This window comes from Sorex fumeus, unplaced genomic scaffold (assembly GCF_029834395.1).
Source record: "Sorex fumeus unplaced genomic scaffold, SorFum_2.1 ptg000122l, whole genome shotgun sequence".
Classification (NCBI taxonomy): Eukaryota; Metazoa; Chordata; class Mammalia; order Eulipotyphla; family Soricidae; genus Sorex; species Sorex fumeus.
This window is the reverse complement of record NW_026606179.1, coordinates 39,812,780-39,883,150: the sequence shown is the minus strand read 5'-3', so window position 1 is coordinate 39,883,150 and position 70,371 is coordinate 39,812,780. Positions and strand designations below refer to the sequence as shown.

The following is a 70,371-nucleotide window of genomic DNA, read 5'->3' as shown; positions in this document are numbered from 1 at the left end:
AGCTGGACCCTGGTTCCCAGGCAGGTCCTGGCGGGTCCTGGAGGGTCCCGGCAGGTCCCTGCATGCCGCCGCAGGGCATCGGGTCATGGGACTCCCTCCCTGGGGCTCAGGGCTCTGTTGGCCCCTCGCCCACGCCTCCCGTTCTCCGTCTGCCACCTCCCACCCCTCTCAGCACCTGCTAATCCTCTGCACACGGCTCGGTCTCAGCTTGGCTGTGGTCATTAATCCTGAGTGTTTGCGGTGCTGAGTGGCCGGGACAAGGCTGTTCTTGGCTGGTGGGGCGCTCAGAGCAGGTAACGGGGCTGGGAGGGAGGGGGGAGCAGTTGATGGGACCCACCCCCTTGCCTCAGCTAGTGAGGACTGAGCACTGTGCCAGGTTGGGGGACACCCTCACCCCAACCTACATTGTGGCGCTCACACCTCAGCATGTCTCAACATCCTCAGGGCAGCTGGTGAAATATGTCCTCGGAGGGTGTGGAGACCGGAACCTGTGTCTTTAACAACCTTCCAGAAGATTCTGGAAGGGCGTGGTGCAAGCAGCATCCGTTATCCTGGACAGCCCTTCCTGGGGGACTGTCTCAGCAGATTGTCCTGCAGCCACACGGGGTCAACAGGGACATGCCTAAAAGGCATAGGAGGAAATGGCAGTGCTGGGGGAGAGGAGAAACACTGGGAGTGAGAATGGCTTCCTTAGACCCTTCCAGAAGGTTCCAGAAGGTTCTGAAACACAAGCTAGAAGTGCTGCCCTGTAGGAAATGTTTTGCAGAACCAGCCTATGAAAGCTACTTCCCTTCCGACCACCTCTTAGCCCCTGCCTGGAAAAGGTCAATTTGGCCAGCAGGAGGTAAGGGGCGATTCGACCCCCGGTAGTATTTGCACCCTAGGTGCAATACTGGGGATTTGAACTGGGGTCAGCGTGGAGCAAGGCCAGCACCTTCACCACACTACTATCTCTCTGACATGAAGGACTTTTGAGGCAGGCCCGGTTTGAGTGCCACATGCTGCCTGTGTGGCTCTGGGCAGGATGCCTGACCTCTCTGTGCCTCCCAGGCCCTTCGGGGAGAGTGGGATGAAGCATGGTCTGAGGGGTGCGTGCATCGCAGTTCGTCCACTACTTGCGAGGCAGTGGAAACCGGAGGGGTGAGAGCCGGGGGTTTGACTCTGCTCAGAGTCAGGAGGGACCCGCAGGGCAGGCAGCGGGGTCGGGGTCTGGGTTCTGAACCCCAATTCTGCTCCAGCCCTTTCCTGAGGCACAGCTGGGTGGGCGTGTGCAGTGCTGGGCCCCGGGTCTCATGTGGCTGGCACTGGCCTGTGTGGTGTCAGCCGGTCAGCCTGCAGGGGTTGGGCCTGAGGTCAGAGCCTCCCCCTGTCCAGAAATGCTTCTAGAAACTCTGCCTGTCTAAAGCAGGACGATGAGGGCTCAGTGAAGCCCACAAAGAGGGTTTAAGAGCCCTTCTTCTTCATTTCTTTTCTTTTTTTTTTTTAAGTAATTCTTTTTTTTTCTTTTTTCTTTTTGGGTCACACCCAGAGATGCTCAGGGGTTACTCCTGACTCTGCACTCAGGAATTACTCCTGGTGGTGCTCGGGGGACCATATAGGATGCCAGGGATCGAACCCGGGTCGGCCGCATGCAAGGCAAAAGCCCTACCCGCTGTACTATCACTCCATTCTGAGTCTTTGGGACATGTCTGTGGTGCTCAAGGCTTACTCATTTTTTTTAAAGATTTTATTATTGAATCACTGTGAGATAGATCTTTACAAAGCTGTACATAATTAGGTTTCAGTCTTACAGTGTGCCAACACCCATCCCTCCACCAGTGTACGTTTCCCAGCACCGGTGTCCCCAGGTTCCCTCCCGCCAGCCCACCCTCCACCCTCTGTCTGTCTCTATAGCAGGTGCTTCTCTCTCTCTCTCTCTCTCTCTCTCTCTCTCTCTCTCTCTCTCTCTCTCTCTCTCTCTCTCTATCTCCTTTTAGGCATTGTGGTTTGCAGTACAGTTACTAAAAGGTTACCACGTATACCCCTTTACCTACTTTTAACCCTCAGTTCTTGTCCAGCGTGATCATTCCCAGCTATTATCGTCATCTTGGTCTCTTCTCTATCTTACCGACCTCTGCCCGCCCCGCCCCCCCCACATACACTTGTGGTTGATTCCAACCATTGACCTTTCTTAGATCCTGTTTTCGCTCAGGGGTTACTCCTGGCTCTGCACTCAGGGATCCTTGCTGACAGGGCTTAGGGGACCATATGTGGTGCTTTTTTGTTTGGAGGCCACACCCAGCAATGCTCAGAGGTGGCTCCTGGCTCTGCGCCTAGGAATCTCTCCTAGTGGTGCTCAGGATTGAGCCTGTATTGGCCACATACGAGGCAAGTGCCCTATCTGCTGTTGTATCTCTCTAGTCCCAACAGCCATTGTTTCCTTTTAAAACATAAAAAAAACTGTTAATTTTTTACATGAAATCAAATATATTTTTATTCATATGCTACTAATCACACCTTTCTAAAAATGTTAAATGGTGTCACTGCTGAACATTTCACAATTAATATTTTTGTCTATATATAATCACCTAAACAACATTTAGTAAGCACTCAGTGTGTGCCAGTCACTATTTCTCTTAGCTTAGTTTATTTGCTTGTACACCTTGACCAGGTAGGTACAATAACCACCTCCATTCTACAGACAAGAAACTGAGACATAGGGTTTTATTAACTCATGACCAAATTCTAGAGCATGTACATCTTTCCATGTTAGTTAAAATAGATGGATTCCTTACTTTTTAATGAGTCTATAATATTTCATCATGAGAGGCATTTTCTGTTTTTATTAGGGGACATCACACCTGGCCTATGCCCAGAATGTTCTCCTGTCCAGAAAACCCTTCTGGTAGTGCTCAGTGGACCAGGTTGACCTCATGCAAAGGCAAATGCCCTACCTGCAGTACTATCTCTCTGACTCTGTACTTTATTTATTTTGGTGTTGGGGCCACACCTGGCTGTGCTCAGTACTTACTCTTGGCTCTGCATTCAGGGTTCAGTCAAGGCAGGGCTCAAGGGACCGTATCCGGTCCACAGATAGAACCCAGGTTGGACATATGCAAGGCAAGCACCCTACCCACTGTACTATCTCTCTGGCTCCTCTCTCATTAATTTTTCTGTCCCTCTTACAGTGGAATATATAGATACTTTCCAATAACCTCTCTCCTAGGAAAGGGTATTTTTTTTATCTTTTCCTAAAACACTGTCATGACAACCTTTTTATATATAACGTGCAGACTTGAGTATTTCTAGAAAGCAAACTCTTTAAGGTATAATTGCAAAAATGAACAAAGATAATATTAGGAAAGGGGAAATGTGTAACGGAGCAAAGCAGCTTCCAAAACGTGGGAGCAACTCTGGTCCCGAGGCCATGGCTCCTTTACAGGTGCCAGGATGTTGGGCTGGATCCAGAGGGTGCTGCCCCAGCCCCCAGTGGCCTCTCAGGACACCAAGATGGAGGAGGAGGAGAAGGAGGTGGAAGCAGATCCAGGGCCAGAACCCGAGCCCACAGGAGAGGAGACTGAAAACCTGGTAAGTAGGAGGAGGAGGATGTGGCTTGCTGATCAGAGGACTCCAGAGAAAGGTGTAGACACGGGGGGGTCTCTCGAATTAGCATTCTAATATTATATAGCTCAGACCAGGAGAGGAGACAGGGTTTGCCTAAAACTATGTATTTTTGTCTGTGACAGACCAGATAGTATATGTTTTAGTCCTTGTTGGGCACTCAACTCAAATTACTCAACTCTGCCAACTATATTTTTATTTTTTGTTTGTTTGTTTGTTTGTTTGGTTTTGGTCCACACCCAGCAATGCCCAGGGATCACTCCTGGCTCTGCACTTAGAAATCACTCCTGGTGGTACTCAGGGACCCATATGGGATACCAGAGATCAAATCTGGGTAAGCTACATGCAAGGCAAGCAAAGCACCCTGCCTGCTGTACTATCGCTCTGGTCTCAACACAACTCTACCAATTGTAATACGGAAACAGTCACAGCCAATACAAAAACAAATTAGCATAGCTGCGTGCTAATAAAATTGTATTTGTGAAAATAAACAACAGCCTGGATTTGGCCCATTTGGCTCAGGGGCCATTGTCTGCCGATCTGTGGAGTCCAGACTTGAGCTTCTGGAAGGAGCCAGGGTTGATGATGATGAGGTAGGAACTTGCAGACCCTAAACCGACAGTACCACTAAGCTTACTACTTTGGTTTGTCTTGTAGTAAGAAGCCTTTTATTTATTTTTCTTTTCCTTCTTTTTGATTTTGGGCCACACTCAGCCGTGTTCAGGGTTTAGTCCTAGCTCTGTGCTCAGGGGTCTCTCCTGGGGGTGCTCCAGGGACAGTATGCCAGGGTCATATGAACCAGGGCCAGCCATGCGCAGGTTGGCACCTTACCTGCTGCTGTCCTATCTCCCCAGCCGCTGTAGTAAGAAGTTCTTGTGAAGAAAGTCGTGTATTGATATACATTGTGATGCAAACTGCTTATTCCCATGGACCAGTCATAGTTTGTATCCTGACACTGATTTGTTGAGCAGCATTAGTAGAAACTTCCTTTGAGAGCATCAAAACTTGCCAGGTTTGCACCCCATCAACTGGGGAGCCTGATGACAGAGGCTCAGCTGAACAGATTTGAGTTAGCTTTGAATAGGTGCCAGAACTAAGACTCAGTTCCGAATCTAATGCCGAGCTAGCCATTGGGATCAGCACTCAAGCACGCGGGCAGGCCATCTTACCACGAACCAGAGGGACGGGTACTGTGCTGAGCTTCCGCTGAGAGGGCCACATAAGAGTGTCAGACCAAGGACTCAGGTCACTCAGGAGGGAGAGAACCATCTTCCCTTTGGAAACTAGGAACTGTGCATAAGTACTCTCTGGTCTGAGTGGGAACTTGAGCGGGGGGGGGGGGGGGGGCGGTAATCCTGACAGAAGTGAGGCCGGTACTGGGTAGTTCTGGGCATTTTCAGGAAATAGCGTGCAATCCCCCGTGGGGATTGTGTGCACATGTGTTTGTACACACATGGATATACATATAGGTGAGTGGCTTGTGCCCTTAGTAATGTCGGTGCCTATCTGTGTTTTTGTTCATTGTGTGTATGCAACCACATTTGTATGGGTGGGTGTATGTGTGTATTCATATTTATGTAAAACACATGCATTTGCGTACATGTTTATGCAGCATGCTAGCGAGCCTAAAGATGTAGAGAGACATGGTTCTGAGTGTGTTCATGTATGTGCTTGTATGCACTTGTGCCTTTGCAGGTGGGTGTGTAAAATGTATTTGCATGTACATGTATACATGCTTCATTTAAGCACTCCTGTATGTGCTTAGATGCCGAGGTTTGTGTTCACACATGTATACCAACAGGCGTGGTTGTGTGCCTTGCAGAACACTCACCGCTCTTTGTGTGCTGATGCACATAGAAGCTGGTGCATGCCTGAGCTCATGTCTGTGTACCATGCAAGTGTCCTTGTGTGTGCACCTGCGGCTATAATGTGCATTTACACACCAACGTGGGCATGTTCATCCATACCTGTACACTTGCAGGTATATACATATGTGCTTGCATGCATACATGTATCTATGACCTGGCATATGCCACTGTGCCCAATCATGCTTGCACACACATGTGCATACATGTGTTTTACATGTCTATGTGCAGCAATGAAGATGTGTCTGTGCGTGCACATGTGTTTGTGTCACTGAATACATGCCTATGTCTTTGTGCTTGTGCACACACATGAATGGGTGTGTGTGTGTGTGTGTGTGTGTGTACGTGCACAGCATAGGGAGGTGCTTCTGGGAGGCAGATGACGAGGACTGAAGCTGGGGGCTTCTTTGGGGATAGAGGCTGGGCCGCGGCCTAACTCTTGCCCCTCAGCGGGCTCCAGGCTCCTAACCCTCTTGACTGTTCCCCCTCTGGATAGGAGTGTGGGTGTGGGTGTGGAGAGTGCAGCCTGGTGAGAGGCCCCTGGGCTTCGAAGAGGTGTCCTTGGTGAATTTTGCACATGGTGATGAGTGGAGTTGTTGGATCGTGAGGGCTGTGTGTGTGTGTGTGTGTGTGTGTGTGTGTATGTGTGGTGGTGGTGGTGGTGGGGGGACCCAGGCTGGCTGGGGCTGGGGCTGCCCTGGCTGGAGTCAGGCTGAGCTTACCGAGTCTCTGTGCTCTTGTTTGCAGCCCCCTGAGGACCAACCCGAGGGGGCAGAGGTGGCAGCGACTGAGCCGAGCCCTGAAGGTGAGTGGCGGGTGCCCGCACCTGCAGGTTCCTTCGAGGACCAAGGTGCTGACCTGGGGTTGACACGCCAGCTCTGCAGATGAGAATGGAAACTCAGCCGTGAGGAAGCTGACCTTTGGGAGGGGCTTCTCATCTGAGAGGATTGGACCTTCTGACGCCCTTGGGGAGGGTCCCCTCTCCCCTACTCCGACTCGCCCTCCCCAGAAACAGCCCTCGCCGAGGCTTCGGATCTAGTCTAGGGGGTTCTTTTCCAGAAACGCAGGCACCCTGCACTCTGCCGGCCACATCCCTGCAGGCCCCAGTCGCAGAGGGCTCAGACGTGAACAGGTACAGCACCTCAGTACCCTGGGTCCTCCTTGAGGCCAGACCCCAACACAACTGGGGCTCCTCCCAGGCGGGAGTGGGGCTGACACTGTGCTGGGACTTAGTTACCCCTTGACAAAGGCCCAGGACCTGCGGAACAAGAGAGAGGAGGTGGGGGCTGGTGAGAAGCAGGATGTTGGGGCTCGGGTTCCCCAGGGAAGCCATGAATCCTGGCGGGACACGGAATCTCCCCGGTGCCAGACAGCCCAGTGAGATTGCCACAGTTCACAGACTGTCCAGGCCTCCGCCATGCAAACCTCAGCCCTTCTGGAGCACAGACGTGCACCCTCTGCGAGATGGGCCCTGCGTCAGGCCAGGGGGCGCGGGGGAGTGAGGGGCTCGAGGCTCCCTGCCAGCCCTGGGGGTAGAGGAGGCGGGGGTGGCCCACGGAGCCTGGCCAGGCCAAGAGTCCATTTTCCAGGGAGGGACATGGCTCAGGAGGGGGTTTGATGAGGGCTCACAGGAGGTCCAAGCTCTTCAGGGTGTTGACCAAGGGCCCGCAGGGATGGTCAGCCAGTGTCTGTCTGTCCCTTGACAGCCCCAGTGGCCGGATACTGAGCTGGCTCGGGAAAAGCATGGAGAAGGTGGTCCCGCAGCCCCTGCGCGTGGAGGGGCCCGCCGGGAGCCCTGGGGCTGGCGCCGAGGACCTAGATCAGGTACGGCTGTGCTCTGCGTCCAGGTGGCTATCCCTGGAAGAGCATTTGTGTGTCTGTCCATGTCTGTGTGTCTGTCCATGTCTGTGTCTGTCCATGTCTCTGTGTCTGTCAACGTCTGTGTCTGTCCAGTGTGTCTGTCCACATCTGTGTGTCTGTCCATGCCTGTGTGTCTGTCCACATCTGTGTCTCTATCTATGTCTGTGTCTGTCCACATCTGTGTCTGTTCATGTCTCTGTGTCTGTCCATGTCTGTCTCTGTTCATCTCTGTGTCTGTCCATGTCTGTGTCTGTCTGCGTCTGTGTCTCTGTCCATGTCTGTGTCTGTTTATATCTGTGTTTGTCCACGTCTGTATGTCTGTCCACATCTGTGCGTCTGTCCACGTCTGTGTGTCTGTCCGTGTCTGTGTCTCTGTCCATGTTTCTGTCCATATCTGTGTCTGTCCACATTTGTGTCTCTGTCCACGTCTGTGTGTCTGTCCCTGCAGGCAGGAGCACAGGTCCCAGGACACTGCAGCTCTGCGTGCTCAGGTGAGGCTCCCGGGGGACAGTGTGGGGAAGGAGCGGCTGTGGGCTGGGGCCATCCAGGGGGAGCCCCCTTGCCCAGAGCTTCTCATTCAAGGTCCTGCTTTGATCCTGGGCTTGAGTTGGGCCCCCGGGGGTTCTGGGCAGGTCCCGCGGCTGACACCTCTCTCTTTGCCCTGACCCTGCAGAACAGGCTGATGGGCCCAGCAACACCCTAAGGGCCCAGGACACTGGGTAAGCTTCTGTCCCTGAGGACTGGCTCTTGGGAACTGTAGTGTGTGTGTGTGTGTGTGTGGGGCAGTGTGAGCAGCGTTCAGGGTTCTGGGCTCAGGGCTTTGGTCTGGGCTGTCAGAGGAGGCTCAGCACAGAGGGGCACCTGGGGCAGCGAGGGCATCACACAGTCTGCATTCACTTGACACCACCACTCAACCCTGTTGTATTTGCCCTGGGAGGCTGCCTGGGTCAGGGTCCCCAGGGCCCCTCAGTTGACTCGTGGAAGCAAAACGATGTAGGATGACAAGCCCACAGGACATTCAGCTTTCTTCTGGCCATATGTTGGGAGGGGAGCCCCGAGCACAAGGGGATAGGGTGGATGGAGAGTGGATGGATCTGCACCCCAACATTTTCCCCAGAGCCAGTTACATGATTCATGAGGTCCCATGCAAAATGAAAGGCAGCACTCATGAAAAACAATGAAGACCTTGAGGCCGTTGAGACAAGCCTTAAAGTGAAGACTCTGTTCTATGTGTGGGACCCTGAGTGACACTCTGGGGACAGGTCCATCTCTCCCTCCACGGAAGACCCTGGTGTGCAGAGACCCTCAGCCCCACACCCTGCCCAGGTGCCAAGGTCGGACCTATTGTTCTAGAGCCTGGTGCAGGCTGCTTGATCAGAATCTGAGCTTGACCGAAACCCCACTACCACCGGGGCCCTTTGAGGGGACCCCCTGAGAGAGGAAGCCTAGGATGTAAGGGGCTGGTGGGGCCTGAGACCCCTGCATGCCCTGAGGCCTCTCCACTGACTCCTCGTGGCTGTGCAGGTCCTGGCTGCTTCGCTGGTTTGAGCAGAGTCTGGAGAAGGTGCTGCCTCAGCCCCCACCCACCTGTGAGGTGAGCAGAGGGGAAGGGGAGCTGGTAACCCAGGCAGGCTTTGGGGAGCCCCAAGAAGAGTCTGCCTTCCCGTAGACTGATCCCCAGGCTCTGGACGGGGTGTGATGGGGAGGAGTGACAGCAGGGAAGGGAACTCCGGGCAGGCTTTGCTTGTGACCCTACTCTCTGCTCCTCAGAGCTACAGCGAGAAGCCCTCAGGTGCTGACCCCAACGACAACGATGATGCAGGTACAGGAACGCGCCATGGGCGGGGCTACAGAGGGACTAGGCGGGGCCACATCTGTTTGGGGCGGGGCTACAAGGGTGTGGGCGGGGCTACGGCAGACTGGGGCATCCTAGCGAGAACCATCACCCTGCACTTCCTAGGTTTGCAGGGAGAGGCAGGTGTGGGGGAACGGAAACCCCCCTCAAGGGAGAAACAGTGGCCCAGGACATGTCTGGCTGGTCTTCGTCACCTGCTTTCCCTCCCTGGGCCTCCGTTTCTGGGTTAGGGTGGTCTCAAGGTGTCCCTACTTCGTAGTGTGGCACCTTGAATCTGGTCCCCTGTGCTCTCAGGGGTCACAGAGTCTTGCTTGCTCTCCGCACTTCCTAGATCTCCCAGGACCCCCTTTGGAAATGGACTCAACTCCGCAGGTTCCAGAGAGTCCCTCTTTGCCCAGTCCCAGCCCCCCAGAACCAGAGGAGGAGCCTGTCCCAGAGGTGCTGCTGGGACCCCAGACCAACTCCCTGCCACCCCCTGAGGACAGGGTCAGGTGAGTCCTCTATGTGTACCTCCCGAGGGAGCAGGGCCAGTGCTCTGCCCTAGGAGGGATGGGGACCGTATGCCTGGGGTCACATAAGGTCCATGACATCCTGGGGTCTGGTCTTGGTGAAGGATGGAACAGATCCCTGTGTACCTCACTGTGGCTGGCTGCCTGCATTATACAGCTCATGCATGATGTTACAAATATCCAAATGGTCTTGGCAGAAGAAGGGTCCGTTCCTGCACCTATCCCACACTCAGGGTCAGGCCTTGAAGAACAAAAGTAACATGTGTTTGGGGAGATAACACAGAGGCGGTTTCCGGAGGCTGCACAGGTGCAGCTGCTGGGAGACATTTCTCCTCTCCTGCACTGCTCCACATCCCCCTTCTGCGCCCAGAACGGCCACCTCTGAAGTGCTTCTGTCCACTGCTGTCTGCTTCCTCCTGTCTCACAGCCATACCAGCTTGTGCCTTACAGACGAGCATTTAGGGTTGTTCCACTTCTTGTGTTTTGTTTTGTTTTGTTTTGTTTGGGGTCTGCACCCTGTGGTGTTCAGGGGCCAGATCCTGGCTTGATGCTGGGGTGATACCAGCAGTGCTCAGGCGTTCATGTGGGGCCAGGGACCAAACCTGGGCTCCCACCCATGATCCAGCCCTTTAGCCACCTCCCAGGTCTGTTTGCAGTGCCATGGTTTGAGTCCCAGGTCTCATGCATATAAGGCAAGTGCTTTGCTGTTACCTCCTTCCCCAGCCCATCACTCCTCTGCCCAGGCATCTTGAGCTCACGAGCAAGAGAATCTGCAGGAGAGGCCAAAGGAGTTGGGGCCAAAGGATGCATGTCTGTAAAAATGGGGTGAGGGGCTGTCACGCTCCATTCTGCAGTGCTGTGTGCATGCATGTGCATGGTGTGTATGTATGTGTGCAGTATGTATACATGCATGTTTGTGGGTGGCATGTGCAAGGGGTGTAGGTATAGGTGTATTATGTAGGCATGTATGTGGGTGTCATTGCGTGGGGTGTATGTATATGTGTAATATGTGTTAGGCATGTATGTGGGTGGCATGTGCATGGGTTATGTGTATATGTGTGGTGTGTATGCATGCATGTATGTGGGTGGCATGTGCACAGGGTGTATGTATATGTGTAGTGTGTAGGCATGTATGTGGGTGGCATGTGCATGGTGTGTGTAGTATGTTGGCATGTATGTGGATGGCATGTATATGTGTGTATATATGTATAATGTGTATACATGCATGTGTGGGTGGTATATGCATGTGGTTTTCATGTACATGTGGCATACATGCATGTCTGGGGTATATACATGAATGTGAAATATGTCTGTATATGCACACACATGTGTACGTGTGCACACATGTGCATGTATGTGTGCATGCATGTATGTATATGTGTATAAATAAATGCACTAAAATGCATCTCCAGGGCCAGGGGTCTAAGCCACAATCAGTGAGCTTGCTGAGGGAGATTCGGAGGGACTAGTGGTCTTCAGGGCTGACCTCAGGGCTCTGGTCTGTCTGCTGGGCAGACTTGATGAAAACCTGACAGGAGAGTTGCCTGGCCTCAGTTTCCCCACAAGCTTTCTCTCCTCCCTGCAGGCTGGTGGCGTGGTTCCTGCACAGGCTGGAGAAGGTTCTGCCACAGCCAGTGTCCCATGGGAAGGCTGAGGAGCAGGTCAGCGCCAGGGTCCAGGAGCCGGGTCAGGGTGGGGTAGAAGGGGCCCGGAAGCCAGAAAAGGGGGCTAGAAGCAGGGATGCCTGGAAATAAGAAGGGAAGCTGCAATGGTGGGGGGGACAGAGTGTCCGAGATGGGGCTCAGTCTGAGCGAAGGGCTGAGGGGGAGCTGAGAAGGGAGGAGGGGCCAGGGCGAGACTGGAGGCTGGAGGCTGTATGCCACCTTTCCACTCCCTCCCCCACAGGAGCCCGAGGCCACGGTGACCTGTGAGGTGCAGAGCAGTAAGTGACGCGTCAGTGGGGTCTTGTATGTGCCTGGGGAGGGGTGCTGGGGATGTCCCTGATCACCTGGGGTCACTGCCCCAAGCTGAGAGCCTAGGACCTGACCCGCGGACCCCTGACCTGGTCAGTCCCCTAGAGCCTAGCATTGAGTTTGGAGGCCTCTCCTGGGTGTGTGTGGGAGGGGGCTTCCCTGCCCCCAACACAGAGAGAGCAGATCCTGGAAGGCCCCCTTCTTGCAGGAGCCACTCCGGGGAGCTGCCCACAGTTCCTAGCAACTGCCCCACAGGGGCTTGGCTGGGTGGGGCTGAGGAGGGGCTCTGGGCCGGAGACTCCAGTTCCCTGAGTGGGGCGGACGCCGCTGCCCAAGCTGGGGTGAGCTGCCTCCTTTCAGTCTGTGCCAGAACGGAGTCAGGCTGGCCGGGGAGGGGTCTGGGCACCAGAACCTGCTTCCCCTGAATTTCACAGCCTCTGGAGATGGGCAGGCAGGGCGTTCATTCATTCCTTCATCTGCTCTCATTCTCTCACTCGCTCAATCATACGCTCCTGCACTCATTCCTTCACACATTCATTCATTCCATTTGTGAATGAATACTTGTGTTTATTCATTCATTTGCTCATTCACCCATTTGTTCATTCATTCATTCATTCATTCATTCATTCATGTGTTCACTTGCTTTCTCACTCATCCATTCCCTCCCTCCCTCCCTCCTGTTCCCCAGTTCATCGTGAGTGAGAGGGCGGCTGTGAGGTGCCAGGTCTTCTGCCCCCAAGAGCGAGGCAGAGAGGGAGCAGGCTGGGACGGTGGTTTCACACACTCCAATACGGGTCCTTGCACCATCAACTTGGGGGGCCCGTGGCGACAGCAGCTGCAACTACTCCAGTCTTCCAAGGCTGCCGAGGGGCTTCCCGAGGGCCCTGAGCCTGGGGGCAGCCACCTTGGCTGAGGATGTGAGAGGGTGGGGACCTCAGGAGGGGCCTCCCAGCAGGCCTCGCTCAGTCCAGCGGAGCTCATGGCCAGCCTGGAGCAGGCAGGGCAGGAGCGCCGGGGCTGCTGTACCCAATGGGGCAGGCAAGGGCCACATGCCCAGGGTCAGCTTTGGTAATGGCGGGGAGGGTGGCTCGGCAGGTCTCTAAAGGGGTGTCCTGCTGGGAGGCTGAGAGCTCTGAGGCCCAGCACCCTGTCCTGCTATCCTGCCTCAGGGAGGGAGTGTCTCCCCGGCTGCCTGAGACAGAGGTGCTCCGTGGGCCCAGAGCACAAGTCATGGGGGGCACCGGCAAGGGGCCTGGCACTGGAGGGCATCATTTCCATGGGCTGCCTTGATGGCCCCACGGACAGTAGGAGCCGCCTTGCTCACAGCCCCGAGGCCACAGTTCAAGGGGTCAGGGTGTTCCTGCTGGCCACGGGCAAGTCCCAGTCTCAGAGCTGTGGGCGACCTCCAATATCCTGGGTCCCCTCCATCCCGGCATTGCCCATCATCAAAACTGGGACCCTTCAATCCAGGATGATCTTTTTTGGAGATCCGGCTTGGACCCACATTCTGGGGAGGTCACGTCCACAGACCATCCGGGTCGGACTTGACCGGATGTTGTCCAGTGTCTCTGCCCCTGCCCTTCCCACTTGTCCCCAGCTGCCACCAGGCCACTCTGCTCATTCTCTCCGCCGTCTACCCAACCACCCCCCACTCCTGTCTTCCCCTCTGTTTCAGGAGTGGTGGCAGCAGGGGGCCTTTGAAACAAGGGAGAAAGGAGCCTGGGAGAGCACAGGCGGACAGACGGACCGACGGACCGACGGACAGACGGAAGGGTGTCCTGACAGACGCCAGGAAGGGTGCCCTGGAGAGAAGAGCCGTAGGGGGAGAGGCAGCAATCAGCCTCCTCGCCTCCTCGGTGAACAGCATCCCTGCCCTCCCTGGTCAGCTGAGGGCAGGCGCCCCAGGAATCACCCCCCCCCCCCCGGGCTGGGAGAGCCATGCAGGAGCTCTGAGTGGGCACCCATGACCTCAGCATCTCACCCACAGTTTTCCCCGGAAGAAATTCTCCAGCGTCTTGACCACATCCCGCCCTTTGATGGAGGGGGAAGGACTCAGGCATGGCCACACGCACTTTCTCAGACATTAAACTGCTTCCTGAGCCCCTCCAGCGTGTGGCTGATGCTGTTCTCACTTCCCGGCAGGCGGCACTGAATGGGAAAGCATGGAAGGAGACTGGGGTGGGAGGGGGTGAATGCAGAGTGGCCTAGAGTACTGGGGGAGCAGGAGGGAGGACTTAGTCGGGGTCGTGAGCAGGAAGCCCTGAGTCCCAGTCACCCCAGGAATGCCTGTGTTTGGGGTGAGGAGTGATGTTAAAAAAAATAGAACTGGGGGGTCAGAGTGATCATACAGTGGATAGGGTGTATACCTTGAATGTGGCTGACCTGGGTTCGATCCCTGGCATCCTATATGGTCCCCCGAGCACTGCCAGGAGTAATTCCTGAGTGCAGAGCCAGGAGGAGGCCCTGAGCATCGCCAGGTATGGCCCCAAACCAAACCAAACCAAACCAAAAATAGAACTGGGGTTGGAGCGGAGGGATAGCACAGTGGGTAGGGTGCTCACCTAATACATAGCTGATCCAGGTTGGATTCCCAGCACCGCATTTGGTCCCCCCAGCCTAGACAGGAGTGATTCCTGATTGCAGGGCCAGGTTGGCCCCAACACACACACACACACACACACACACGCACACACACACACAGACCAGGGAGAGGACTCAAAGGGCCGCATACAGGCTCTGCATTTGGAGGCCCAGATTCCATCCCTGGCACCACATCCAGGGGTGTCCTGGATACAGACCTGACAGTAGCCAGCACTGCTGGATGTGTCCCGGAAGAGTCAGGGTTAAGGATGTGGTTCAGTGGTGGAGCACTTGCCTGACATGTATGAGGCTCTGGGTTCAATTTATGATACTGCACACACACCTACACACACACATACACACACACACACACACACGTACACATACACACACATGCGTACACATACACACACACAATTAGTTGCAAACATTAAACACCAGGCAGCTTCATGTAGAAAATATCTGGCTCCTCTTGGGACCCCCCGCATTGAGCTGTCACACACGCTATGTTACACCGGCCTGGACCATGTACACTAGCTCCCGGCTGGGGGATGCACCCCGAGGTCAGTTCAAATGCTTGGGGAAGGAGGGTACCCATGGGGGAGGAGGGGAGCAGAGCCTGGAGGTAAGAGAATTGGGGTGTCATGGGGTCAGGGTGGGCAGCCCTCCTGAGTTCTGGATGCACCAGGTAGATCTAGAGAAGCCGGGGCCTGATTTTCAGGGACTAGGCCGCAGGCACCAGGAGTCCTTGAAGGAGGCTGTGACTTCTCTAAAAGTTAAGCCTCTGCTGAAGGCAGGCAGGTGATGGAAGCAGAATTCTGTTGGGGGCCACACCTGGCAGTGTTCAGGGCTTACTCCTAGCTCTGTGCTCAGTGATCACTCCTGGCAGTGTTCAGGGGACTCGATGTGGTACCAGGGATTGAACCAGGGATGGTGCTGTGTGCAAGGCAAGTGCCTGACCTGCTGTACTATCTCCAGCCCCTGGAATCAGGACTTCTGAGCACATCTGAAACCCCGGAGCTCTGGGCCTGCCAAAGAAGGTGGAGGTTGGGGTCAGGGCTGTGTCTGGCCTGTAGTCGAGGCACAGCCTCAAGCCCAGGGCCTCTGGTTTCTCGTCTGCTGGCCCAGGAAGCTGGATCTCCTTCCCCAGGTGGTCACTGACCTGCCAAAGCCAGGCTGAGAAAGAGGATGTGGCCCAGGGGTGCAGTGTCGCATGCACTGAGAGCCCCAGCCCTTCAGTAGCCATGACGCCAAGGCTGAGCTGGGCCTGCAGTCAGGGGGGTGGACACAGTCCTGATCTGCAGCTAGGGGCTGGGATCATGGCTCCTGGTATCCTTCCCTGGACTCCATCCTCTTCTCAGAGTTTTGAAATGAGAACGGGGTGGGAGCAACGGTACAGCAGGAAGGGCGCTTGCCTTGCACATGACTGCACTGGGTTCGATTCCCGGCATCCCATATGGTCTCCTGAGTACTGCCAGGAGTAATTCCTGAGTGCAGAGCCAGGAGGAATCCCTGAGCATCCCTGGATGTGGCCCAAAAACTGAATAATAATTAAAAAAAGAAGGCAAAGGAAGTGTGGGGCTGGAGTTACAGTATATCGGGTCCGGTGTTTGATCCCCAGCATCCCATATGGTCCCCAAAGCATCACCGGGAGTAGTTCCTGAGCATTGCTGGGTATGACCCCCAAAACAAAAACAAAAATAAAATAAATAAAATGCTAACAGGGCCCTGAACATGGCCCACACCTGGCCCAGAGAGGAAAGGAGGGAACGTCGGTGGAGCTTCCAGACACAGCACCCAGGAAGGACAGTGGCACAGGGAGACTGAGAACAGAAGCACAGACAGTGTCCATGGCTCTGGACGCTGAGCACTGGGCCCCCAGTTTATTCTCCTGGCATGGGGGACACTCCTACAGGCACCTTCACTGTCTAGTTCAGGAGTCAGGAGGCCTGGCCAGGCCCGCAGCACCCTGCAAGGACCTGGACAAGTCCCTCAGCCTCTCGGAGCCCCTCTGTTCTGTAACATGGCCTGGGGAGAGGCTGAGTCTCACCCTGTGTTGCTGGGAATGTCTCTGCACTCATGGGCCTGGGGTCGTCCTGTCCCCTGCAGGTCCCCCATAATGGCAGGCCCTGGCCCGTGTAGATGTGGCCATAGCCAGACAGTGGCCCAGGTTGGCACACGAGGTCTGTCCCACCTCTGGGCTAGGGGCTACAGTGTGGGAGCCTCCCTGGCCACCCCAGCGGTGCTTGGCTTGCCGGGCTCAGGGTGGGGTGAGGAGTGTGGAGGGCTGCACTGGGAGGCATCTGGAGGGTCAGTCAGCACCCCTGCCATCAAGAGTTGGGGTCGCCTGTCCTGGCACCCCCCGGCAGCAGGAGGAGGAGAGAGACACCTTGGAATGCAGAGTGCGTGTGCTGGGCAGGAAAGAAGGTGCAGGTCTGTGTCTCAGTTTGCTCCCCTGTAGAACGGGAGTGAAATGGAAGAGGGAAGATAAAATGGGAGTGAGCACTGTTCCCGCATGCTCGGGATGGAGTGAGGACTCGTGCATTTAGCCTGTAAGTCACTGAGCAAGCGCGGGGCAGAGAGGCCGGGAGCAGGTACTGGCACCATCGACATCCCCAGAGGCACAGATGGGGCTCAAGGCTGTGTCACTATTTGTGGTTTGTTCTTGGCCCGAAGGCCACCAAGGCTCCCAGAGCTTTGGGGGAGCAATCAGTACGGAGACAGTCTCCTCTTATCTGTTTGCGTTGACCTTAGCTGCATGGCGAGCCTCTCTGTCCCCACTCTGACAACCTGGCTCCCCTCCATGGTGTTTTCATTGTCAGGGACAAGCGGCCACGGAGAAACAGTGAAAAAGACTAAGTCCTGTCTGATGGTGAGGCCATGACTGTCTGGTGGTGGGGGCACTCCTGTCTGGTGGTGGTGGGATTCCTGTCTGATGGTGGGGGGATTCCTGTCTGATGGTGGGGACACTCCTATCTGATGGTGGGGCCATGATTGTCTGATGGTGGGGCCATGACTGTCTGATGGTGGTGGCACTCCTGTCTGATGGTGGGACCTTGACTGTCTGACGGTGGTAGCACTCCTGTCTGATGGTAGGGGTGTTCCTGTCTGATGGTGGAGGCACTCCTGTCTGATGGTGGGGCTTTCCTGTTTGGTGGTGGAGCCATGACCGTCCATTCCTGTCTGATGGTGGGTGCACTCTTATCAGATGTCTGTCTGATGGTGGGGCTTTCCTCTCTGCTGTTGGGACACTTCCATTAGCACACGACTTTCCTCTGGGGATGGAAATTTTGGATCCTGAGGAAGAGAAACTTCTAGAATACAGGCCTGAGGGATACTGTCAACAGGGCTTGGCGAGCTTTGCATCCCTGAACCCCCGGCAGCCAGCCTGCACCTGGGAGTGTCCAGGAGGGCTGAGTTTGGGTCTTTGCTGTCATATCCTGAAGGTGGCCCAAAGGTTTGGGCCAGAAACCAGTCCCACTGTCACGGAGAAAGGGGTGCGGCTTGGGGGCTTCAGGACTCGGTAACACTAGCTGCTCCCCCCTGCCCCGTGTCCCCACAGTCAGCATCCCCCCTGGAGGGCCTGGCCAGGCTGAGCCTCCCGGGGATGGGCCGGGGCACCAGGATGACGGTGGTGGCCTGCACAGCTCAGCGGAGGCACCGGCTTCTGAAGAAGAGGATGAGGATGTGGAGGAGACGCCCAGGTAGGAGCCAAGAAGGCCTTGGGAAGAGAGCAGACGCATGGAGCTGTACCCCCAAAGTACCACAGGGCATAGTGGGGACCCAGCCTGCACCACGCTCCCCCAGACACCCACTCCTCCCTTGGGGGGAGAGGACACAGTGCTGTTCCATATCTCCCAGGCGTGGACAAGCATGGATTCCCCCCTTCCTTTATTTCTTTTTGGGCCATGCCTGGTGGTACTCACCCCTGACTCAGTGCTCAGAGGACCGTGTGGTGTCAGAGATCAAAGCTGGGGCTCCGGTGTGCAAAGCCACCTTCCTAGACCTCCAAACTGCTTTTATTTTTCACACAGAAGAGAGCGTACACTTGACTATCTACACCTTCCTATTGTTCCTATATACAAATATTTTTTATTTTATTTATTTATTTTGCTTTTTGGGTCATAGCCAGCAACGCACAGGGGTTACTGCTGGCTCATGCACTCAGGAGTTACTCCTGGCAGTAACTGAACCCGAGTGCTCAGAGGGTCATATGGGATGCTGGGAACTGAACCCGGGTCGGCCGCATGCAAGGCAAGCACCCTACCCTCTGAGCTATCACTCCAGCCTCCTATATAAATATTTTTTAAAGTATTTTTTTAAAAAAAAAAACACCTTCACCTAAGATTTCCAGGGGAAACAACTCATCCCAGTGGTGCTGAGAGCTGACTCCTGGCTCTGTGCTCCAGGGACCATGTGGGGTACTGGGATCAAACTTAAGTCAGCCGCATGCAAGGCAAACGCCTGACCCACTGCACTATCTCTGAGGCCCAGGCTGGAGTTCTCTTGATCCATTCTTGGTTGAGGGGTTCAGATCTGGTCACGGGGGTCAGGGTCTACTGAAAATAGGGCCAGGGGAAGAACTTGGGGTTCACCTCCTGCCTTTGACTTTAACTCAGGGAACTATCCTGGATTGAAGAGGAGAAAGAAGAGGAGAAGGACGATGGAGAGGAGGAAGAGGAGGAGGAGGAGCAGGAGGAAGAGGAGGAGCTTGAGTAAGGCGCTTAGTCCTCTGACTAAGGAGGGGTGTCGGGAGGCATCCGGGCTCATGGAATAGGAGTGCTTTTCTCCCCAGGTAGCCGTGTGCTGGGCCCCAATCAAAGAAGCAAGGGAAGCTGGGGTCCCTCTCTGTGCTCATCAAGACCTGGGGCACATAGTACCCACCACTCACTGCTCCCCACATTCAAACAACAGAAACACCTCCCCGAGGACACACGAGGTTTTCTACTGGGCAAACACCTGTTAACTTCCATACCCAGAGCCAGGAATTGGAGGCACCAAAGGAGAGCTGGTTATGGGCTGGAGAGAAAAAGAGCGCGAATAAGAGACAGCGAGTGAGAGAGAAAAGCGAGGGGCTGGAGTGATAGCACAGCGGGGAGGGCGTTTGCCTTGCATGCGGCTGACTCGGATTCGATTCCCAGCATCCCATATGGTCCCCTGAGCACCGCCAGGAGTAATTCCTGAATGCAGAGTCAGGAGTAACCTCTGTGCATTGCTGGGTGTGACCCAAAAAGAAAGAGAGAGAGAGAGAGAGAGAGAGAGAGAGAGAGAGAGAGAGAGAGAGAGAGAGAAAATGAGCACAGTGAGAATTGATTATGGGCTTGAGAGAGAGAGAGCAGTGGGAGCTGCTTGGGAGCTGCTTATGAGAGAGAACGAGATACAGAGAGACAGAAACAGAGAGAGAAAAAGTAAAAGAGGGTACAATGAAAGTTGGTTATGGTCTGGAGAGAGAGACAGCGAGTGAGAGAGACAGAGGAGCACAATGAGAACTGATTATGGGCTTAGGAAGGGGGGAAGGAGGGAGGGAGGGACCTGAGTTCAATCCCTGGCACCTCATGACCCCCCACCCCCACCTCAGTCCCTCTGGGTGTGGCCCTAGTTGGCAGATAGCTCAGGGCAGGGGCAGCCGCCCCCACTGCTGGGTGCTGGGTGTCCAGCTGTTCAGCTGATCGCCTGCAGATGGCCAGGAGTGAGTCCAGGTCTTCAGTGTTGTCCAGGAGGCTCCTCCTCCCATCAAACAGGAGACCAGGAACTACTGACAGGGCAGTTTGCTCTGGGTGGCTGCAGGGAACGAAGATGGGCAGGGGCTCGAGTGGGAGGACAAGTAGGCAGGTACGTGGCTGTGTTGGGCTCACAGAGGGGTGCACGCGCATCTGGCTCAGAGAGGGGTGCACGGGGGATCTGGGTCTGGACTCTGGGCTCAGAGATGGAAGTCAGAGGCTTGAGGCTGGAGGAGGTTCCCAGGAGATGTGGGGGATCCAGGATAGACCCCCAAGGCCAGACAAGACTGTCGAGCCCTGAGGCCAAGCTGGAAATGACAAAAATGTCAACGCAGCAAAAGAGCAACTGGGGGAGAGCCAGAGGCGGATGGCCCCATGCTGAGGCCTCACACCTGGTTTCCCGGGAGCGAGCAATGAAGGTCTGTGAGCGGTGCCCGGGCGTCACCCTGTGGCCCCTGCATTGGGCCAGGCTGAGGCACGCGAGCGGAGGAGGCTGTGATCACAGGTCAGGTCCCCACCAATTCCACCTGTCCCCGGGCTTCGTTTGTCTAGTGGATGCTCAGCTCCGGTCACTCTGCCCTCCGAGGTAGCCAGGCCTCATCACAGGCCCCTGGCGCACTCCACCGAGGCCTCACCAGGAGGTTGTTGAGCTGGGCCAGGCGTGCAGGTCTGGAAGCCTCCTCCAAGGTTCCTGCACTTAGGCCTCCCTAGCCCAGCGCACACAGAATCTTTCCACCCCTGGCACATACACATATACACACATATGCATGCACACATACACATATGCACACATACATGTACACATGCATACATACACATATACATGCATACCCATACACATATACGCATACATAACACCTACACATGTACATATACACATACTCATGCACACACATACACTATGCACATAAACACATACATACACATATGCACAAATACATATACACATACATACACACATGCACACAATACACACTTATACATATATAACACATACACCCATACATACACACAGACATACATACATATACACATACACACCTATGCACACATACACACATACATACACTCATATACACATATATACACATACACACCTATACATATACACACATACATGCATTCATACACACATATACAGATATACACACATACACTCATGCATACACACATATACACATGTACACACATACACACCTAAACACATACACACATTTACATACATACTCACATGCATACACACATATACATATGTATACACCTAAACGCATACACACCTAAACTCATACACACATATACACACATAGATACATGTATACACACATATACACACATACACACCTATACACATCCACATATATACACACATACACACATACAAACACTTATACACACATACACACATGCATACACACATATACATACATACACATACATACACACATACACAGACACAGATGTTCACTTGCAGTTTCAAACTGGGGGACCTTCTGGGGCTGGGCTTCAGGTAGCAGTGAGGTCAGTGTCAGTGCAGTGAGCCATGGAGAGCCCGGGGGACAGGGGGTGTCTGGTGTGGGGCAGGCCAGGCTGTCACTTCAGAAGGCTGCTCTGGGCCAGCCGCCGGCCAGCAGAGACTCAGGGGTGACTGATGACGCGCGGGCCCTGGCAACGGGCATCTGGTCGCCTAGCGACCTGGTCTCCGTGCAGCCGCCCAGCTCTTCCTAGCAACGGGCCTCTGTCCCCACCTGGGCTGTCCCTGGGGGCATCTCTGCAGAGCTCCCTGCCCATCCTCTCATCTGATTAAAGCAGGAAGGCGCTGGTGCTGGCTCCGGGCTGCTCGCTTAGGCTGGGCTGGACCCAGGGCTCCCCACTTCCCCCTTGCACGTGCTGCCCCGGCCTGGGGTGAGTGTCCCCGTCCCCCACTGGACCCCGACGCCATGAGTGCCTGTATCCAACAAGACAACGAGACCCAAGTAGGTGGCCGCTTGTCTTTCACCCCCTTCCTGCCTTTGGGACCGGGTGAAGACTGTCTCAAAGTGACAGTGCAGGTCTTCACTTGGGGGGCACAGCCCACGGAGGGTATGGGGGAGCAGAGGGCTGGTGACCACCCCCTGCTTCATCTTTAACTTTAAGGACTGGGAGTGGGGGTGTGCTCAGGTGCCTACCCACTTTGGCCAGTCTGTTCGTTCCTCTGCTTAGAGTTCTCCAGCATCTTGGAACTTTCTAGAAGTTGACCTGCTGCCCTGGGTCACGTGAGAGGGGAGGGTTGGCAGGCCTTCAGCATGCTGGTGGCCAAGGACTTGTGACTTTGGGGGCATAGGTCCTTGAAATAAGCCTTGCTGTTTAGGGAAGGGACACCTCAGGTCTTGGGGGCGTGGAAAGCCTGAGGTGTTTGTTGGAACGGTTGCACGGGAGTCCCGTCCCGCCGCCTCCTCAGGGACTGAAGATGGTGATGAGAGAACAATACTCATCACTGCCTTTAATCTAATAAAAATGGCTTTTTATGTTATGGGATTGACATACTCAGCACCCTAATTTCCATTTCTTTTTTTTTTCTGGGGAGGGGGCACACCCAGTGGTTCTCGGGGCTTATTCCTGACTCTGCATGCAGGCTTGGGGAACACTCTGAGGTGCTGGGAATTTTCCTACCCACTGTACCGGCACCCTGACCCCCAACCTTTGGGCTGGCACTTGTTCGCCATGCTGAGTACTGCACTCAGTCCCTCCTCATTTCATGGGAGAGAGACTGAGGCTAAGACAGCACTGACTGACAGCAAATGCAGGACTGGCATTCTGTCTGGATCGGGCTGCTTCCGAAGCTAACTAAGCCCCAAGGTGGAGAGAGCGGCTGGGCTGTTAGCACATGGAAACGATCTTGATGTTTTTATATATTTTGGTGTTTGGGCAGTGCTCAGGACTTGTTCCTGGCTCAGTGCTCAGGGATCACTCCTGGTGGGTTCGGGGGGCCACATGGGGTGCCGAGGATGGAAGCCTGTCAGCTGCGTGCAAGGCAAGCGCCCTACCTGCTGTCCTCCCTCCAGCCCCGATCTTTGATTTTTCTATGAGATTCTCCCAGGCTGTCTGTCATTGCTCAGATAAATCAGGTTGTACAGGCTGGACAAGCTCTACCCATCTGACAGGTGGGCAAACTGAGGCAGCCTGGAGCCACTCAGCCATTTCCTGGCCTGATTCTGGAAACGCCCAGACCAGGACAGCCTCCGACTGGAACTACAGGACATTCGTGTCCTGAGTCTCGAGCTCTGAGCTCTGGGGCAGCCCTGTGGACCCCCACTCTTCTGCGTCAGGGTCTCACATCTCCCTAACAGACTCTTCCCTGTAATACTTTCAGGGGTCCACAGACCGTTATAATTTCTGTTGAAATCAACTCACCCACTCAAATGAAAATGGTTTCAGATATGACATGTATACCTGCATCTTCAGTGCATAGAACTGAAGGTCACAAAGTCTAACTGTTCATGCATTAATTGGCAGGGAAGGAGGTACTGGGCCACACCTGGCAGTGCTCAGGGCTTACTCCTGCCTCTGTGCTCAGGGATCACTCCTGGTGGGGCTCGGCGTACTGGTGATGTGTGGTACCATCCACACATCAAACTCAGGTCAAACCCAGGTCAACTGCATGCAAGGCAAGTGCCTTACCCACTGTTCTATCTCTATGGTTACATGTGTGTGTGTGTGTATAGATACAAACACACACACACATATATGTACATGTACATGCACTGCACCCAGCAATGATGGGGAACCAGTGATCCAGGGGTAGAACTGGGATTTTTTTTTAAATAATGTAGGAGTACTGCTATTTGTTCAGCCATTGATTAAGCTAATTGAATTGGGCATGAACTCCATATTACTTTTTTATTTTATTATATCACCATGAGATAGAGTTACAAAACTTTCATGTTTGAGATTCAGCCATACAATGATGGAACACCCATCCCTCTATCAGTGCACATTTTCCACCACCAATATCCCCAGTATCCCCCCCACCCCAACACACACACACACACACACACACACACACACATCCCAGTCCTCACCCTGCCTTTATGGCAGACAATTTCCCCAATACTCTCTCTCTCATTTTGGGATTATGTTTTGCTCGAATTTTCCCACCACTGTTCAAGCCTACCTGCCGGGGCAGACGCTAGATAATATATTTTCCATAGCTCATTTTGAATATCACGAGAGCTCGTGTGGCCGTGATTATAAATGTAAATTTCTAGATTATAAATGGTTGGGTTCCAGAGACATCTCTGTATGGCACTAATTCACTTTGGGATTCAATTGGGAGTCTCTGGGCCAGGACTGTTGGTGCGCTAAGATGGCACCCGGAGGCAAATTATGGGTGTGACAGCCAGTCTGCCCGGCAGGTGGGGACCCGGGAACTGGGATACTTTGGGGTTTGATTTTGGGCCATGCTCACCTGTGCTCAGTGACCATATGGGGTGCCAGGACTTGAACCCGGGTTGACTGCATGCAAGGCAAACACCTTCCCTCTGTACTCTAGCTCTGGCTTGAGGATGGGCATACCGCACACACCCTAACCTGCACGACCTCCCCGCAACCTTGCTCACGTACCTGAGTGCAGGAAGGGCCTTCCTCGGCCCTGAAACCCTTTCAGAAGGGTTCTACCTGGCTCTAGGTAGAGAGTGCAGCCCTGGCCACCGAGGGCCCCGTGCTGGAAGTGCAGGTTCACTGAGGAGAAAGCAAAGGAATTGGCACTTGGGTCCTGAGACCCTCAGCACTCCCAGCTCCACAGCCTCCCTCTCCCACGTGGTACGGGCTGTGTAGGCACCCAGAGCTGCAGTGATCCGTGCTGGGTTTGGGGTCAGAGATGGCCCACTGCTCTGGACTCACTGCATGGGCCACCACCCAGCCTCTCTGAGCACTGACGTCCAAGCAGGGACAGGACCTGGCCCTGTGCTCTTGAGGCTATTGCAGGGAGGGTGGGGAGACGCCAGGCGGGTTCCCCCAGCCTGGGTCAAAGCCCAACACCCGCTAACATCGATGCCCGCTAAGCCCTGGCCCCAGGCTGCTGGCTGAGGCTCTCTGTGGCTGCAGTTCTGCCCACACCCCTTGGCCCTCGTGGAGGTCTTGACACCAGGCCCCCCAGGACACAGACAAGCGCTGTGAGGAAGCCCTTGGTGCTGGGCTCTGCGGGTCAGGAGGGCCTTGGGGAGCAGGGTCTGATATTGTCCCCTCACACACGGTCCCTGGTGCCAAACCCTTTTTATTTTTTGTTATTTTGGGCCACGTTCAGTGGTGCTCAGGGCTCATTCTCGGCTCTGTGCTCACTGTGATCACTCCTGGCGGGACTCAGGGAGCCATATGAGGTGCCGGGGATTAAGCCTGGGCTGACTGAGGGCATGGCAAGTTCCCGTCCCGCCGTACCATCTCTCTGGCCCAGTGGTACCTACATTTGGTTTGGTTTGGCTTTGGAACCACCCTCGGTGGTACTCAGAGGCATGGTCAGGAGACCGTGCAGTGTCAGGGCTCAGACCCAAATGCTCCGCCTGCCGTGCTCTCCCCGGGATGACGTCCCCATGAGACTCTCGGTATGTTTATCCCATCAGTTGCAGCATCTGCATTTTACCAGCTCCCCGCTGCACAGCCCCTGCCTGGGCGCCCGTTCCTAGCACAGCAGGTCACCCTCATCTGCATGATCCCCTGGGTCACCCTCATCTGTGTGACCCTCACTCCCTGTAGCACCCCCTGTCTGTCCAGGGTTCCCCGAAACCCTCTTCCGTGGCAGAGGAGCTCTGATTTCATGACCCAGGCAGGCCCCGGGGCCAGCTGCCTGGGCGTTGGGAGCTGAGGTGGGTGAGGACCTGTTCCTGGCCAACTTGGGCGTCTCTGGACTCCTGGCACGGAGCTGAGCCCTGGCTCGAGCTTGTAATGCAGGGGGAAGGCTGCAGGGAACCCTGGGTGGGTGCCTCCCCTCTCCTCCTCCCCGCTGACCCAACTCCCAGGGTGGTCTTTAAGTGCTGGGGGAAAGCTGGCGTCTGCTTAAGGCTCTGTTCTATGTTCCAGTGCTGGATAGACCCAGAGCCCCATGTCCTCATTCCTCACCATCCACTCATTATCTGGCTCTCAGGCTGCCTCCTCCAGGGAGCCCTCCTCTTCAGGCTGAGTTGTGTCTGTGCCTTCCTCGCCCTTTGTTTTGCCACTGGCTCGGGTAGGGCCTGGGGCCAGCTGCCCGGGCGCTGGGAGCTTAGATGGGTGAGCACCTGGGGGTCTTCGTGCTTGATCCTGACACAGGGCTGGGCCCCAGGGGGCTCCAAACAGCCCCACCCTCTCACCGCAGCCCTTCTCTCTTGCCCCTTGGGGTCACAGTGTCCTGCTGGATAGTTACCTGGTGGCGCAGGCCTGCGAGGACCCCAGTGGAGTAGACGGGCCCCAGCCCGGAAGGACCTCACGCCAGGTAGGGGGAGCGGGGTAGGGGTGGGGGGACGAGCCAGCATCAGCGGAGGTGCTGGCCTGGCCCCCTGGCTGGAGGGTGGGACGTGCACGGCGCAAAGGGGATGGACACTGCAAAGTCCTGCTCAGGCCAGGGGCCAGGGGTCACCAAAGCCTTAAAGGCCGTGGTCAGGTAGGGGCCAGAGGACTTGGACCCCAGTACCCAGGGATGTGTGATCCTGGCACATCACCACAACCACCACCCCGCCCCCGTCACTTCTGTAAACTGGGGTGGAACCCCTCCCCTGGCTGTCATGCCCAGTTGTCCCCTGAGGTACCAAACCTGGGGATGTTCCCACCAATATGCCTGAGCAGCTGGGGGTGAACCCAGGCTCCGCTGCCCCCCACCCAGGATTGCCCAGAGAGGGACTGGCAGGACACTGAATAGATCTGGGACTCCTAAGCAACCCAGAGGCTGGGGGCGGGGGGCGGAGAGGGATGGAGAGGACCGGAGAGGGCGGGCGGCCGCAGCTTAGCCCCGAGAGCTTCTCTTGCAGGTGCTGTGGGAGGAGGTCGTGGCCACCAGCACAGGAGGTAGGGGTGTGTGTGTGTGTGTGTGTGTGTGTCTATGTGTCTGTGTGTTTGTGTGTATGTATATCTGTGTGTCTGTATATGTATGTGTATATGTGTCTGTGTGTGTCTGTGTGTCTGTGTATGTATATCTGTGTGTCTGTGTGTATATGTATATGTGTCTGTGTGTGTCTGTGTGTCTGTGTGTGTCTGTGTGTATGTGTGCTTATGTGTGTGTATATGTATGTATATGTGTGTATCTGTTGTGTGTATGTGTGTATGTGTATGTGAGGGGTGGGTCCCGCACAGGAATATCAGGGAGCCATCTCGTTCCCACCTTCCCCACAGCCTCTCAACTGCCCATCCCCTTGCCTGCCCCCCCCCCCGTGTGCCGGGCCACATGATGGGGTTCCACAAGGCTCCCTTTCCCAGATAAAGACCTCGTCTCCTTTATCTATTCACTCTGGCCTGGTGCTCCTGGAAGATGTCAGAGGCGGCCAAAGATCACATCTCACTGCACACCCGTGCATTACACCTTTGGCAGTGCGCAGGGGTCACTCCTGGAAGTTCTGGGGTTGTCAGGAATGGACGGGTTGTCAGGGATGGAACCCAGGCGGGCTGTGTGTAAGGCAGGTGTCCACCCCTCTGCCCTCCCTGGCTGGCCTTATGTTCCCTGACTTTAAGAAGTTTCAGCACAAGCTTCAAATGACAAATGCACTCCCCCCCTTTTTTTTTGCAAAAAGAAAAGAAAAGAATTGGCATAAAATCTGTGAAAAGTAAGAATGAACTGCAAGTATACATGATTTCACTCCTATGTGGAAGTTCAGAAAACAAAAGAGAAATAGCATGAAGCAAAGCAACCAAATCCCACCCAAACCTAGACTGACTTGGGCAATGGTGTCCCAGCAGGCAGGAGGAGGGGAGCAGGGAGTGGGTTGAGTTGTTAGAGGCTGGGGCGGGGGGCGGGGCGGGGAGTGAGTGGAACAGCATCCCTGAGATTTGGTCATCATGCTACCCAACTGTACTCCATCAGAATCATCATCAGAAACCCCAACACCAATGACAAAGGCCCTTGGGAACTGCATCCAAGTCCCAGGACCCCAGGCTGGTCTGGGGTGGTGTGGGGGGTTTACTTGTCTCCTTCCACCCTTTTCTGGAGCACAGTTGCAAGGGCTTGGCTCAGAGGAGGTGATTGTGGGGCTTGCAGCTACGGGGGCATCCTGGATGCTGGGTGTCTAGGTTTACCCCTCCCCCCGCACCCAAGCACACCCTTTTCTTTTATGGACAACCCTCCCAATCCCCAATCCCAGGGGGCCCAAGCACACAGCCCCCCCCCCCCAGCTCTCAACCCACAAGCTCCCCAGGTCCCTAGGGCACTGATGTTCCACCCACCCAGGGGGCAGGGGGACAGTTGCACGGATAAGAACATGAAGCTTCCGCGGTGGGGGGATTTAATTTAGGGCCCAGAGGCCTGCGCTTCCCTCCAAGTCCTCTCAGGTTCTTGCTATGCAGCCCAGTCAGGGATGTGGTTTCCCCCCAAGAAAAAAGAAGGTGACTAATAGTTCCCAGGGTGTTGGCCAGAGGTGCAGTGAGTATGTCAGACATACTGGGCTGGGGCCTCAGGTCTGCAGGCTTCAAAATGGGGACCAGGTGGTCCCAGCCAGTCTGCGACAGAGACGGGGCTGGACCTGGGGACCCTGCCCTTGGGGGGTTGTTTCCGCTTTGTTCTCCACCCTGTTCACCTCAACTTGGATGTTCCTCAGTCTGCAGCCCAGGCGGGAACACAGGGCTACGCTGGGTGCCTCTGAGCTGGCACTAGAAACAGGTCGCTGCAAAAGCCCCTCAAAAATGTGCCCCTGGAAAAGGCAGTTGAGATAGAGAAGGGACCACCAAGTAAAGGATGCCTGGAGGGCTTGCTCAAGATGGGAGATGTGTGCTGAAAGTAGACTATAAGCCAAACATGATGGCCACTGAGTACCCGTATTATGAACCATAACACCCAAAAGGAGAGAGAGAGAGAGAGAGAGAGAGAGAGAGAGAGAGAGAGAGAGAGAGAGAGAGAAAGTAAAAGGGAACGTGCCTGTCGCAGAGGCAAGGTGGGTGGGGATGGGGGAGGTGGCAGGAGGGATGCTGGGAACATTGATGGTGGAGAATGGGCACCGGTGGAGGGATGGGTACTCGATCATTATATGACTAAAACGTAATCACTGAAGTTTGTAAATCTTTAACTGTATCTCATGGTGATTCATTAAAATTTTTTTGGGGGGGCTGGAGCAATAGCACAGCGGGTAGGGCGTTTGCCTTGCACGCTGCCTACCTAGGTTCGATTCCCAGCATCCCATACGGTCCCTCTAGTACTGCCAGGAGTAATTCCTGAGTGCATGAACCAGGAGTAACTCCTGTGCATCTCCAGGTGTGACCCAAAAAGCAAAAAAAAAAAAACTTGTTTTGAAAAAAAGTGACCCCAGACACCACAGCTTTGGTGTCCCCTGCAGACTGCACCCCAGGCCTCCCAGCCGGCATCTGCAGCTGTGCTTGGACACTCAGGTCCTGGGATTCACCTGCACATTCGTGCAGCCCACCTGCACCCTTTGGGGGCAGCCTGACATCCTGCTGCCAGGCTTCACGCCCAATATCCCACCTGGGGTGGGCTGGGACCTCATCTCCAGACATTCGCAGGCCTACCAGGTGGCATGATGTCCTGGGGGAGCCAGGCTAGGGGGATATTACAGGGCTGGGGAGTAACTGTGCCCCCCCATCATTCTTCCTACCCGGAGAAGAATGGATCTCCACGTCTAAGAGGTCCAGGGTCTTAGGTGCCACCTGCTCTGCGTCTGAGCTGGCACAAGCTCCCGGGGTTGCTTGGCTGAGAGCAGAAGGCTCGGGGCTGTCTCTCAGCGCGCCTGGGCAGACCAGTCACGTGGGTTGGTGACGCTCTCAATATTGAAAACTGGAGACAAGAGTGATGCCTCAGACCTGGGGTGCCATTGTTCTTGCCAGTGCCGGCGGGCGCCGGCTGGGTCTGTGCCGGCACTGGGCAGGAGCTCTCTCCGCTGCCACCCCCAACTCCGGACTCCTGCTTTGCAGCCCCTCCGGCTCTGCCTGTGACCCTCCGTCCCCCTCATCATGGCCCAGCCGGGTCGGGAGGTGGAGCTGAGTCGCCTGGTCCAGGACCGGCTGCCTGGCCCCGTGGCCCAAGGGAACGGCCCCCTCAACTTGGCCGACCATCTCCCCAATGTGCCCAGCTACCGGGTCCCCCTCACCCGCATCCCCGTCCTCATCTCCCGGAGAACGGCCTTGTCCAACTCCAGCTTCGCCAAGGAAACCAGGAGCTCCGTCCGTCTCCTAGGTAGCGTGACCCCGGCCGGTGGCATGTGCGTGCCCATGGCCCGTGCTTCTGCATGGCTCAGCCGTGTCCCCCCCTCAAGGCTGCCCACCCTGCACGGCTGCTAGTGGGCTCCTCCTCGCTTTCATCTTGCTTTGCAGTGCCCTAAGAAGCATTAGTTCCTCTTTTCCTGGGGTTCCCAAACTCCAGAATTAATGATTCATGCCTTTGGGCTCAATATGATTTTCTGCAATCATTTCTTTTGGGGGGTGGGGTGGGAGTGGGGGAGGGGAGGGCCACACCCAGTGCTCCAGAGTTGCTCTCCGCTCTGTGCTCAGGGGACCCTATGGTCCCTGGGATCCAACCTAAGTCAACTGCATGCAAGGCAAGCAACCTTGATGCTTCTTGGACTAGCTCTCTGGCCCCTGCCATCATTTTTCCCATACAGGGACTCATTCACCTCCTAGTTGAAGCCACTCAAATCTGCAGGCTAAGAGACTCAGGTTCGGGAGCTGAGTGGCAAAGGGAGTGGGGCACCAGAAACAGGGTGGGGTGTGCAGGGAGTTCGTTGCAGACAGAATCTAACGTTCTGGAGTTAGCTGGGAGCGGGGCTTTCTCAGGAATGTTATTACCAGCCCTGCAAATTCCTCCCTCCCTGGCAGGGCAAGTCCCAGGAGCCTCCCAGCAGTGAGGCGCTGTGTCCTGGGGGGCCCCCCCACATCAGAGAGGCAGCCTGTCTGGATCTGTCCTTCGGACTCCCGCTGCCTGATGACAAAGTGCTGAGGGACAGAGGGTCCCTCTGGGCTCAGCCCTGTCAGTTATGTCTTAATGAGGCAGGCGGACCTGGTTACTTTTCTGTTTTATTTTTCCTGTAGGGGAGGCTGGGGATCAGAAGCAGGGTCTCAAGTATGCAAAGCAAGGGTCCCAATTTAAGTGGCTCCACTCCCAATCCAAGACCTTTTGTTGTGGTTGTTTTCACAATACCGAGGTCATGCATGTCAGGTACTCTGAGCCACACCCCAGGTCCCCACTTGTCCCCCTGACTCATTTGGTTTTGGATGGCCTGGGGGGCAACAGACAGTTCCTTCCCTCCTGACCCACTGGCCCACTCCCAACTCTCTCTTTTTCCTGGCCTGGGGTGCGCCCAGAGTTGGGGTGAAGGACCCATGGATCATGCTGTGACCAGTGCTGACCCTCCAGGTTCAGAGCCTTCAGCACGCTCTTAATCTGCTCCCTCCCGGAGCTGGGGTGTGGCTGCCCTGGCATTTTGTGTCTCTGGCAGGGATCTGATTTTCATGGCTGTGACTCTCCTTTGATCTCTTGACGCTTTGCTTTGTGGGTTTTAAGCTTTTCAGTGCAGGAAACTCTAGGTTTGTGCCCAAATGGAAAACCAGCCTGGCATGCCACCAGCAGAAAGCACAGCAACAATATTGACAAGAAAGGGGCATCTGCAGTTTCTAGGGAAACACAAGACCAGACCCGGGAGAGTGGGGGAGTCCCCCACCAGGAAGAGGAATGAGGAGGTTAGGACAGACCCCTGCCCCCCGCCCCTGGAAGCCCTGGCTCGCCTCCCGTTCAGGATCTGGAGAGCAGTGAGGGAGGACAAACACACTTGTCCTATGATCTATTGCCCCATCTGCATCATCTCAAAATCATCCTGTCCCCCGCCGCCCCCCCCCCCCCGCCCCCTGGCCTCTGGGCTCAGCACCACTCAAGAACTATCTCCAGCGACAGGGACAGGGCGGGCGTTGCAATGCCGCAGAGGAGGGGCACGTGAGACTGGTGAGGGGGCACTTTGTTCCCATTTCACCCCCGTGGTGTGTGTGTGGTGCCCCTATGATGCTCCTTTGGAACTGAGGCTGCTGTGTGCACAGGTCTGACCTCAGGCAGGGTAAGGGCTGAGGCCGGGGAGGCCTGAGAGCGAACCTGGTTCTGCGGCCAAGTCTCTGCCCATCTATGCCCAGGGTCTTCCTGGGCCCTGCAGGCACAGCCCTAGCTGGGAGCCATCTCTGCCAAGGGCTGGGGGTTTGGTAAGGCTGATACAATCGGCACGCAGGAAGGGATGCACGGAAAATAGCATTATTCCCCACCAACCCAGCTTAGTCACGCCCTAGTATTCTTTCTAGGGGAATGACGTTACCCTGATGCTAGAAAACCAACATGCTCTAAGCCAGGGTCATTTCTGTTTTGAGTACCCGCTCGGCCAAGCTGATGGGGAATGAAGGACCAGGTTTGGGGCGTTCCCTTCTCCCCTGGGGTTAATTAGAGTTGCAAGATCTTGCACCCCACAAAGCAGATGGTGGCGTGCATCTCCAGGCTTCCTGAGAAAGCCGCCTCTGGTTTGTTTTGTATTTTGAGCCACACCCCGCAGTACTCAGGGGCTCTTCCTGGCTTTGTGCTCAGGAGAGATACTGGGCGTGAGAGAAGGATTGCGTGTGGTACAGGGGAGCCAACCGAGGTGGTTGGCTTCGCCCCTGTGCTAGCTCTCTGGACCCAGAGCAGCCACTAGAGCAGGAAGCAAGCACCTCTGCTGCCCGAGGTGGGGTGCGGGGAGCACATTCCGCTGGGAGGGGAACCTGGACCCTGAATATTTGTGCCGGGGGTGGGGGAGATCCTGGTCCTGCACCTCCCTTTCCCCCTCCAGCTCACCTCTCAGGTCTGAGGGGAGGAGGGGTGAGGAGCCCTGGGCCTCATACTCTCTCCTGCACCCACGGCCCAGGGCATCTCTAGTTAGACTGACAAGACCCCACCTCCCTGCTCTCCTGCCCCAACCTGCACTTGGTCACTAGTGGGTGAGGAGTCAGGGTTGTAAATGTGTACCCTCCCCCAAAAGGAGCAGTCTCCTGGTTGGAGAAAGAGTCTGAATGTCCCACGTGACACCCTGCCGAGCCTGGTGCCCTCCTGCCTCTCCTGCCATAGTCCTGGGAAAGAGGGGTCACCCCCATCTTGAGGGGCAGAGAGAGGAAACACACTGTGCTAGGTCATGACTCGGGACCCCTTCAACCCAAACCCAGGGCTTGAAGCTTCACCAGACTCAAGGAAGTCAGACTGTGTCCTGGTGCCTGCCCCCTGGCTTCGGAGGTCCCAGCAATTGTTTTGTGGTTCCTGGGCAGTGGCTGGAGTGGCCACACCTTGGGGGGCTGCCTCTGCATGCTGCCTGCCCCCCTCCCCTGCATGGAGCATCCCTGCTCCCCCAGGCCTGCTTAAGTCACAGGCACCCCAGACCCCCACCCTGGCTTTTTGCCCTGACTGTACACCCCTTCTTCCTCCCAAGTGCCTGCCACGAAGCAGCACCCAGAGGTGCAGGTGGAGGACGCAGATGCTGACCGCCAGCCGCTCACCGTGGAGGAGAAGCCGGCCTCACCAGAGCGGCCGCCACCATCACCCGCCAAGTCGGATACCCTCGCGGTGCCGGGCTCAGCTGCCGGGACCCACAGGTCAACTTTGATGCTCCTCTTGGCCTTTTCTCATCGGTCTTGGGTCATAGAAGGCTCAATGGGGCAGGGGGAACAGGGACCAGGGACACCCAGGCCACTCAGCAAGGTGGAGTCAGGAGGCGGATTCAGGGCCTCCCCTGGGGCTCGGGCGATCTCTGCAGAAGCCCCAACACCCTCCACTGTCCTTCAGAAGGGCGAAGTGTTTCCTCTTATTAAACAACACAGGAGAGAAGTCAGTAGCCAAAATTCCACCCCACTAGGGGGCCTTTCAGTTTTTCTGCCTTCTCTTATGGACCCAAATCACTGATGTGATTTTCACTTATGGACCCAAAGGGCTGGTGTGATTTTCACTGGGGGTGGGACTCTCATTGGGACCTCGTTGAGAGCACATCCCGTGTCACTGGGTGTTGGCTCAGCTCTCACTTCTGACTCTGGGGTCCTCTGCCTTGCCTCCAAACGGAGGGAACAGACCCCCTTTCTGAGGAACTGTGCACAAGGTGCTGGTGACATGTGTCTCTGCTCTTCTGCTCTTTGCCCATGGGAGTCCTTCCTCAAGCCTGGGATTCCTGGTCAAATGGACACAGATTTGTCTGCCTCTTGAGTTAAAGCTGTTCTGCGTCTGGTTGCAGCTGGTTTTGAGCAGCCCGAGAGGCGCCCTGCACTTAGCCCTGTGTACACTGTAAAGTGCTGTCTCGTCCCTTGTGAATTATTGTGATTACGCAGAAGGCAAGTCGCCAGCGCTGTCCTGCGTTGGCTGACTTCAGAGATGGATCCTTCCCCGCCCCCCCATTCGTGTGTGCTCTTTTTCAAGGGCCCTTGAGTAATTTCTCAGCTGAGGTGAGGAACTGGTTAGAATAGAGGCGGTGAGGGAGGGTAAGCCGAGGACTCTGAGATTTTTATGTGGAGAAAAGAGTCAGACATTATTATACTCAGCCTTGAAAGATTGCTCGTAGATTTATGAACCTTTGAGTTTAACTTATTGAATTATACAAAAGAAACAGATGGCAGAAGAGATGGTGACGCCACAGCTGTGGACATCTGGTCTACCTCTCTCTGCTCCTTATATGTGAATGGGGGAAACTATGAAGGTTGGTTTTGAAGGAATTTGGGGCTGGGAGGGAAGAAGATCCCATGGGATTAGAGTCCATGCCTCCTGTCTTCTGTGAGGCTCCTGCTAAGACATTTGTTCATTAATTTATTTGCAAACATCTCTTGGACAGTCTTAATTTCGGGCTCTATTCCAGGTGCTGTGGAAAGGTTTAAAGGGCCTGCCCTCATTCTGGTGGGGCCGAGACAGACAAAGAATAAGTCCTCAGACATAGGGGCTCTTACAGAGGGGCGGAGTTAAATGTCTGTGAGAATCAGCCAGTGCCTGAGCCTCGTTCCAGAGGGCTTCATTCTGATGCCTGATGCTAGGGTTGTCCGTGGGGTCATCTGTGGTCAGGGAAAGAATGAGCACTGAGGGAGACTGAGAGGGAACAAGAAAGCCACAGAAACCACAGGGCTGAGAGGGGGACCTGCAGGGAAAGCCTTTCTCACAGCTTAAGGCCTTGGGCTGGGGTGAACCCCAGGTTACCGGTGATCAGATGTGAAACTTCGGTGAGTCACTGAGCTTCCTAGAACTCCCCTTTGCCCTGTGAGAGAAGGAGAAGGCACTGCCCGCCAGTGGGGCTCATGGGAATTCTGAAGTACCATCTGTGAGGTAGCACAGTTTTAGGTCAAGAGGCAGAGAACAGGGCGACTGTGCCAGACTCATTCTCTGGGTTCTCTGCGGCAGCACGTGCTCTTGGGAGTCCGTGGGAGACACCAGGTGCAGGACTGAGTTCAGGTCCCAGCTGGGGGACCTTTGTCCCCTGTCCTCTTCTCACTGGCTGTCGGACTGTCAGAAGAGACATAGGGTTGTTTCCAGACCTTCCTCAGCAAACGCCAGACTTAGCTTCTTCTGTAGCCTCTCTAAAGCACTGGCAGAAGACCCCTGGGTCCCGGGGATCGAGGGCAGAAACTTTTCAGGTGGAGTCAAACCCAAATGCCATTGACCGGGACTCCCTGGCTCCAAATGCAGCACCATGTGCAGATAGGAGCTGGTGATGGAGACCCCAAAGGTTGCTTCGTCTCATCCTTACACAGGGAACCCGGGACTTCGAGAGAGGCTGGGATTTGCCCTAAGCTGATGACGGGCTACTTGTCCATGGGAATTCTCTAGTAGTTGGGAAGGTGGCAGAGAACAGGGGGCAGAGGGTGGAGGAGGAGGGGAATGACTTTAGACTTGGGGATGGGGTGAGGAAGAAAGATGTCGAAGTTGAGACCCAACTGGGTGATATTTCTTAGTTGAGATGAGTCACATTTTACAGATGGGAAAACTGAGGTGGTGCTGAGTAATAATACCTGGCCAAGGACACTCACTGACCAGAGCTTCCGGCTACTGTGGCCAGTGCGGCCAGCAGACAGAGGTGGAGACCGAGGCCTGTGGAGAGCTGTGTCCCCCCATTCACGTGGTCCCTGCAGAGAAATGAGGACCCTCTGGTGACCTGCAGGCTCCGAGTTGGCTCCCTCCCCAGGGAGGCCCTGCCCTCTCTGAAGCCACCGTCCTTGCTGTGTCCCTTGCAGGAAGCGGCTGCCCTCCCATGACGACGAGGCTGAAGAACTTAAGGCGCTGTCCCCGGCCGAGTCCCCGGTGGTCGCCTGGTCGGACCCCACTACACCGCAGGGCACTGAGTGAGTGAGGGTCACCTCTCGGGGAGCAGAGGGTAAGAGGGCAGTATGGGGCTAGGTGGGCCAAGGGGAGGTGAGTGGGAGAGAAGAGATTTTTCTAGAATCTTCCATGGCCAGGCTGACTCTGCCAGTGGTCTCCGGGCAGGAAGATGGCGCCAGCTGTCCAGGTTGCTTCTGGCAGATTCAGGAGCTGTGGAAAAATATGCAGCAGGGGCTTGAACGTCGAGCTCGGCTGTGTCTGGAACCCAGACCCTACCCGAAGGGCCGGGCCCCTGGGAAATGTTTTCCTCGGGGATTTGAGCTCTTGCTTTTGGCCTGGGCTACTCATCATTCTCCTCAGCAACAGATAATGAGTAGCTGCAGGGAACTCTGGACTTTTTTACTGTTTTCACCTTTTTTTTAGTTTTTATTAAATCACAGTGAGATACAGTTACAAAGCTTTCATGTTTGAGTTTCAGTCATACAATGATCAAACACCCATCCCTCCACAAACACACATTTACACATTTTCCACCACCAAGATCCCTAGTATACCTCCCCCCCTCACACTTCCCAACCCTACCCCTGCCTCTATGGCAGACAATTTCCCCCATGCTCTCTCTCTACTTTTGGGCATTATGGTTTGCAATATAGTTACTAAGAGGCCATCATGTTTGGTCTGTTTCTTTCTTTTTTTTTTCTTTTTGCCTTTTGGGCCACACCTGGCGATGCTCAGGGATTATTTCTGGTTCTGCACTCAGGAATTATTCCTAGTGGTGCTGGGGGACCATATGGGATGCTTGGAATTGAACCTGGGTGGGCCAATGCAAGTCAAATGCCCTACCCGCTGTGCTATTGCTCCAGCCCCTGTTTCCTTTTTGTTGTTGTTCTTTTGTTTTTGTATTTGGGAGGTGTGGACCTCCCAAGAGGTGCTCAGGGGCCCCAGGGCCACTCCTCTCAGTGCTCAGCTCAGTGCTAGTCACAGGATGGTGTTGTTGTGTGGGCCCTGTGCTGCTAAGGGTTCTCTGGGCTGCCCCAGCCATGCCTGGCGCCTGCAGGAGGCACCCAGCAGTGCTCAGGGAACCGTGCGGTGCTGGGACTCACACCCAGGCCACACGCATACAGGCAGCTGCCCGAAGCCTAGCTCCATCTCCCCGCTCCCTGCAGAGCAAATGTTGAACTAAGTTGCAGGAAGTTCCTAAAACTTAAAATAGCGGGGCCGGAGTGATAGTACGGCGGGGAGTGCATTTCTTTGAATGAGGCCGACCAGGTTCAATCCTCAGCATCCCATAGGGTCCCCTGAGCACTGGCAGAAAGTGATTCCTCAGTTTCAGAGCCAGGAGTAACCCCTGAGCATCACTGAGTGTGGCCCCCACTGCACAAAATTAAAAGTTAGAGCAGCACTGTACTGTAGCACTGTCCTCCCGTTGTTCATCGATTTGCTCGAGCGGGCCCAGTAATGTCTCCATTGTGAGACTTGTTGTTACTGTTTTTGGCATATCGAATACGCCACGGGGAGCTTACCAGGCTCTGTCATGCAGGTGGGATACTCTCTGTAGCTTGCCGGTTTCTCCGAGAGGGACGGAGGAATCAAACCCAGGTCGGCCACATGTAAGGCAAATACCCTACCCGCTGTGCTATCTCTCCAGCCCAAAAATTAGAGTAGAATAAAAAAAAATACCCAAACCTTTCCCTGTGCCCAGTTGTCAGAGGTGACCGGGGTGCAGTCACACCTAACACAGAGTGAGGGTTTTATGTGAGAAAGCAAGGCAAGGAGTCAGAGCCCTAGGGCAGTGGATAATGCCTGACATCAACTGAGTGTGGACAAGGAAGGAAGGAAGGAAGGAAGGAAGGAAGGAAGGAAGGAAGGAAGGAAGGAAGGAAGGAAGGGAGGGAAAACAAGAGGGTCCGAAGCAATAGCACAGCGGTAAGGTGTTGACTTACATGCGGCCAACCCAGGTTCAATCTCTGGCATCCCATATGGTCGCCCAAACACCATCAGGAGTAATTCCTGAGTGCAGGCAGAGCCAGGAGGAACCCCTGCATTGCTGGGTGTGACCCAAAAAGCAAAAAAAAAAGAAAGGAAAACAAGACAAAAATCAGGTGCCAGGATGCCAACTCCTCTTGAGGTACCTCAGAGGCGCCCGTGCTCGGAGGCTAAGCCACGGGACACAGGCCCCAAGATGCAGTGACACCTGCGTGGTGTCAGCTCAGGGCACAGGAGACTTGCTTCCTGCCATCCCATAGGGACCAGCTGCAGTGATTCTGCCACCTATATGTCTCCCCTGAACCCTCTGACGCTAACCAGAAAGACACATCCGGGGCCAGTGCGCCCCCACACCTGGGAGTGGGGCCCCAGCCTGGAGGGAGCCCCGTGGGGACCCATCCCTGCTTGCCACCCTGCATGCCAGGGTTCTACCACCTCCCGAGTGCAGAGAGAGCCCCTGGCGGCCGCTCCGGGGCCTTGGAAGCCAGATCTGCAAACCCCAGTTTGACTCGGAGACATGATTGCCAGGAGGCCTCTGGGGGCCCAGGACCCTCACCCCACGCCGCCCGGGGGCAATGGGCAGCTTCCGGCCTTGTCTGTCTGCAGACGCCCCCCCTGAACCCACAAGGGTGGGTCCTGAAGATAAAGCGTGGGTCTGGCAGGGTGGGGCAGGAGCCTCTGAGCTTTCCTACTGGTTATTTCCTTTTATTTGTTTTTTTTTTTAAATTTAAGCACAGAGTTTACAAAGACATTTATTATAATAGAGTTTCAGGCATACGCCAATCCCCACCACCAGCGTCAACTTCCCTCCACCATGTCCCCAGGCCCCCTGCCACCCTCGTCTGCCTCCGGGACAGGTCACTTGGCAGTTTGATGATGGTCTTTTGTTTGTGGGGGGAGTCACACCCAGCGATGCACAGGGGTTATTCCTGGCTCATGCACTCAGGAATTACTCCTGGCGGTGCTTGGGGGACCATATGGGATGCTGGGAATCGAACCCGGGTAGGCCGCATGCAAGGCAAACGCCCTACCCACTGTGCTATCACTCCAGCCCCGATGATGATGATGGTACTTTGGGTCCACGGCAGGGTTGTCATCTCTGTGGTCCAGATATATGGATATACGGCACCTCGGTGCCGCCATGCCCCTGTCATCAACCCCCCCTCCCTCCACCTGCCCCGGGTCTCTCTCCTTCCAGGAATTTCTTATTTCTACTAAGATATAAGCTTACATCTAGCCCACCTCACTCTGGCTTCTCTTCTGAGCTCAGCCTCTCCTGGTAACCTCCAATTGGATCAAACAATCCCAAGTTTCCTCCTTAAATTTCAAGGGGAATTAAAACCTTTCCAGACCTGGCCCCTGGACACTGATGTGGCCTGCTTTCTTTCTTTCTTTCTTTCTTTCTTTCTTTCTTTCTTTCTTTCTTCTTCTGTCTTTTTGGGTCACACCTGGTGATGCTCAGGGGTTATTCCTGGCTCTACACTCAGGGGACCATATGGGATGCCGGAGATCGAACCCGGGTTGGCCACGCCCTACCCGCTGTGCTATAACTCCAGGCCCCCTGTGGCCTGCTTTCTGAAGGCAGGGTCAGCCCTAAACTCTCAACAGCCCCCTGGAGAAGTTAAAGAGGGCCTGAGGGGCTGGAGCGATAGCACAGCGTGTAGGGTGTTTGCCTTACACTCAGCTGACCCGGGTTCAATCCCCAGCATCCCATATAGTCCCCCGAGCACTGCCAGGAGTAATTACTGAGTGCAGACCAGGAGTAACCCCTAAGCATTGCCTGGTGTGACCTAAAAATAGCAAAAATAAATAAAGTAATAGGACTGCCTGGGGGGAAAAAAAAGAAAAAAAGAGAGAGAATGTCTGAGGCTTCTGACATCGGTAGGGAGGCTGGCTGGGCCTTCCTCCCTCAGGCTTGGTAGTGAGGCCCACACACTTCCCTGGGTACCTAGGGGTCCCTCACACCCAACGTGCTCACTAGGGGTGTTCCCTTAGTGGCCAGGACCGCGCAGCCTCCACGGCCAGCCAGAACAGCGCCGTCATCAACGACCGGCTGCAGGAGCTGGTGAAACTCTTCAAAGAGAGGACGGAGAAGGTGAAAGAGAAGCTCATTGACCCGGACGTCACCTCCGATGAGGAGAGCCCCAAGCCCTGTGAGTCCAGAGCTGGGCTGGTCCGGCCAGCCGCCGTCATTTCTTGTGGTCCCAAATAAACTGGTTGGGGTGCACAAGAGTTGGGTCCTGTGGGTGCACCCAGGGGAAGGTCAGGGTTCTGGCCAACAGCAGCTGTGGTCTGCATCCCCTTCCCTGGGCCAGAGTTTCGTGGACCTTCCATCTCTTTCCCTCTACCAGGCTCAGGGTGCACTCTGGGGACCTGTCCCTGGGTGGACACTCAGGTCCTGTTCATAATCCACTCTGGAACCAGAATCTTATTTTTCTGGAGGGCTCAGTTACGAGACTCTTATCTGAACGTTCTCTGCTTCTCTCCTGCTGGGAGGAAGTAAAAAGGCGCCTCTCTGATTGAGAAGGTGCCCAGAGGTCCACTGTGTCGCCTGGTGCCAAGGAAGGACCTAGAGAGCCGATGGCATAGCCCTAAAGCTGGACGGGGAGCCCGAGGGAACTGCTGAGCACATGAGAAGGCTGGGACCGGGCCGGCTCCTCTTCCGAGGGGAAGTGGCTGAGATTTCTGCTCTGAGAACCCTAGAGCTCTCATGGCTTCTCAGCTGGGTGGCAGAAATCCTGGATAAAAAAAAATGCTCCAGTTCAGAGCCGGAACAATAATAGTACAGGGCGGAGGGCACTTGTCCTGCATGTGGCCAACCTGGGTTCGATTCCTAGCATCCCATATGGTCCCCTGAGCACTGCTAGGATTGGTTCCTGAGTGCAGAGCTAGGAGCGACCCCTGAGCATTGCCAAGTGTGGCCCCAAAACAAAACAAAACAAAACAAAAAAGAAAAGAAAGAAAAGGAAAGGAAAAAGAAAATGTTCCAGCCCCCTAGAGGAAACCAATAAACCACGCAAGCAGACCCACCCGCCAAACTTCAGCAAGTCCAGAAACACTTTGTTTTGGGGAGCTCCTGACCTTGGAAGCTGGAAGAGTTTCCGGGTGCTCAGGAGTTGTGGGGTTGGGTCCTGACCTCTGCACACGTTGCTGGCCGTGGCTTGGCAGTGGGCACCAGAGCCCATGGTTGTGAGCTTCTCTCTGCATCCTCCACCTGCTGCCCAAGCCTCAGGGCTGGGCTGGAGAGTGTCCTGTGTCACCCGCAGCCCCTGCCAAGAAGCCCTCCGAGCCGGCCCCGGAGGAGAAGCCAGCGGAGCCGGAGCAGCTGGAGGAGGAACATTACTGCAACATGCTGTGCTGCAAGTTCAAGCGCCGGCCCTGGAAGAAGTACCAGTTTCCTCAGAGCATCGATCCACTGACCAGTAAGTCCGGTGGGCATGGGTGCTGCGCTTTGTAGTGAGGGGCCAGGAGAGTGGGCGTGGGAGGGGGGGCCAGGGGATGGAAGGAGAGAGCACAAGAGGCGAGGGAGGTCAAGGATGTCCTAGGTGAGGGGCTGGAGCAATAGCACAGCGGGTAGGGCGTTTGCCTTGCACGCAGCCAACCCGGGTTCGATTCCCAGCATACCATATGGTCCCCTGAGCACTGGCAGGGGTAATTCCTGAGTACAGAGCCAGGAGTAACCCCTGTGCATTGCCGGGTGTGACCCAAAAAGAAAAAAAAAAGGATGTCCTAGGTGAGTTTCGCAGAAGTAAATTCAGGAGCTGGACTGGAGAGAGAGAGAGAGAGAGAGAGAGAGAGAGAGAGAGAGAAGAGGGAGAGAGACAGAGACAGAGACAGAGACAGAGACAGAGAAGAGAGAGAGAGGGAGAGAGGATAGAGGGAGAGAGACAGACAGACAGAGAAGGAGACAGACAGAGTGAGAGACAGAGAGAGAAAGAGACAGAGAGATGGAGAGAGACAAACAGAGTGAGAGACAGAGAGAGAAAGAGACAGAGAGATGAAGAGAGAGAGTGCTCAAAGTCTAGACATCTAGGCGGCCTGGATTTAATCCCTGACACGCCATGGTCCCCTGAGCATTGCCAGAAGCCCTAAGCCAAGAGCAGTCTCTGAGAAAGGCCAGATGTGACTCCAAAACAAATATATATTTTAATATCCCTGGAAAGAGACACATCATCCATCCATCCATCCATCCATCCTTACATCCATCCATCCTTCCGTCCATCCTTCCATTCACTCATTCATGCATTCATCCATCCTTCCATCCATCCTTCCATCCATCCCTCCATTTACTCTGCACACATCCATCCATCCTTCCACCATTCATTTTTCTATCCATCCATTATCCATCCATCCATCCATCCTTCCATCCACCTTTTCATTTACTCATTCACGCATCCATCCATCTTCCATCCATCCCTCCATTTACTCTTCACACATCCATCCATCCCTCCATCCATTCATCTTTCCATCCATCCATCCTTCCATCCATTCATCCATCCACTCTTCCCTTCCATCCATCTCTCCGTGCATCCATTAATCAGACCATCCATCCAACCAACTGTCTATCACCTCCCATCCATCTACCTCTCCATCTTCTACACACTGCTGACTAAGGCAAGAAAGATATTTTCAAAAAATCCGCAAGCACAGGAGCAAAAGAATGTCTTGTTCCTTGTCTGCTATTTCCCTTCCCCTCCTCAGAGAACCCTGGTTCCTCAGGGTGATAAACACAGCACTGTGTTTCCAAATCAAAGCAGGGTGGGTCCTGCCCCAGTGACAGCTGTGGGGGGGAGGGGAGGAGCGAGCCCATACCCAGCCCCCCGTCCCCTGGTGGAGAGTGTCTGGGAGGTGGGGGGGGGGGTGCTCTGGCTAGAGCCTGTGTCCCGCCCGCAGACCTGATGTACATCCTGTGGCTGTTCTTCGTGGTGCTGGCCTGGAACTGGAACCTCTGGCTGATCCCCGTGCGCTGGGCCTTCCCCTTCCAGAGGCCAGACAACATCCATCTGTGGATGATGATGGATTACCTGTGTGACCTCATCTACCTCCTGGACATCACCGTCTTCCAGCTGCGCCTGCAGTTTGTCAGAGGGGGGGACATCATTGTGAGTCCTGGTGGACGTGGGGCGTGGAGAGTGGGACAGGGCGGCTGGGGACAGACCTGTAGCCAGCATCTCCGGGGGCCTGTCCCCAGGGCTGCAGTGGACAAGGGAAGTGAAGTGGGAGTCTCAGGCGCATCTGCCGCATCTGTTCAGCCACAGGTGCCTCCTCTCCCGGGGGGGTCGATGGTGCCAAGTCTCCCCACTCCAGACCACTCCCATGTGTAGCACTGTACTCCCAGACTCAGATCTCCAGAGAGAGGGGACAGTGATCAGAGAACTCGCCTTGCAGACCTGCGTTAGATCCTCTAGGGCAGACCCTGAGAGCAGGCCAGTGGGGACCCCTGGTGGGGTGCAAAAATCAAAACCGAACCAGTCCCCTCCAGGATTTCTATCCCATCGTGACTCCAAAACAAAATATGTTTTAATATCCCTGGAAAGAGACACATAATCCATCCATCCATCCATCCTTACATCCATCCTTACATCCTTACCCATCGTGTAGCCGGGATAGGTCAAGGGAACTTAATCACAACGGGAAACCCGGCTGGCGTGCGGCAGAGCACTGACCCTGCAAGCATGAAGCCCTAGATCTGAATTCCGGCGCCACAAAAAACGTCTCTGTCACTCACGGAGTGAAACAGCTCCCAGGCCCTGATGGAATTAGAGGCAGGGAAAGACCTTCAATGCCAGTGGACCTGGTTCAGATCTCAGCAGCTCTGCAACTCACTTTGCCGCCTCTTTGAGCCTCAGTTTCCTCGTCTGTAAAATGGGGAGAGTGATTGTTCCCATGGTGGCACCTTGCTGGGTGGGTGGATCGCGCAGCTAAGGACTTGGCCCAGAACTGCTGACAGCTGAGCATTCCTGGGGGGTCTGCAATGAACGAGCAGCTTGGCCCAGTTCCAGAGCCTGTGCTCTGTTGTGGATCCCCCCTTTCTTTGGGGGGGAGGTGAGGGGCCCACACCCAGCAGTGCTCAGGACTTACTCCTGGCTCTGCACTCAGGAATCCTCCCTGGCGGTGCTCTGCAGACCATATGGGGTGTCGGGGATCAAACCAGTTCTCCCATGGGCAAGGCAAGCGCCCTCCCCGCTATGCTATCGTTCTGGGCCCTGGTGCAGATCACTGTTATGGGGTTGGGGGAGGGGGCGGAGAATGGAGGCAGGAGCAGGGAGCCCGTCTGGCTGGGTGAGTCACATCCCCAAATTCCAGTGCCTACTCCCCCTCGCAGGGCTGGATCGATAGCACAGCAGGTAGGGCGTTTGCCTTGCACGCTGTGGCTGACCCGGGTTCGATTCCTCAGTCCCTCTCGGAGAGCCTGGCAAGCTACCGAGAGTATCCTGCCCACACGGCAAAGCCTGGCAAGCTCCCCGTGGCATATCCGATATGCCAAACACAGTAACAACAAGGCTCACAATGGAGACGTTACTGGTGCCCGCTCGAGCAAATCGATGAACAACAGGAGGGCAGTGCGACAGTGGACAGTGCATTGCTACTCCCCCTCATGCAGACAAGTCAAGGTGCCCCCTCTAAAACAGCACTGAGGAAAACAAACCTCTCGGGCAGCCTCTTTCCTGGCCATGCCGACGTTGTCCCAGGGCCAAGAGGCACAGAGGCTGCAAGGAGAGTGCCAGCCCTGCGGTGGGTGCAGGTGGGCATCTAGCTGGACCCAGACCCGCTCCCCCCACAGGGGTTCCACCTCCCCACCTACAGATCCCAGCTTTCTGGGAGCCTTGGGGTGTGGGGCAGTGGCCTCCATGAGGAGCCCCATCGCTGGTGCCCGGGTATTAAGTGCTCATCTGGTCACTCCACTTCTCTTCCAGACGGACAAAAAAGAAATGCGGAACAATTACCTGAAATCCAGGCGCTTTAAGGTGCGTTCTGGGGGCCCCTCTCCTTCCCAGCTCTCAGCAGGAGGCTGGGGTGGGGGGAGGCTGGGAGTCCTGGGAGTTGTGTGGTGTGGTCCCTGCTCTCAGTGGGGGCAGCCCAAGTTCCCGTGCATGAAGGTGGAGACCTCCAGCCCCTGGAACTGTCTGAGTTACATGCCCCTGGGGCGGCTCTGGCTTTCAGATGGACGTGCTCTGCCTTCTGCCTTTGGACTTTCTCTACCTGAAAGTGGGGGTGAACCCCCTCCTCCGCCTGCCCCGCTGTCTGAAGGTAGGTACGATTCCGGGGTCCCGCCCCTTCTGTGGGCCTTAAAAACTGCTTGTTCCTCAATCCTGGGAGGCGAGAGGTATGACCCCATTTTACAGAGAGGCAGGTTGAGGCACAGACTTGGGACTTGCCCGAGGTCACTCAGGAAGGAAAGAGTTGCATCTGGATTTAAGACCTGAGATGCGAGCCCTTCCTAGAGGCACCTGACGTCTGCTCTATGACGAGGGCCTTTTCAAGGATGGGAACACTGAGTCTGGGAAGGTGTGTGGCTGTCCTGAGGTGACTGGGGTCAGGAAGTGTCACTGCTGGGCTAGCTGGTATCTGCTGAGGGACCCCAGTGACATAGGCCCCTGATGGAAGCCTCTGATGTGGTCCAGGAGGACGACTTGTTCGATAACTAGGGATCCCCCAGATGGAGCTTGGGGCCAACCAAGCACATGACTTTCTTTCTTTTTTTTTTTTGTTTTTTGGGTCACACCCAGCGATGCACAGGGGTTACTCCTGACTCTGCATTCAGGAATTACTCCTGGCGGTGCTCAGGGGACCATATGGGATGCTGGGAATTGAACCCGGGTCGGCCGAATGCAAGGCAAATGCCCTACCTTGCTGTGCTATTGCCCGAGCCCCAGTTCTCTCTTCATGAGGGTGTTGGGCGCCTCTTCCCCAGAAAGACAAAGAGAGCTTAGGAGAGCGGCCAAGCACAGCCTCAGTAAGCAGGAAAGCAGGGGCGAGAAGTCAGGGAGAACATGGTGGCCCCAGGAGGAGGACCCGAGAAGGGACGGGCCTCTGAGCTCCCCTGAGCCTTCCAGGAAGGTGGAGAGTGGACGGGGGTCTGGAGGCCCAGGCGCCCGCCTGGGGGACAAGGGTTGCTCTGGAGCCCGATGAGGGAATCTGGGCTCCCCAGGCCATGTCTGACCTGGCGGGGGCCAGAGGTGCTATCTTGGCTGACGTAGAGGTGTGAGCTTGTGGGTGTCTGTGGTTCAGCACGGCTGGGCACGCTGGGGAAGGGGGGCGTGGGCCACGTTCAGGGTTGCTCTGCATTCCGTCCGGGGGAAATTATAACAAATTAGAATAGGCATGAAGCCAGGGTGATGTACAGCACAGAGGGAGCTTGTCTCACACGCCGCCAGTTCGGTTTTTATCCCCAGCACCCCAGAAGTCCCCCCGACCCCCTCTAGGAGCACAGAGTCAGGAGTCAGCCCTAGTACCATCAGCCGTAGCCCAAGGGCAAAAACAAACGAAAGAAATGAGAGGGGGCCAGAGTGATAGCACAGCAGGTAGGGCATTTGCCATGCACGCTCCAACACGGGTTCGATACCCGGCATCCCATATAGTCCCCTGAGCACCGCCAGGAGTCATTCCTGAGTGCAGAGCCAGGAGTAACCCCTGAGCATCACCGGGTGTGACCCCCCCAAAAAAAAGCAAAAAAAAAATGAGAACAGGTGTCTGCATGGCCATTTCTGTGTCCCTTAGGGAGCGTCGGTCACGGCTCCCAGCATCAGGTACTGCGCTTGGGGATGCAGCCACTGTGTGGAGTAAGGGATGGGCTCACAGGTGGAGTTCGAGCTGGGCTGAATCCCAGGCATGTCACTGACCCCCTGCGGGCAGGTGACTCCCTTGAGTGCCAGTCAAAGGGGACAGCTGCCACCCTCTCGCAGACCCAAATAAGGCCGCGTGGATGACACGTTGCCAGAGACGTCTGTGAAGGGACATGGCCATGACACCCATTTGTCCTATAAAGAAGTCCCTGAGGGCTAGAAGCGGATGGGGTGAAGAGTGTTGCTTCTTGTTTTGTTTTTGGCTTATTTTTGGAGCCACACCTGGGAGTGCTCAAGGCTCACTCCTGGCTCTGTGCTCAGGGATCCCTGCGGGCAGGCTTGGGGGAACCATCTGGGGTGGTGGGGATCAAACCTGGGTTGGCCACATGCAAGGCCAGCACCCTCCTCACTGTACCCTTGCTCTGCCCTCAGGATGATGTTTCTTTATGAAATTAATTTCTTTAGAAGTCAGGGACTGGAGGGCTAGAGTGATAGCACAGCGGGGAGGGCGTTTGCCTTGCACGCGGCCCGACCCTGGTTCGATCCCCAGCATCCCATATGGTCCCCTGAGCACTGCCAGGAGTAGTTCCTGAGTGCATGAACCAGGAGTAACCCCTGAGCATCGCCGGGTGTGACCCAAAAAGGAAAAAAAAAGAAGTTAGGGACTGGAGCGATAGTGCAGTGGGTAATATAGCTTCCCTTGTGTGCCGCCAACCTAGGTGTGATCCCTGTATCCCATATGATCCCCCAAGACCCCTTAGGAGTGACCCCTAAGTGCAGAGCCCGGAGCAAGCCCTGAGCACTGCCAAGTGTGCTCCCGCCACAACGAAACTAGAAATGAATGAGCCTCGGATAGATATTACCACCCAGTTCCGTGCCGGGCTCCCAAGGCCCATGAGTGCTGCTGTGAGAACACGGTTCTGTCGGTACTTTCCCTAGCACGGTGGGTCTCGGTCTCGCCAGGTGTCCAGGAGTTTCTGGCCCCTTCCTCCAAGGACTCAGGCCCTCGGGTCTGAGGTCACTCTCCAGCCCCCTCCCCCCAAGGGCAGGAAATGGGCTCAGCTCTCAAGCAGTGCGGGTGGGTGTGGGGGGGCAGGCAGGTGCCACTGAGGATGGCACTTTTCCTGACCTTGCTCTTCCTCCCAGTACTTGGCCTTCTTCGAGTTTAACAACCGTCTGGAAGCCATCCTCAGCAAAGCCTACGTCTACAGGTGAGTCCCAGTGCATGCCCACCTACATGCACGTGCACATGTACACACACGTACATACACACACACCCACACATACATGCACATGTGCTCACATGTACACACACGCACTCCCATACGTACACATATGCACACATGCATGCACACACATGTGGATACATACATGCACACCCACACATGCACACACATGGTGCACATGCACACACATACACACATGTACATACTTGCGTACATACACACTCTCCCAGGCATGCTTGCCATGTGTGTGCGGCTGCACGCATACATGCAGACTCATACAGGCACATGTGTATACACACGCAATGCACACATGCATGGTCCTGCAGGTACACCCGTGCATATGTGCAGCACACCCGTGTGGCACACGCATGTGTATATGCACAGTGAACACAAGCTGCCACACACCTAAGTGAAGACATGCGTATTCACAGGGCCCAGGTGGGTACACAGACAGCACACCCTCACACGTGTGCACACACATACACACCCACCCCTGCTCTCGAGGACACACACACCCACGTGTGCAGGAATGGGGAGGGGGAAGCCCACTCAGCTTCCCCTTCCTGCCCTGGCCTGCAGGCCTTGGTCACGGGAAGCGTCTCCCCCTTCCCCCCTCCCCCCCCCCCCCCCCCCCCCGCCTCTTCCTGGCTCCTCTCCAGGGTTGTGGTGTTTCTGGAGAGCCGGGAGCGGCCACTTCCCTCCCATCCTGAGCAGGTCCCCAGAGCTGGGCACTTCCTGCTCACTGCAGGAAACTGGGCCTCCCTTTGTGTCTGTCCAGGGAACTGACCCCAGTGGCCTGGCCCCAAACTGGGGGCGAGGGGGAGAGCCTGAGGACAGGCCATTGCTGTCTCCAGGACACGGGGGTGGGGGGAGGCCCCTGAGAAGGTTGGGCTGCACCTGGGGGGCCTGCTCCCCCATCCCTCTCCCGGGGTCCATGCCCCCTGTTGCCTCCCAGGGAGCCCACACATGTAGCTCAGGCCACTCCCCCAGAGCACCCCTGGGCCCGGGTCAGCAGAGCGGGACAGTCTGGGAGGTGGGGGACGTGTGCCCGGTGACCGTGTGGTACTCCCCACCCCCCAGAGTTATCAGGACCACCACCTACCTGCTCTTCAGTCTCCACGTCAACTCCTGCCTCTACTACTGGGCCTCCGACTACCAGGGCATCGGCTCCACCACCTGGGTTTACGACGGCGTAGGGAACAGGTGAGCCCCGGGCCTCGTGCCACCATGCTGCTGGGTACCATGACATGCCAGGTCCAAGGGCTGCCGCTCAGCCAAAGCTTCCCAAGTGCCTGGCACGTACCCAGAGGAGGGGACACTGATTCGAGCCATGCCTGCGGGAAGGACCCTCCTAACAGCCCCTAGAAGGTCACTGAAGCCCCCCGCATCACCCCTCCTTACATGGCCACTGGTGAGCGGCGGGCAGTGAGGCCTGAGCTGGGGTCTCAGGGCCCCTTGTGCCCGTGTTGTGTTTTCTCTTGGGTCTTCTGGGTTCGGACGTGTCCACGTTGGTTGCTGGAACCTGGGATAAACACACACAGAGACAAATCCACTCGTAGCCACGCACCAATGGCCACAGGTGCCCCTCAACCCAGCTCCCAGGCACCACGAGGCTAAGCCCAGCGGGGCCAGCAGACCAGTCCAGAGGGCAGCCACACCCTCTCAGATGCACGGGCTGTTGTGGGGTTTTGTTTGGGGGCCACACCTGGAAGTGCTCAGGGATTACTCCTGGCTTTATACCCTGGGATCACTCCTGGCTGGCATGAGACCTGGGTTGGATCCCTGGCGTCACACACACACACACACACACACACACACACTCTTACTATTTAACAGACTATAGGAGGAAGGCAGCAATCAGGAAAAAGCATTGTTGGCCAGCGGCCCGCAGATGAGATAGGAGGGCTCATTTCATCAAAGCAGCAATCCTGTCCACACGGTCACAAGGGAGGTTTTATAGGGCGCAGGCAGGGAAGTGGGTTGTGCTGGGCGCCAAGTGTTAACAATAAACTCTCTGCCTGGACCCCCAAGGCCCAGATACCTCATCCCAAACAAAGGATGGGCTGGGCTTTGGAGGCAGGGGAAACTGAGGACGGACCATCCTTGCCCTTCGACTCTGGGGCACAGAGAGGCATCCCTGCATGCAGACCTGCTTCTGGACGCTCAGTTTTAGGGTCTCAGTAAACTCAGTCCCAAAGAGGGGGCATCCCTTCCCCTCCCCACACACCTACCCAGTTTTAGGGCTTCAAGAGGCTGTGGGAAGCTGTCGCTCAGGTTCAGGGGCACAGGAAGCGAGTCCCCCAGGTGGGAGGACAGGCAGGAAAGGGCAGCGCCAGGGAGGGGACAGTCTGACAAGTACAAACCAAAGGCCAAGGCCACCGTGGACAGGATGGGGCGGGCGGGCTGCGTGGGCGGGCGCGGAGGCCAGGCTGGGTGCCTGGAGCGCCCCCTGCTGGCAGCGGGCGGACCTGCACTTCTCCTTCCCAGCCTTGGTTGCCTGATCTGTAGAAAACGCACCCTGGGGCAGGCGGTGGAGAGGGTCAGGTGGCCCGTGTCCTCTCTGGTCAGGTCCTGGAAAGGCTCCCTGTCCAGCTACCAACCCTTTCGTGTCCCTCAAGCACTTGCTTGCAGTTGGCGCCAGAGTTGTAACGACATCAACTCCCCCACCCCATACCCTGAGGGGGCTGCTGAGGTAGCTCAGTGGGTAGGGCTCTCACCTTGCATGCACCGACCCAGGTGTGATCCCCGGCACCGCATAGGCTCCCCTGAGCCCACCAGGAGTGATCCCTGAGTGAGTGCAGAGCCCTGAGTGCAGCTGGGCGTGGCTCCCAAACAAAACAGAACAAATCACACCCCCCCCCCCCCGCCCAGTTCTCCAGAGGGACTCCCGCCTGGGGGTGCCTCTGGGACTGCCGGGCTGTGGTGCTCCCCCCCTAGGAGTGCCTGATTAAAGGCATTCAGGGGGGAGGGGCTCGGACAGGCCCTAGAAGGTGGAGAGTATAGGACATGGGGTCAGGGCCCAGCACCCTTACATGGTCGGTGATTCCCGTCTTGAGCTCATTCATTCATTCATTCATTCGTTCATTCGTCACCGTGCACAGAGACCCTCTCTGCAGAGGGCAGAACACAAGCTTGTCTTTAGCGCTTGCTCCCGGGAAAGAACTAAGTGTCCTGGACTTTGTGTTCTCTAGAAACTGGCCAGGACTGCGCTCTGGTTTCCTGTGTAGAACAGAAAACTCCAGTGTGGACCAAGTCCGGCTCAGCTAATCAGCACCCCCGCGTCCCCCACACCCTCCAGCATCCTCGGCCATGGTTGTGGGGAGTCCAGCAGACCAGGAAAAGGACTCCCAACCTGGACTCTAGAGACTGAAGGGGTCACTCCATCCCCCCAGACCTGAGCGAAATTGTGAGAATGTGCCAAAGAGAAGTCCTGAGCGTTCCTTAGATTCCCCGAAGGGGCTCAGGAAGGACGGACCCCCTGCCCCGAGGGCCAGGGCTGGGTTGGAGCAGAGGAGATGGGGAGGAGAAATACTGACCCTGACGGTCTTGCAGCCCGACCCTTTCCTGGGGTCCTGATCCCCAAACACCTGGGGAGTGGGTGGGGGGAGTCCAAGGCGCCTGTCACAGAGCCCAGGGCCCCAAATATCTCCCTTTTATGAAGGGCCTGGGTGTGACCTGGGAGTTCTTCCGTAGCGGGAACCTTCATCCTGGGGGGGGGGGGGGGGCGGTCATGTTGCTGACGCCCCAAGACGGTCCGCCAAAGGGCACTGGCTCTGGATGTTCCATTGGTGGCTTTGCTACGACCCCTCCCAGTTCCGAACTGCTGCAGGCGGCGTCGCACGCCCTCTAGTGGTGATGACTGGTATAACAGGGCCTCCCGACTGCATGGGGTGCTGGGTGCCGAAAGAGGGGTAGCCGGGGGACCCAATAGCCCTGCCCAGTCACACCCGCTACTCCAGCTCCCCCTCTCCCAGCGTCCGCTAGAGTGACTTGCCTGTCCCCGCCAGCCAATGGGTGACCCATGCCAGGACGGTGAGGGTTCTGGACGCTGATGTTTCCTGAGAGGCCACCACATGCCAGGGGCACCACTAGCCCCTCACTTGATCCTCACGGCCACCCTTTGAGGGGTTACTAACTCTGCAGCCCCCTCAGGGTGGGGGTGGGGGGAGTTGATGCTGGCACAACTCTGGCGCCAATTCCAACAGCTGGGGGTGACACCCTCCCTTGGAGGCCTCCATTTCACCATCTGGGCCTAGGGAGGGTCCTAGCCAGTGGCCTTCGGTGTAATTTTCCAAGTGTGTGGAGCCAGAGAGATAGGACAGCAGCTGAGGTGCTTGCCTTGCACACAGTTTCAGTGCCCAGCACCCCGGGGGTCCACAGAGCTGGCCAGAACAGATCCCTGAGCACAGAACCAGGAGTCAGCCCTGAGCACCACCGGGTGCGGCCCCCAGAACTAAAGCCGAAGCAAAAAGCAAAAACAAAAGAAAGACAACTCAAATCCGTGGGTGCTTTTGCTCCTACTGTACAAGAATCTGGACATCAGGAGAAAAAGGGGGATGGACAGGGATGGGCATGGGAGGGAGTGGACAGGGGTGGACATGAGAGGAGTGGACAGGGGTGCTTCTGGCATCTGTGGGGTCCTTGGCTGCTGCCAGCCATCTCCCCGCGCGCCCACCCTGGAAATGGGCTGACAGAGAGTCTGGGACGGGGTCACCCCTGACCCAGATCCAGCCTGGATCTCCCAGGCAACCCTCAGTGCTTTGCGGGGGGCGGGAGTTAGGGCTCGCTTCCCAGCAGAAAGGGAAAGCTGTCTGCCCTGTGCCCGCCTCTCGGAGCCAGCACAGGAGAGGGGGACTGCCCTGACCGTCCCTGCCCTCCGCTCCCAGCTACGTCCGCTGCTTCTACTGGGCCGTGAAGACCCTCATCACCATCGGCGGCCTGCCCGACCCGCAGACGCTCTTCGAGATCGTCTTCCAGCTCCTGAACTACTTCACGGGGGTCTTCGCTTTCTCCGTGATGATCGGACAGGTAGGAACCCGCCCGGGCTGCCTCCCTACCCCTCCCACCCCTGCCTGCAGGGCCCCCCCTCTGTTCCCATTCCCGTGGGGTTGAGCCCAGGAGAGAGCACTGGGCTGAGAGTCAGGTGCCCGGAGCGTTGGGCAGACAAGAAGGTGAAGGTGAAGGCGGCGGCCCTGGAGGTCTCTCCCGGAAGCATCAGTTGGTCCCTTCGGTGCAGCGTGGGCGGCTGGGATGACCAGCTTTCTGCTCTACTTGGGTTTGTTTCTGGGGGAGGGGGGACACACCCGGCAGTGCTCAGGGGTTCTTCCTGACTCTGCACTCAGGAATCACTCCTGGCGGTGCTCATGGGATGTCAGGGATCGAACTCAGGTTGGCAACGTGCAAGGCAAGTCCTGAACCAGCTTCAGCCCCCGAGTGGCTTCCAGAAAGGCTGAGCGTTGAGTTCATATGAGAAAGCCCGGGGGGTCTCTATTGTAGGGGGATACACCCTACGTTCCAGCCAGTGCAGGGGCCATGCTCTGCTGCCAGCTACTCCCCGGGCTCACTCAGGATGGATCGGGGTGCGCCCACCATGGCCTCAGGAGGGGTCCAAGGTCCCAGCATCCCCCTCAGGACTTGCCCTCCAGGGTGGCCTCAGCACCACCTTCCTGTCCCCCACACTGGGGGTGAAATGTCACTGTCAGCAAAGCCTCTGTGTGTTGGGAGGCGCCTCAAGAGTTCAGGGCTCATGCCCGGCTCACTCGAGACCCTGAATCCCTCCTGACACTGCTGGCCGTGACCCAGGGGTCCCCGAGTACAGGTGAGGGGAGTCGACTTAAAAAAAAAAGACTTGGGCGCATACCTGAGCCCTTGTGCTGCTTGCGCCCACGTGGCCGAGCACATGTGGGCTGAGCACATGTGTCGCCCGCATCTCCCCTCTTGAGATGTGTACTTTCATGCTTTCCTGTCTAATGCTAGGATGTGTGTAGGGGTTCTCTCTCTCTCTGCCCTTGGAGAAGCCCGTGTTCTCTCTTGAGTATGTTACTCTCTCACTCTCTTCCTCTCCAAAACCTCCCAATAAAATCTATTTATTTCAAAAAAAAAAAAAGACTTGGATTGGAGCAATAGCACAGTGGGTAGGGCGTTTGCCTTCTACGCAGCTGACCCGGGTTCGATTCCCAGCATCCCATGTGGTCCCCCGAGCACCGCCAGGAGTAATTCCTGAGTGCAGAGCCTGGAGTAACCCCTGTGCATCTCCAGGTGTGACCCAAAAAGAAAAAAAACACTCAAAACTGGGGCTGGAGCGATTGAACAGCGAGGAGGGCACTTGCCTCCCACACCACTGACCCAGGATTGATCCCCGGCATCCCATAGGGTCCCCCAAGCACTGCCAGGAGTTAATTCCTGAGTTGAGAGTCAGCAGTAGCCCCTGAGCATCACCGGGTGTGGTCCCCTTCCACCACCACCCCCCAAAAAGTTCCTTTGTGTGTGGACATGTGTCCCCATCCCACCCCCTCACTCAACAGCACCCCCCCACCCAGTCTGTGCAAAGGTGCATTTCAGGACGTGGATCGGGCTCAGGGGTGGCGTGGAGGGGAGTGGGTCAGCATGCATGCCCAGCGCCTCTTGGCCCTGGAGCACAGCTGGCCGACACTGAGCTGTAGGGTCTGAGTCTTGCTGGGAGGGGTGGAGGGGTCCTCAGCTCTGTTGGGAAGCCCCACCCCCGGCCTCCAGCAAGGACCCTGAGCTGACCCAACCACTCCCTTGCCCCCAGATGAGGGACGTGGTGGGGGCGGCCACCGCCGGCCAGACCTACTACCGCAGCTGCATGGACAGCACCGTCAAGTACATGAACTTCTACAAGATCCCCCGGACCGTGCAGAACCGGGTCAAGACCTGGTACGAGTACACCTGGCACTCTCAAGGCATGCTGGGTAAGACGGCGCCGGGCGGCCGCGGCTCCCCACCGGGGGTCCAGAGTCTCGAGAGTCAAGCCAGGGACCGCGGGACCCGCCCTGCGCTCATTTCCACCGCGCGGGACACGGGGTGGGAGGGTTGAAAGACCCCCAACTCCCAGCGCTGCACCAGAACCGGGAGCGGCCTGCAGCGCGGGGGCCGTCCGCTGGGGGCGCTGCTGAGCGCACTCAGTGCCCATCGCTGGAGCCCAGGTCCGGGCCAGGCGTGGCCTGGCAGCAGTGACCCCAGCTTCACCGAGGTCAGGGCCACACCGGAGGCAGCGGGAAAGGGGCGCACCGCAGGGCAGCTGGTTCGGAGCCAGGCGGTGCCTCTCCGACCTGCTCTTGCCCTCCAGCGTTTGCACCAGGCTCGCTGCTGGGCACTGAGGGCCTGATGGGGAACAGAACACGGGAACATGGAATCACGCAGGGGGACCCACAGGGGCCCGAGCACACCCCACCGGGGTGCATGAGCACAGGTCAGGTCAGACCCCCATTCCCCCAGCCTGGGCTGGTAGGTAAAATAGGCGTTGTAGTGATGGATGCCTTTGGGGGTTCTAAAATAGGCGTGGAAGCAACGTTCTGTGAGCTTGAGTTCCTGCAGATGTTCTTGCAGGGGCAGTAGGGAAGAGGGTTCATCCAGAACAGTTGCAGTAAAGGGGGTGACTGTGGGAAGGCACTGGGGCTGCTCCCCTAGGAGTTAGGTCTGGGGACTTTCAGGGCTGACTTCCTGGAGGAGGTGACATGGGTGTTGAATGAATAGGAGTTAGAGGCGCACTCGGGGCACTCGGGGTGTTCCTGGCAGAGGGAAGGGCATTTTTTTTTGCTTTTTGGGTCACACTCGGCAATGCACAGGGGTTACTCCTGGCTCTGCACTCAGGAGTTACTCCTGGCGGTGCTCAGGGGACCATATGGGATGCTGGGAATCGAACCCGGGTTGGCCGCGTGCAAGGCAAACGCCCTACCTGCTGTGCTATCTCTCCAGCCCCGAGAAGGGCATTTTGACACAGGGGAAAGGACTCTCCCATCTGCTGTGACAAAGGGAAGGTGTCCCGGGGCTAGCCAGCACAGTGCAGATTTATCCATGTGTGAGTGTCTTTGTATACATATGTATGTGAGTGTAGGTGTGGTTCTATGTGTGTTTGTATGTAGCTGTGTGAAAGTATTTGTGTCTGTGTATGTGTGTTTATGTGTGAGTGTGTGCGAGTATGCATGTTTGCGTGTATTTATATGTGTGAATCTGTGTGCTTGTATGTGGAAGTCTGTATGTTTGTGTGTGAGGATATATGTTTGTGTCTTTGAGCATGTTGTGTTTGTGTGAGCATGTATGTGTGTTTGTATGTATGAGTGTTCCTGTGTAAACATGCATGTTAGGATATGTTTGTGCATGTTTATATGTCTGTGTGTTTGTATGTTGTGTGTGCTTGTGTGTGGGCATGTGTTTGTGTGTTGTATGTGTGCATGTGTTTGTATGTTGCATGTGTTTGTATTGCATGCGTGTGTTTATGTGTGTGTGTGTGGCTCTGTGTGTTGGGGTGCTGGCTGCCCTCTGACCCTTGCCAGGGCCTCATTTGCAGACGAGTCGGAGCTGATGGTGCAGCTTCCGGACAAGATGCGGCTGGACCTCGCCATCGACGTGAACTATGACATCGTCAGCAAAGTGGCGCTCTTCCAGGTACTGCTGCCCGGCCCCGTCTGACCCCCTGACACCCCTCCTCCCGCGGGGGTCCCTGAGACCTGCGCCCTGACACCCTCCTCTTGCAGGGCTGTGACCGACAGATGATCTTCGACATGCTGAAGCGGCTGCGCTCCGTCGTCTACCTGCCCAACGACTACGTGTGCAAGAAGGCGAGTGGGGCTCTGCGGGCCCCGGGGGTCACCACCACGCATGGGGTGGCACAGGGAGCCCGGCATAGCCCCAGGGACATGAGCCCCAAGCAGTGACCGTGGGTGTGCCACATGCTTTCCAGAACATTCCTCGGGCTCCCTCAGCATCACCCTCACATCTGGGATGTGTAACTTTACTGAGAAGGAGTGTGAGGGCATGAGGAGGGCGCTGACTTACACGACCCCGGAACCACTTATGGCCCCCTGAACATCCTGACCCCTGAGCCAGGAGTGAGCCCTGAGCAGCCTGACCCCAGAGCCAGGAGTGAGCCCTGAGCAGCCTGACCCCAGAGCCAGGAGTGAGCCCTGAGCACCAAGTCAGGAATGAGCCCTGAGTACCAAGCCAGGAGTGAGCCCTAAGCACCAAGCCAGGAGTGAACCCTGAGCACCGGGCCAGGAGTGAGCTCTGAGCACAGAGTCCAGAGTGAGCCCTGAGCACCAAGCCGGGAGTGAGCCCTGAGCTCAGATTCAGGAGTGAACCCTGAGCACCATAGGAATGAGCTCTGAGCACAGCCTAAACACTCTGGTCCCAGAGCCAGGCGGGGGCCTGCAGTGTCTAGAAGCTAGAGGGTGTCTAGGCCCTTTCCTCTCCGCTTTCGGCATTCCAGGTGACTCCAAGGTCACTCAGTGCAGGGAGAAGTGGCAGATTCGAGTCACCAGCTTACCTGGCGGTGACACTGAGCTGGTATGTGTGTCAGGGGGAGAGTCGCCGGCACACCCCCTATAAGTCTCGGGAACTTTCCGCCCAAGGAGACCCCTGTCTCCAGCTATGTGCTCTATATTGCAGGGAAGGTTCTAGAAGCAGAGCACTGGAGAAGTGGGGACTGTAGGAGGCCGGGAATTTAAAACTGCAGCCCAAGGGGCTGGAGAGATGGTGGTTAGTTTGCAGTTAGCCTGGGTTTAATCCCAGCACCCCATATGGTACTCCGAGTCTCACCAGGAGGGACCCCTGAGTCAGAGGCAGAAGTAAGCCCTGACTGCAGACAGGCATTGTCCCCAAACAACAACAGCCCCAAAGGCCAAAGGGTGTTGGGAGCAGAAAAGGGACTTGATTGACATTGCATTTCTATGCAGCCTTGAGCAAGTGTCTTGCCTTCTCTGACTCTGTCCTCTGGGTCAAGGAGTGTATGGTCAGCATATGAGTGGAGGGGCTGTCAGAACGCAAAAAGAACTTCAAAACCATTTTTGAAAGTTCTGTGCCCACACAGCGGGCAGCAGACTCTCTTAAGAGGAGGGAGGAAGGACTGGACAATAGCACAGCGGGTAGGGCATTTGCCTTGCATACGGCTGACCCAGGTTCGATTCCCAGCATCCCATATGGTCCCCCGAGCAGCGCCACGGGTAATTCCTGAGTTCATGAACCAGGAGTAACCCCTGAGCATCACTAGGTGTGACCCAAAAAGAAAGGAAAAAAAGAGAGGAAGGAAGCTGAGAATGGTGTCTCAGCCCAGGGGCCGCCCTGGTGGGTCATTGGAGTGAAGGTGACCCCCACAGATGACCCCACACACAGGAGACCACGGAGATAGGGGGCAAAGCCTCTGCCTGTGTGCATAGGGGGTCACACCTGGCCTTGCTGCCCCAGAAACATCTCTCAGGTGTCCCTGAAGGTGATCAATGTGCCCACACCCACCCTCCATCAGCAGGTGACACGAGAGAGCGGCCCTGGGAGGCGCAGACAGGGGAAGAGCCCGCGGGTGGGGGGGGGGGGGGGCTGTCACCGTCCTTCAATCCCATCCCTGTGCTGGAATCTGGGACAGGGGCCCTGGTGTCACTAGTCTGAGGCGGCAACGTAGCACAGACCAGCTTCAGCCACAGAAACAGCATCTGTCCTGGGGCAGGAAGTGTCCGCAGAGCCGGTCCTTTGAGCCCAGAGGGGACGGCGCGCCCAAGCTCTTCACCTTCCTGGCAGGAGCCATCTTCTCCCGCCTCCGCTCTGCGCCTCGTGTCTCTCGGCTAGAGGGTGGGCATGCAGGGGCCCTACCCAGAGCCCCCCGGCCTCATCTATATATGATTCATGAGTCCGCTGGGTTTTGTTGCCTCCTGGGTGCAGAGGGGGTGGGACCCTCACCAGCGAATGTGCAGAAACCCAGTTCAACCCAGAAGGGCCAGGGCCACTGAACCAGGCCACCTGAGCTCACATCAGGCTCCCTGACCTTGAGGGAGCGAAGAGGGCCCTGAAGGATAAAGTAGCCCCCAGCCCCATAAGATGTATTTTATTTATTTATTTTGCTTTTTTGGGTCACACCCAGCAATGATCAGGGGTTACTCCTGGCCCATGCACTCAGAAATTACTCCTGGTGGTGCTCGGGGGACCATATGGGATGCTGGAAATCGAACCCAGGTTGACCACATGCAAGGCAAACGCCCTACCCGCTGTGCTATCGTTCCAGCCCCTCCTCGCCCCCACCCCTGCCCCCCGCAAGTCTTTAGAAAGGAGAGGCCCTTTTCCACTTGGTAGCTGGGATCATTCCATGGCAGCGGGTAGCTGCCCAGTGGGGGGCACCCATGCCCCAGGCCTTCCATGCAGGCCACTAACGGGGGCCAGGAGGGTCTCTTCACCTCCCCTCACCACCCTTCCCATCACACCTCTGGCTCCCATCACTTCGCTGGAGGCGGCCAAGCGAAGTCCCTTCCCGTTCACAGGGGGAGGCAGCACTGAGTTCCCCAGGGGCCAGGGCCTGGAATGAACATCAGCCCGGGTTCCCGCTTACCAATCCCCAATCCCTGCCCTGCCGCGGCAGTGATGGAGGGACCCGTTCTTCCGTTGCAGGGGGAAATCGGCCGCGAGATGTACATCATCCAGGCCGGCCAGGTGCAGGTCCTGGGCGGCCCCGATGGGAAGTCCATTCTGGTCACGCTAAAAGCCGGATCTGTGTTTGGAGAGATCAGGTCAGGAGGGCGCTGGGAGGGGGTGGGGCGGGCTTTGTTCTCAAGGGTCCCCATGGGCAAGGGGGCCTCCAAGACAGCAGCGAGCTCCCCGTTGACCCCTGGGGGTCCCCAGGCTTCCTGTGGAGCATGGTCCCTCGCCATGCAGCGGGAGGAGGTAGAGGTGAGGCCGCATCCCCTGAGGGGTTCATCTCCTGCTTCTCTGCCCCAGCTTGCTGGCCGTGGGGGGCGGGAACCGGCGCACGGCCAACGTGGTGGCCCACGGCTTCACCAACCTCTTCATTCTGGATAAGAAGGACCTGAATGAAATCCTGGTGCATTACCCCGAGTCCCAGAAGTTACTCCGGAAGAAGGCCAGGTATGTTGTGTGTTTTTATTTAAGGAAAAAACAAAAAACAAGGCAGGTCTGGGGAAATAGTCCGGAGGGCTGGCGCACAGCTTTGCAGAAGTCTGATTTTGATCCCCAGCACCGTGGGGAGTGCCTCCAGCTCACGGAGCCAGGAATAGCCCTTGGTCATGGGTATAGCCCAACCCCAGCCCTAGAAAACTCCGTCTCTCCCTCAGCCTGCGTTTCAGTACTCCAACAAAAACTCACACCTCGACCAAGTCAGGAGGTCAGGCTGAGGGGTAGTGCAGAGGTGAAAGCATGAGCCTTGCGTGTGGCTATGGCCATGTTCATGGTCCAAATGCTGGTACCACACGGGGTCTCCCAGCCCAGACCAGGTGTGGCCCCCGAGTCATGGGTCAGACACAACATTTAAAAATCAGAGTAAATTATGGATGGATTACATGTTTTATGGATGGATTTATATGTATCAGGAGATGGGGCCAGAGCGATAGTATAGCGGGGAGGGTGGTGGCCTTGCACACGGCTGACCTGGGTTCAATGCTGGACTCATCTTATATGGTCCTCTGAGCCCCACCAGGAGTGACCCCTGAGCATTGCTGGGTGTGGTCCCAAAAACAAAAATAAGTAAACAGGGGCTGGAGTGATAGGACAGCGGGTAGGGCCTTTGCCTTGCACACGGCCAAGCCGGGTTCGATTCCCAGCATCCCATATGGTCCTCTGAGCAACGCCAGGAGTAATTCCTTAGTGCATGAGCCAGGAATAACCCCTGAGCATTGCTGGGAGTGACCCAAAAGTCAAAATTAATTAATTAAGCGATAGCACAGCGGTAGGGCATTTGCCTTGCATGCAGCCAACATGGCCAACCCGAGTTCGATTCCTCCGCCCCTCTCGGAGAGCCTGGCAAGCTACCGAGAGTATCTCGCCCGCACGGCAGAGCCTGGCAAGCTCCCCGTGACGTATTCGATATGCCAAACACAGTAACAACAAAATCTCCAATGGAGACGTTACTGGGCCTGCTCGAGCAAATCGATGAACAACGGGAGGGACTTTACCTTTTTTAAACAACAAATAAACAGCAGGATCGTAACTATGCAACCATGTGCTGACCTCACCTCTCCTCAGACCTGAAGCTGCCACTGTCCCCCAGCTGCGTCCCTGTCCCTTCCAGGGCCTAGTTAGGCCCCTGCCCGCTACATCAAGCACCTTACTCTGGCCACACATTGGCCCGGGCACATACCCCTGGTGGCTCACTCTTGGATGTGGCTTAGTTAACACATGTGGCTGTGAGCTTGTCACTGTGTTCGCGCCTCTGATTCTGAGCAGGGCAGACTATCCCTCGGGGTAGGCCTGACGCTTCTCAGGATTGTCTGACCTTTCCCTACCAAGTCTGCCCACCAACCGCCCGTCTCCGGGACAGGGAAGGCCCGTCTCCACCTGTTCGGGTTTCACCCTTGCGATTCGCTCACTCCCTAAAATTGACTTGTTGCCCCCCACACACTGTGTCAATACTTGCTGCGACACAAGCAGAGGCTAGAAACTGTCCCCAGAGGTCTGCAAGGGCTGAGGTTGGACGCAGTGATGCCACTTGGGTTTCGGTTCATACCAGAAGCCAGCATCTTCGCGGGAGCCCAGATGCTCTGGTTCTCACATATTTGTGACCATTGGGGTCAATTTCACTGTGAGAAAGGGCCCCCCACTGGGACCCTATTTTTCTGGGGCAGCAGCTGGGGGGTGCCTCCGTGCAGACAGGAGTTGAGAGCAGCTAATGGTTGGTGGAGGGGCATACCCAGTCATGCTCAGGGTTACTAGCAGTAATGAGGGGGGACCCCTTGGTAAGGGGACATCAAACCCAGAGCTCCCGTGACTGCAGCCCACTGAGCTCTGTCCCCAGGGGCAGGCCCCTGGCATTCAGTGTCCCTGGATCAACATGGGGTGTTAGAGCAGGTGAGTGCAGGGGCTGGGGGCTTAGCTCACGGTCCTGGAGCATATGCTCTGTATGGAGGAGCCCAGGGTTCAATCCCCAACACCACCAGGTCCCCAGAGCATGTTAGAAATACCCCTTATCCCCACCAGCACCGCTGAATGTGGAAAAGAAACGTCTCTCTCTCTCTCTCTCTCTCTCTCTCTCTCTCTCTCTCTCTCTCTCTCTCTACACACACACACACACACGGTGGGTACCAAGCTGTTGGTAAAAATGGAAGGGGAGGCTTCCAGAAACAAGCTCCTCACATTCTCCAGGAGCACTGGTCACACCATTGTGGGGTTCTCCAGTGTATGTGTGTGGGTGTGGGTGTGTGTGTTAGGTCGCACTCGGCGATACTCAGGGGTTACTTCTGGCTCTGCACTCAGGAATCACTCCTGGCGGTGCTCAGGGGACCATATGGGATGCTGGGAATCGAACCCAGGTTAGCCGCGTGCAAGGCAGAGCCCTACCCGCTGTACTATCGCTCCAGCCCCCAACATGCTGAGTTTTTTCCTGTCATTTGGATCCACCCTCGGCATCTCCACAAATAGTCACACAGTGAGCTAGAGCCCCGTGACAGAGACGCGGGTGTGGGAGGCGGCTGACGGATGGCCGTGTTTGCCGCTCTTGCGGGACAATGCCCGTCTGGGGCAGTGAATAGCGACAGACGGCATTTCAGCATTTCAGCCGCTGCCTCTGATTAGATAAGCAGCCAGAAATGCCCTCATTCTTCAACAAACGAGCTTTGCCTGAAGCCCGATGAATGGAGTTGCCCATCAGCGGTCTGGCCTTGCTGGCTTGCTAGACTTTGTAGTGTGACAAACACCCAGTGGAAGGCCGGGGTTTTGTGTGATGGGAAACGCTACCCAGGCTGGGAGGAGCTGGACCATGCAGGGCAGTTAGGTCTGAATTGGAATTCACATACCCTGGACCCGTGCTCTCTCCCGGCCTCAGTTTCCCTAGCTCTCCTAGGGACAATCATCCCGGCCACGCCCATGGCAGTAGTATGGTCAGCATCCAAGAAGAAAATAACTTGGATGTGGCTTTGGATTCGCTTTGCTCTCAGGCACTAGGGTTTAAAGGGTGGGTTTGAATTCCGGCTCTGCTCTGTGACCATGAGAAAGTGAATTGCCGCTTCTGGGCTTTCCTCTCTTCATTTGAAATGAAGGGGAATTTCCAGCCTTCTGTGTGAGCACCGGTGCAGTGACACATGGTCCTGCAGGGGGCACAAAGGACCGCAGATGTAGTAGCTCGAAGCCATGCCTGAGCTCTGTCTCAGAGCACCCAAGGGCCAGAAGACTGGGGTAGCCCCTCGGATCTGCTCGAAGGCCGGGCTCATGGGCGTGCCCACAGAGGGGCCTCACCTCCACCTCCAAGACCACGTGGAGGCGGTTCCTGGCAGGTGGAGGACTGTGGTTCTGACTGTCTCCAGGTCCCTGCCCCTTGGTCCCCCCACGAGACCCCCTAGTTCACCAGAACAGGAAGGGACAGAGTCGGTGTGGTACAGAGATGTCAGCCCACTGGGATATAGGCACCATAGTGACCACCCGTCGTCCTGCTGTGTTCTATGGAGTGAACGCAGGTCACATGTCCTGCCCACCTGCAAGGGAAGGGAACCGCACAGAGGCTCCCAGGGGCCACCGACGAGTGTCTGCAGGGGGCTGAGAGCAAATCACACTTTCTCTGGGTATTTCCTGTGTGAACTTGGAAAACTCACTCAACCCCTCTGAGCCTCATCACCCGGGAACCCATGGCTCTAGCTGTTGCCACCCTCTGATGAGCGCTGTGCGGGACTCCTAGAAGCTCCTCCCCCTTAAGACAGCTCCCCCGTAAAGGGTTCTGCACACACACACACACACGCATGCACATGACACACGGAAACACTTGTGTACACACGAGAATCTCCTCGGGTTCCGCACACACATGCACACAGGCACATGTGTGTACACGAGTCTCTCCTTAGGTTCTGTACACGTACACACATGCATGCACACAGGCACATAGACACAAACCTCTTTTCAGGTTCTTCACACATGCATGTACTCAGGCACACATATGCACACATGAGCCTCTCCTTGGGTTCTGCACACACAGGCACACAGGCACACGTGTGGACACATGAGTGTCTCCTCGGGTTCTGCACACACACACACACACACACACACACAAGCACATGTGCATACACACAAGCCTCTTTGCAGATGCTTCACACACACACATACACACACGCAGGCACACAGGTGCACGCACAAGCCTCTCACTGGGTTCTGCACACACATGCACACGTGTGTACACACGAGCTTCTTCTCCCCGCGTGTGTATGATGCGAGTGGCACCCCTCTCTTCCAGGCGCATGCTGAGACAGAACAAGTCCAAGGAGGAGAAGAAGAGTGTGCTCATTCTCCCCCCACGCGCGGGCACCCCCAAGCTCTTCAATGCCGCCCTGGCTGCAGCAGGGAAGATGGGTGCCAAAGGCGGCGGCAAGCTGGCACACCTGCGGGCACGGCTCAAGGAGCTGGCAGCACAGGAGGCGGCGGCCAGGCAGCAGCAGCTGCAGGAGCAACAGGTAATGTGGGGGCACCTGCACCCGGTCACCCAGGCACCCGGGAAACCCAGTCACCTAGTCGCAGCACTATGGGGCCCAGGAAGCGGTTCCCCCATTCTGTCCCCCTTCTTTATGTCTGCCAGGACTAGCAGGTAGCAAGTGACAGAGCTGTCTCCAAGTATCTAGAGAACACGGGGAATGTTCTGGCTCAAGTCACGGCAAAGTCAAGGCAGGAGTCTGTACAGAGGGTCCCGGGGCAAGAAAAACTGGTCGTACCAGGGGCCGAAGTGATAGCACAGCGGGTAGGGCGTTTGCCTTGCATGCAGCCGACCCGGGTTTGGTTCCCAGCATCCCAGATGGTCTCCTGAGCACCGCCAGGAGTAACTCCTGAGTGTAGAGCCAGGAGTAACCCCTGTGCATTGCCAGGTGTGACCCTAAAAGCAAAAAAAAAAAAAAAGACTGGTTGTACCAACTTAAACTCTGCACTCTCAGTGACACTCCCATTCCCATACCACACCCCAATGTCTCCTGGTTTACTAACTCCAGCAGAACAAGGCCCTTTCAGGCTCAGCTTCTCCTTACAATGGGGTTCTGTCCCAAGAAACCCATTGTGAGTCCAAAATACTCTGATTCAGAGCTGCATTTAATCCTTCTAACCTGCTGGGACCTCAGAGTGTCTCCGTCTTCCTTTTGCACCACCATACAGGACCTCATGGCAATACAGGGACCACGGGGACCTTTCTCCCTGCGGTTCCAGCGAAAGTCCCAGGGCTCACAGTCATTGGACAGAGTTGGGTCCCCTGACAATTCCCGAGCCAATCCGTGTGGCCCTGGAGCTAGTGGATGGGGAGAGAACGGTCCCTGAGGGGAAGTCCTGTTTCTGATGCCGAGGCAGGCGCAGTGGGCTGTGGGCAGAGAGTGGCAGAGAGTGGCTCTTCCCAGCTGTCAGCCATGCGCTCATATTTAATATTGTGTCTGTGACAATTTACAAGATTTGAAAGGGAAAATCCTGCCAACAGACACAGTGCTGACTGCCCCCGCCCCCATAAATCTGAGGGGAATTTTAAAATTAGTTCCAGGGCTTTTTGTCTATGACTAATGCCAAGAATGCCAATTAGAATGATTGCACTAATTATGGTGTTTCGTGACAGTCCTCTGGGGAGGCTGCTGGGAAGGGGGAGATGGAATTAGGAGCTCAGCGGCAGGCCCTCGCGGGGAGGGGAGCGGTCCAGAGCCAAAGCAAAGCGGCTCAGCAAACCCATCTCCAGCCCGGCTGGTGGCTGAACCAGGACCTGCCCAGAGCTTTCATGGCGGGAGGCTGTTGGTTAACGTCAAAGCCACTTGGGGTTCCTCTTGACATTCTCCAGAAACGTCTCTGGGGGCCCCAGATTGCAGACAGACAAAGTCTCACTTACAGACTGTTGGGGCCAGGCTCAGCCATTGAAATGGGTCTTTAGGGCCTGGAGTGATAGCACCGCAGGTAGGGCATCTGTCTTGCACGCAGCTGACCCGGGTTCAGTTCCCAGCATCCCATATGGTCCCCTAGCACCGCAAGGAGTAATTCCTGAGTGCAGAGCCAGGAGTAACCCCTGTGCATCGCTGGGTCTGACCCAAAAAGCACTGTCACTGTCACTGTTCTCCCGTTGTTCATCGATTTGCTTGAGCGGGCCTAGTAACGTCTCCATTGTGACAATTGTTACTGTGTTTGGCATGTCCAATATGTCACAGGTATCTTGCCAGGCTTTGCTATGCGGGTGAGATGACCCAAAAAGAAAAAAAAGGGGGGGGTCTTTAGTGGGGCTGTACATGCAGACATGAGCCCTGAGAGTATCTGCACCAGGAGTATGACCCCAAATGTGAGCTCCCCCCACCCCGAGCAGGCCAGAGATGTTATCCATAGTGCCCAAGATGCCAACAATGAAAGGCATTTGCCCTGCCATTTAGACCCTCAAGAGCTGCCAGAAAGAAGTTCTTTTTTTTTTTAATTTTTATTAGTGAAACACCATGAGGTACAGTTGTAGATTTACAAATTTTTATGCTTGGGTTTCAATTATACAATGATCAAACACCCATCCCTCCACCAGTGCCCATTTTCCACCACCACGGGTCCCAGTATCCCTCCCACCCCCATCCCCCCATCCCCCCATCCCAACCTGCCTCTGTGGCAGGGCATTCCCTTTTGTTCTTTCTCTCCTTTTGGGTGTTGTGGTTCCAGCAAGATGTTCTTACACAGTGGCCCCAAGACCCAGGTTCGAATCCTGGCTCCCTCGGGGCCACTTGCCTCCGGGCCAGCTCCCCGGCATTGCTGAGCCCCAGACTCAGCCTGCTCGTGGGTGCCACACAGGGCTGTGGGGATGCCAGGGTACCCCGAGACCTCTCACCTTTCCATGAAAGCATGCTGAACTCGACCTCCCTTCCTGGGGAGTCTCTCCACGGGCGCTCAGGAACCCATCATCCTGGGCATGGTCTGTACGTGCTGCCTCAAATGCGTGTTGGCAGAGTTTAGGGAAGACGGGGGAGGGCAGAGAGGCACCCCAAGACCCAGAGAAACACCACGACAGAGGGAGGGCTGGGTCCCCGGAGCTGCCCGGGGCTCCCCCAGCCCCTTCCCTTCCTTTCTTTTTCTTTTTTTTTAATTTTTATTAGTGAAACACCCTGAGGTACAGTTGTAGACTTCCCCTTCCCTTCCTTCGCCACCCTCAGACTTGAGTCAGCTTCGAGGAGGTTCTTCTGCCTCTCACCTGGGGCTCAGGCACCCCAAGTGGGCTGGTAAATGTGGGGAGCACTCAGGCCTCCTCCTATGGGGTCTACTCCTACACCTCCATTCCCTTCCATCAGAGATGGAGTCAGACAGAGCCGTGGGGGGCATGGGGAACCACCATGGCCAAGGTTCTCACCACACCTGGGCTGTGGCCGGGTCCCCCTGGGCCCACAGGCTGGTGGCTGGAGACACCCATCAGTCTCTGACGGACCCCACAGCGTCCCCAGACCCCCAAGGCCTGCAGGGTTCCATCATCCCGGCTCCTAGCTGTGACAACACCCACCCTTTCTGCTCTGATCTGGGGCTCCCTGCCCCTGAGCCCACTGTAGGCTGCACTGGATGGGCTGAACCCACAGCCCCACCCCCACCCCATCTCGCTCCAGGTCCCAGTGACAAACAGCCAGGTGGGGCACGCAGCCCATTTGTCCCCTGAAAGTGGCCAGGCCATGGGGCTCCTGGCCTTCTCTGGTTTGCCTTGAGTGTTCCTGAGAGCTTTGGTCAGGGCGGGTCCCTGTACTTGGACTTCAGCCATGGCCCACATGCCCTTCACGGGATTTTTGATCCTTTAACCTCCCCAGAGTATATTCTTTTTTTTTTTTCTTTTTGGGTCACACTCGGCGTTGCACAGTGGATACTCGTGGCTCATGCACTCAGGAATTACTCCTGGTGGTGCTTGTGGGACATATGGGATGCTGGGAATCGAACTTGGGTCAGCCACAGGCAAGGCAAACGCCGCTGTAGTATATTCTATTTCTACTGAGTACCCCTCCTGTGCCTGCCGTCCCACCCCCAAACCCCACCCCTCAGATTTCATCCCTTCCGTGTTCTCTGCCTTCTTGGAGGGTGGGAGCAGACAGGGACAGGGAGGGGTCCAAGTCCCCAAGCCCGGAACGACTCCGCCTCACCAGTCACCCCTTACCCGATTCCAGGCCAAGGCCTCAGAAGGAGAAGCAGGAGGAGCCGCCCCGGACCAGCCCACAGCCCCAGCGGCGGCCGCCCCGGACCAGGCAGCCAAGGACCAGGCTGCCCCGGCCCAGGCCGCCCCGCCTGCGCCGGCGCCCCCAGAAGCCCCGGCCGCTCAGCCAGAGGCGGGCGGGGAAGGCGCGGCCGGACCCTCGGAGCCCTCGGTGCGGATCCGCATGAGCCCGGGCCCCGACGCTGGGGAGCAGACGCTGTCGGTGGAGGTCCCCGAGGAGAAGAAGAAGGACGGGGAGTGAGGCGCGGGCCGGGAAGATGCTCTGGGGTTCCCGACCTCTAAGCGCCCCAGCCCCCGAGCGCGCCCCAGCCCGTGTGCCCCAACCCCAGCGTGCGCCCCGATTCTGAGCGCCCCGGTTCTTGCGCGCGGACCAGCCTCTGTGCGCCCCAACCCCAGCGTGCGCCCGTCTCTGAGCACCCCAGCCCATGCGCGCGCCCCAGCCCCCGTGCGCCCCAACCCCAGCGTGCGCTCGTCTCTGACCGCCCCAGCCCCCATGAGCCCCAGCCCCTGAGCGTGCAACCCCAGCGTGCGCCCCGTCTCTGAGCGCCCCAGCCCACGCGCGCGCCCCAGGCCCTGCGAGGCCTCCCGCCCCTTCTGCGCACCCGCGTGCCCCGCCGCGCACCAAGACCGAGACACCCCACTATCAAAGGGGCAGCGACTCTGGTTCCCCGCAGCGTCCCAGCCCTGCCTGCAGGGCGGATCCCCAAGTTCAATTTCCTAACACTCATCCCGGAGCACCCCCACACACACCCGCATCCCCTGCTGCTCCTCTTTTAAGGAACAAACTCGGTGTCTCGTTCCCAAGTTGACGGTGGGGCGGGGGCGGGCGGGGGGGGGGAGGTGGAGAGGGACGACTCCCCCCACCAGGAGAAGCAAAGGGTTCTTGTATGTTTGGGGTATCCGCTCCCAAACGGTGCTCTCATGCGTAGAGAGGCTAGAAATCGTTTCTGCCGGAAGGAGGGCGGCTGCGGGAATGCGGTTCGGCTGGATCCCAAGTTTCTTTGCTGGGCGCGACGTGGTGTGGGAAGCGCTCCCCGCCCCCCGCACCCCTCCCCCGTTTCATCTGGGCCCCTCAAGAGAGAGAGCAAAGAGAGCAGGCTTCGTTTCTGTGCCCTCTTACCCTCTTCTCCTCAGCCAGGACCAATCTGTCACTTGCATTGACACCCTTGCTGTAGATGACGGGAGCAATTAATTAATTTTTAAATTAATGCCAGAAGATGAAACCTCTCAGCTGACAGCAATTAGCTTGCTTGGATTTCTCCAGATCCTATCTTTTTTATGTTTCCCCAAAAAGGAAAGAAAAAAGAAAAGTCAGTTATTTAGCCAGTGACTATTTGAGATAGTTTCAGCTGCATATAGATTGGTCCTTGGGGGAATTAAAACCAAAACCTAGAAGTGGGGGGTGGGGTGGGGTGGGGGAAAGGCTTTGCTTTCTAGAGCATCACTGAGCAGGAAGGCGAGGGGTTCCAGCAGGCACTGCCCCTGGGAAACTCAATCGCTGGGACACTGGGAACTGCAGGGCTGGGAGCTCCCAGGACTGCTTTGTGTCTCTGACAGCAGCAGAGCAGGAAGAGACAATAGGGGAGCCCTCCGGGGCTGGCCTAGGCATTTCCAAGATCCAGGTAACCCCAGAATTCCTGGCCCATAACC

General features: G+C 56.4%; 1 protein-coding gene across 1 annotated transcript; it reads left to right on the top strand.

The window, feature by feature from the left end:
- Window positions 1-30,043: 30,043 nt before the first annotated feature.
- Window positions 30,044-68,997, top strand: CNGB1 (cyclic nucleotide gated channel subunit beta 1). The gene is made up of 18 exons (XM_056137138.1): window positions 30,044-30,298; window positions 33,549-33,711; window positions 36,319-36,426; window positions 40,385-40,542; window positions 41,656-41,811; window positions 43,283-43,491; window positions 45,307-45,357; window positions 45,554-45,640; window positions 48,322-48,386; window positions 49,482-49,604; window positions 53,288-53,429; window positions 55,174-55,333; window positions 56,932-57,029; window positions 57,119-57,202; window positions 60,012-60,130; window positions 60,339-60,485; window positions 64,789-65,005; window positions 68,675-68,997. Exons 1-18 carry the CDS (start codon window positions 30,076-30,078, stop codon window positions 68,960-68,962), a joined length of 2,598 nt encoding a protein of 865 aa, XP_055993113.1. The 5' UTR covers window positions 30,044-30,075; the 3' UTR covers window positions 68,963-68,997.
- Window positions 68,998-70,371: the final 1,374 nt, after the last annotated feature.

Coding starts and splice junctions, on each gene's coding strand:
- CNGB1 (XM_056137138.1), top strand. CDS start 30,076: ATGGCCCAGCCGGGTCGGGAGGTGGAGCTGAGTCGCCTGGTCCAGGAC. Junction 36,427..40,384: donor ACTACACCGCAGGGCACTGA/GTGAGTGAGGGT, acceptor GTGTTCCCTTAG/TGGCCAGGACCGCGCAGCCT. Junction 45,641..48,321: donor GCCTGCCCCGCTGTCTGAAG/GTAGGTACGATT, acceptor TCTTCCTCCCAG/TACTTGGCCTTCTTCGAGTT.